Source organism: Mirounga angustirostris, unplaced genomic scaffold, assembly GCF_029215605.1.
Source record: "Mirounga angustirostris isolate CCGP_5_RB_7025 unplaced genomic scaffold, mMirAng1.0.hap1 SCAF_1, whole genome shotgun sequence".
Lineage (NCBI taxonomy): Eukaryota > Metazoa > Chordata > Mammalia > Carnivora > Phocidae > Mirounga > Mirounga angustirostris.
The window spans coordinates 208,991,585-209,042,680 of record NW_026991709.1 but is presented as its reverse complement, the minus strand read 5'-3'; the positions used below and the strand labels follow the sequence as shown (position 1 = coordinate 209,042,680).

The 51,096-nt window shown below is 40.5% G+C and overlaps 2 protein-coding genes and 1 long non-coding RNA gene across 6 annotated transcripts; all 3 read left to right on the top strand.

Annotated features, from left to right (window-relative positions):
- Positions 1-694: 694 nt before the first annotated feature.
- Positions 695-7,540, top strand: LOC123863064 (zinc finger protein 559). Its single transcript, XM_064593503.1, has 6 exons — positions 695-784; positions 2,076-2,207; positions 2,659-2,739; positions 3,394-3,520; positions 4,627-4,709; positions 5,244-7,540. The coding sequence occupies exons 1-6, from the start codon at positions 695-697 to the stop codon at positions 5,355-5,357; spliced, it is 627 nt and encodes a 208-aa protein (XP_064449573.1). The 3' UTR covers positions 5,358-7,540.
- Positions 3,394-31,983, top strand: LOC123834114 (zinc finger protein 177). Of its 4 annotated transcripts, XM_064571670.1 has the most exons (8): positions 3,472-3,520; positions 4,627-4,709; positions 8,760-8,913; positions 27,260-27,345; positions 27,952-28,078; positions 28,523-28,615; positions 29,112-29,194; positions 29,735-31,983. In XM_064571670.1, the coding sequence occupies exons 4-8, from the start codon at positions 27,313-27,315 to the stop codon at positions 30,839-30,841; spliced, it is 1,443 nt and encodes a 480-aa protein (XP_064427740.1). In that variant the 5' UTR covers positions 3,472-3,520; positions 4,627-4,709; positions 8,760-8,913; positions 27,260-27,312; the 3' UTR covers positions 30,842-31,983. The 4 variants fall into 4 exon arrangements, with proteins under 4 accessions (XP_045719028.1, XP_064427730.1, XP_054360917.1 ...); XM_064571660.1 differs by lacking the exon at positions 8,760-8,913 and having other exon boundaries at positions 3,465-3,520; XM_045863072.3 differs by lacking the exons at positions 4,627-4,709; positions 8,760-8,913 and having other exon boundaries at positions 3,394-3,520.
- Positions 31,984-37,252: 5,269 nt separating this feature from the next.
- Positions 37,253-47,666, top strand: LOC135361651 (uncharacterized). Its single transcript, XR_010405345.1, has 3 exons — positions 37,253-37,944; positions 38,028-38,113; positions 42,485-47,666. It is a non-coding gene; the product is annotated as an uncharacterized LOC135361651 (long non-coding RNA).
- The last annotated feature ends 3,430 nt before the right edge of the window (positions 47,667-51,096 follow it).

Genomic DNA, 51,096 nt, shown 5'->3' with positions numbered 1-51,096 from the left:
AAAAGGCAGATTTAATGAAAAAAAGAACTAAGAGGTTTTTTTAGGAAAAAAGTAGATAAACTTTGGGCAAAGTCTGATTTAGCACTCCACCTACTCAACATTTTATACCCTCTGGTAAGACTCAGGGGATTGGTCAGATCTCTTACATGAGCGTTTCTAAACTGATATGCACTGAAGTAGAGCAGTATTTGAAATGTATTCTGAGTTTATTTTGTTTACCATGGAATTGTTCTAGTGCTTTGGATCAAAAGTTGAATGTCACTTTTTAGGCAAGTCAGATGCCAGTTTTTCAAGAGCCTTCTGAAATGGTTGTTTTTGTATTCTGTTTTTATCTTTTGCAGAGCTAGTTCTGAGTTTGCTAAGAAAAATCCTTGGGTGTATGTGTGTGTGTGTTGGGGAAGGCAGAGGATAATATTCCTTATCTGTTCATATTTTTTCCCTAGGGCTTAACACCAACTAATAGAATACAGATTTATTGTTTAGTACCTGCTTAGCCCTTTGGAATGTGAAAAATCTAAGGTATGGGGCATTTTCTGTTAATTACACTGTGCTCTCCTCAGTGCACAGTGTATTATGTAGCAAAGGGAAGGACCTTTGTAAAAATTTGCATAATGAATGAAGGCAAAAGCTGATATAAAGACTTGAAGGAAGGCAACTGGGCCTATGTGGTTTTGCCAGCTGGAGGAGCTCAAAGATGTCTGAATTAAATAAACCGTTTGTGCTGGGGATCCTCAAGACCACCCTCATGCTCAGCAATGCAGTAGGACTCCCAAGACTCATGCTGGTAAACCCACCATTATAGTTTATAGAATACAGATCAGAATCCGCAAAGGGATAAGGCACATGGGATTAATTCCAAAACAAACCAGGCACAAGCATCCAAGTGTCTTTTCCCAGTGCAGTCAAATGGGCATTGCTTAATATTCCTAGTAATAATGTGTAACATCGCATGTGAAATATTGCCAACCAAGGAAGCTCACCCGGTACATTAGATTATTCAATTGGACTGCTGTAACAAAAATATTATAAATTGGGTGGCTTATAAACAACAGAAATTTCTCACAGTTCTGGAGGCTGGGAAAATCAAGATCAAAATGCCAGCAGATACGGTGTCAGGTGAGGACCTACTTAACTGGTTAATGGAAGGCAATCTTCTCACTGTGTTATCACATGGCAGAAGGGGCAAGGTAGCTCTCTGGGGTCTTTTATAAAGGCACTAATCCCATAATTACCTCTCAAAGGCCCCATCTCCAGAAACCATCACACTGGGGATTAGGTGACAATGTATGAAGAGGCAGGGAGGTACAAACATTCAGTCTATAGTCCCTGAGCTTTGGTGTCCAGGTTTTCATTGTGGGTCAGTCCCATAGGCATGTACCACTGACTTCAGCCATGTAGGCTCCAGCCTGAGTTCAAACTGTTAGAACATTGCCCAAAGACTCAGGCATATAAAAACAGATGTTCACCATAAATCACATTGTTAGCATAAACTATCTGGTCCAACTGGTAACTGTGTGGCCCAAGGCTTCAGACATTACCAGGCAGGGTATTCCATGGACTCAGGTTGTCTCCCACAAGCCCCGCCAAGAGTAGATCTGAAGACAGGCTTTTCTCAGGAAAGTGCAGGATTTGAGCAACCCAGACCTGCTGAATTATTTCTTGCACACCATTTTATAATCGTTGTCCAGGTATGTTGGCAAATAACAATAACCTTAGGAGTTCAGGCTTTTGAGCTAGAGTAACCTGTATTCAGACTCTGGCTCTTCCTAATTGGTGATTTTGGGCCAGTGACTGCTTCTATCTCAATGTAGATTGCCTCAGCTGTGGAATGACAGTAATAATAACCATGTTGATAATCATATGAGCTACCACTGCTTCTGGCAGATAATAGGTATTCAGTAAATGACGATTGTTATTTATATTCATGTGGTATACTCTACAATTTTTAATGGCTTTCATGTAATGTAACTTCATCTTCTACAGAGAGCTGACTAATGAATGATGCTTCATGACAGCTGAGTACTACCTGTTGCTTAAAGACTGATGGTATGTGGCAAGACTCCACTGCTACTTAATCAAGAGGAATTGAAATTGACCTGTCTCCATTAAATTCAGACACTGTCTTGAAGGACTTTGGGAACAAGAGAGTTCAGGGAGGTTTTACTGTCATACCCACAGGATGCCAGCCATTGATCTTTTCTCTTGTGGTAAGTCCTTGTTGATGCTCCTGTCAGACTGTTTTACCTGGCTTGTGAACAGCCTGTCTTGTGGTCAGTGTCTAAGCAGACCTGTTTGTGTACTGTCCAGGAGGGGGCTTAAGTAGATAAGAACATTCTGATGTCTACGTCCTGGGATTTGGGAAGGAGGGGTGGGTATTTTTGTGGGAGAGAGTCTGCTTAGTCACGTGATGAGATTCATTATTGTTGGCCAAAGAAAACAACTTTACCTCTCTGGACTTTAAATTTCTTTTTCTGTAAAATGGAATTTTTCCTCCCAAAGCTCAAAACCCTTCTGATTTCAGATGAGGATGAGGTAGTCTGCTTGGGTATTTTATGGCAACAGCAGGTGTGTCAATTTAGAATTAGTGTGGAGTAGCTTCTAGCCTGAGTGGGAATTTTGGGCAGTTTGGGTTCTCAGGTTTTATTTCTTCTCCCCAAGGTCACCCTTTTTTTCTGTCTTTGTGAGGAGAAGTCAGAAGAGGAAAGGATAGTGACCAGGTGTCTGACAAATTATTCTCGGGTAAGTAGGAAATTTATTCTTTTATAAAAGTACATGCTTCTTCCTACCAGGTAGACATGTTTTCTTCTAGTGGAACAGTGTTTCTTTATGTATATAGGGCCTGCCTAGGGACTGAGTACCCAGATAAATTTCCTCAGGTTTCAGGATTTTTTATGTAGTTGACAGATGACATAGGGAAATGATACTATTATCCCAGTATTTACTAATTCAGTCCAACTCTCATCTGTGCTGATTGTGTGCTCTTAGTGTGCTATGATACACTGTGAGGGAGTGGACATGTGTTTCTCAGAATTTGTGCTATCGCCGGAGGAATGATTCATTTATTCGCCAGCATTTATTGTGTCTGTAATGTGCTCAGATTATGGTAAGTCTTGTCAATAGAGACGAATAAGACTAGAAAAATGTACAATGTAGCTGTGGTGAGATACATTCAATTGGGTAAAAGAGGTGCTCTTAAAGCTCTATGACTGGATGAGGTCACCAGTGAGTATGTCCAGGTAGAGAGGAGAATGGGCATGAGGACCATCAATCCCTGGGAGAGATGATGGGAGAACATGGAACGCTATCTAAGCTTTGGGTCTCCCATTCTCTTTCTCCAGTGAACATGGGTTTAGATGGCAATTGCCTGAGGCTGGGATGTTTGTGATGGTTTAGGACCCAGTGACCTTTGAGGATGTGGCTGTGGAATTCACCCAGGAGGCGTGGATTTTGCTGGATCAAACTCAGAGAAGGCTGTGCAGAGATGTGATGCTGGAGAACTACAAGAGTCTGGCTGCAATAGGTAAGGTTGGTGCCATGTCTTCATTTAGCTTTTTCTGGAACAAATCTCTCTTAAATGACTGTATTCTAGACTGTGCTGACTAATGGCAATGCAATGGTAAAAAGAGCAGACATTGTTTCTGTTCTTGTAGATCTTATCTTGAAGTGGCTTCCTCTTGAAAATGAAGATCTGTTTGTCGTTCTGGTTTTATTTTCTCTATGGATTGAAAGGCTTAGGACTTCAAAAATGTTTCGAAATACAAGTTTGAGCCGGGGTTTCAGGGGAAAGATCGGCACCCTTTTTGGTGAACAATGAGAGAGTATGTGTTTGCATTTTAGTTTCATTTGAAAGTTTATTGGTCTGAAAAACAAAGTTTATTGGTTTGATAAAGTTGTCACGAACATTTTATTGTTTCTCAAGTTATACCTGACAGTATTTGGTATCCCTGGAGGGGGGGGTCCTGATTTATGGAATTATTTGTCATCCCTTACATGTTCTTGTATCAAGCTTCTTTCTCTGAGAGCCAGGTACCAGCTGTGCAGACCAGGTCTGATCTTTCAGGTGGAACAAAAAGGAGAGTGGAGGATAGTAGGAAGGGTTTGCAAAGTAAGGGAAAAGGGAGAGGTGATTTCTTTATGAAAAACAGCAGGAATCTAGGAACTGTGGTCTATTTGGAAATGTTAAATAGGAAGCTTTTGAAGATGGATTTTTCCTGAGAATGCTGGTGCCTTTGGTTTCTGTGGTTCCTTGGGTACTTTAGACTTCTCTTTAACTTTCATCCACTTTTCTGAAACTTCCTTTTGGCCTTCTTTAAATTTTGCATTTAGCTCTTTATTCATTTTCTTTCATCTTTGCTTTCCTGGTTATGCTGCTTTCTGTTCACCATCAGTCTCAACATTTATAAAATAATTTCTTAGGAAATCACCTACCAACTTGACCAGCACCTTATCATTGCCAGACTCTTAATGTAGTCAGATTTCTCAATCTCTCTGTATTCATTTCTTTTTATTTTATATTTTAAGTCAGTCTTTGAAAGTAAGTAGACATCAGCCTTTATTTTTTTTTAACACTTTCCTTCCATCATTTATTTCTCCAAGACCTTAATGTGTTTTTTAATCTTATTTCAGATTGGGAGATTTGTCTTAATACCAAATGGTCAGCACCTCAGCAGAATATTTTGCAGGGGAAAACACCCAGTGTGGTAGAAATGGTAAGATTCTCAGTGTGTAATTCCTTGCCTTCCACAGCAGTGGAAGATTGGAAATTCCATAAGATAGAAAAGCAACATGATAACCATAACAGACATTTGGGGCTAGTGTTATTCATCCCAAACGAAACTGTTTCTCACAGTCTCTGAGCATTATGAATTTGACAAACCCTTTAAATACTCCCCGAGATATATTCACACAGTGTTCACTCAGTATTTCCATATACATAATTTAGATACAGTTTTGGATAAGTAATTTCATCTCAATCAATTATCAACTAAACTCTGTAAGAATCCCTGTGAAAGTAAAGACTACAACAGAACTTTTTAGCAGAATGGTCACTTCATTCTGCTTGAAAGCACTCAGGTCTGGAACCATGCATTGCATGCAGTGAAAATGGAAGAAAAAACAAAAAACTTCAGTCATACTGATTTGTTTCCTGTGTAGTAGAACAGAATTCAAGGCAGAGGGGAGGATCTTTGAGTGTAATAAAGCTGAAAAACTTTTGTAAGTCATCGTAATCTCTTCATCAACAGGAGAGAAGCCATACTGGAGAGGAATTGTTTAATTTTAACCATTGGGAAGAAGCCTTGAGTGAACACTCCTGCTTTAAGATTTACAGATTACTCACATTAGAAAAAAACTTGTGAGTGCAACCAGTATGTAAAAGCCTTCACAAAGAACTCTGCCCTTAATCTATACAACAAAACCCATGATGGAGAAAAGCCTCCTAAGTGTAATCAGTGGTGAAACAGTTAGCCAAAATCCACATCTGTTCGTGAGAAAACTTACACTCGAAAGAAACCGTATAAATGCACGGACTGTGGGAAAGGCATTCCTTCTTCCTTACACCTTAGAGAATGTGTAAGAATTCATGGTGGAGAAAGGCCACATACCTTTAAGGAATGTAGGAAAGCTTTTTCTCATTCTACAGGCCTTTTTGAGTATATGCAAATGAACAATAGAAAAAAGTCCTACAAATCTAAAAAAGTGGGAAAACCTTTATTTGATCTTGTCTTATTCATCATTTAAGAACTCAAAGTGAATTAATGCCTATGGAATGTAAGAAATTTGAGAAAGCCTTTCCTTGTTCCCTAAATCTTGCTAAATGTATACAGTTTCATATGAGAGACACACACTGTGTTTGCAAGGAGTGTAGTAAAGAGTTTACTTGTTTCCCAAAACTTAATATTCACATGTGAGTTCACACTGGAGAAAAATCATATGAGTGTAGTAAATGTGAGAAAACCTTTACCAATTCTTCAGGTCTTATAAACACGAACTCACACTGGAGAGAAGCCTTATGAATGTAAGGAATGTGGGAAAGCCTTTAGTAACTCATCTTGCTTTAAAAGTCACATGCAAACTCCCTTGAGTAAAACCCTATAATTGTAAGCAGTGTGGGAAAACCTTTAAGAATTCACAGTATAGAAAGAACTTTTGAATGTAAGGAATATGGGAAGTCATTTAGGTATTCTTTGCACTTTAGTCAACATAACACATACTGGAGAAAAGCCATGTAAATGTAAAAAGGGTGGGAGAGCCTTCAGTATTTCATCAGGCTTTACGGTACACATGAGAACTCACAGTGCTGGATGACCTTTTGAATGTAAGGACTGTGGGAAAGCCTTTACTCGGTTCACATCTTTTTTTTTTTTTTTTTTTTAAAGATTTCATTTATTATTTGTTAGAGCACAAGCAGGGGGAGTAGCAGGCAGAGGGAGAAGCAGGCTCCCTGCTAAGCAAGGAGCCAGGTGCGGGACTCGATCCCAGGACCCTGGGATCATGACCTGAGCTGAAGGCAGACACTTAGCCAACTGAGCCACCCAGGTGTCCCTCAGTCCACATACTTTATTCAACATTTAAGAACTCATAGTGGGGAAAAGCCATATATAGATGAGGAATGTGGGAAAACCTTTACTACTTCATGCCTTACAGAATGCGTAAGATTTCCCTCTTGAGCGAAGCTTACGCTTGCAAAGAATATGGGAAAGCCTTTAATACTTTCTCTTAGAAAACACATACTAATTCATAGTGAAGGTAACCTTATTAATGAGGAATGTAGGAAGGCTTTAGCTCTGCCTTATACTTTACTATTCAGCTCTGATTTCACAGGTATGAAAAATCTTATAAATGTAAAAAGTGTAGGATTTTTTTTAATTCTTATCCCCCAGTTTGGGAAAACATGAAAGCACACATTAGGAGAGATCCCATGAGTGAAAGGGATATAGGAAAGCCTTTGATTATTCTTTGTTATTAGGAAACATAATTCACACTGGAGAGGAACTGTAAATTATAAATCTAGAGAAGGTGGAAAAGACTGTTAATTTATATTACGTGTAATAAATCACATTGGAGAGATTCTGTGTGAGTGTAAAAACAGTGCTTTCAGTAAATATCTTACATATTTTTTTATAAAAATTGAAGTGCTAAAAGGGTTTTTTAAATGAAAAACCTTTGTTACAAAAGGTTTTTTGTTTTGTTACAAAAGATTTATGAATAAAACCTAAAAGTGTAAGAAATTTGGGAAAGTTTTAGAGTACAAATCTTCACTTACTGCATACAAAAAAGTTGATACTGGAAAAGAAAACCATTTTTACTTAAATGGGTTGTCTCTGTGTGTGTGTCTTAAAGTAGACCAATAGTTTTAAAGACCAGTGATGTTGAACATCTTTTCACATACTTGTCATCCATTTATCTTTGGTGAAATGTATGTTCAAGTATCTTTTTTCTTGTTAGAGTCTGGTTTGTTATTACTGAGTTTGGTTTTCTTAATGAACAGATTTATTGAGGTATAATTACCATGCAATAAACTGTACATATTTTAAGTGTATGACCTGCGTTTTGATGCATACACACATCCATGAAATCATCGTTTCCTGTACACTAGCAATGAACAAATAGAATTTGAAATTGCAAACACAATACTATTTATACTAGCACAACAAAATATGTGCAAAGTCTATATGGGGAAAATTACAAAACTCTGATGAATGAAATCAAAGAACTAAATAAATGGAGAGATATTTAATGTTCATGGATAGACTCTGTATTGTCAAGATGTTAGTTATTCCCAACTTGACTAGTAGATTCAATCCAGTCAAAATTCCAGCAACTTATTTTGTGGATATTGACAGACTGATTCTGATGTTTATATGGAGATGCAAAAGACCCAGAATAGACAACACAATATTGAAGGAGAAGAACAAAGTTGGAGGACTGAAACTGCCTGGCTTCAAGACTTAATATAAAGCTGCATTAAGATGGCTGGTGGTGGTAAGAGAATAGACAGATTGATGGAACAGAACGGGTTGCTGAGAAATAGGCCCACTTAAGTAGTCAGCTGATCTTTGACAAAGGAGCAAAGGCAGTGGGAGTGAAGAAAATTCTTTCCAACAAATGATGCTGGAACAATCAGACATCCACATGCAAAAGAATGAATCTAGACACCGAACACTCTTCACAAAAATTAACTCAAAATGCATTGTAAACCTAAGTGGAAAATACAAACCTATAAACTTCTAGAAGGTAACATAGGAGAAAACCTAAATGTCCTTGAATGTAGCAATACCTTTTTAAATATAAAACTGAAGGCTTGATTCGTAAAAGAAATAATCGATATACTGGACTTCATTAAAATTAAAAACTTAGGCTCTCTGAAAGACTTTGTCAAGAGAGTGAGAAGACAAGTTGGGAGAAAATATTTGCAGAAGACACATTTGGATAAAGGACCATTACCCAAAATATACAAGGAACTCCTAAAACTCAACAGTAAGAAATAGCCTATCAAAAATGGGCCAAAGACTTTAAGAGACATTTCTCCACAGAAGATGTACAGATGGCAAATAAGCATTTATGAAAAGATGCTCTACATCATGTCATCAGAAAAATACAAATTAAAATGAGATAGCACTACACATCTATGAGAATGGCCAAAATCTGGAACACTGACAGCACTGAATGCTTCTTTGCTGGTCGGAAAACAAAATTGTACAGCTGCCTTGGAATAGTTTGGTGGTTTCTTTATTTTATTTTATTTATTTATTTGACAGAGAGAGAGAGAGCAAGAGCAGGAACACAGCAGGGGGAGTGGGAGAGCAAGAAGCAGGCTTCCTGCCAGCAGGGAGCCCGATGCGGGACTCGATCCCAGGACCCCGGGATCATGACCTGAGCCGAAGGCAGACGCTTAACAACTGAGCCACCCAGGTGCCCAGTTTGGTGATTTCTTATAAAACTAAATGTACTCTTACTAAATGATCCAGTATCCGGGGTCCTTGGTATTTACCCAAAGAAGTTGAAAACTTATGTTCATTCAAAAACCAACACATGCATGGTGTTTCAGAGTTGTTTTGTTTGTTTGCACATGAATGTTTATAGCAGTTTTATTCCTAATTGCCGAAACTTCAGTAGGTGAATGAATGCCTTCAGTAGGTAAACAAATAAAAAAACTGGCGCATCCAGACAATGGAATACCCAGCACTTAAAAGGAATGAACTATCAGGCCTTAAAAAGACCTGGAAGCACCTTAAATGCATATTACTAAATGAAAGAAGTCAATCTGGAAGTGTTACATACTGTATGATTCCAATTCTTATGACATCATGGAAAAGGCAAAACAATGGAAATCAGTGGTTGTTGGGTTGGGGGAGGGGCAGCTTGGGGTATGCATAGGCAAAGCACAAGGGATTTTGAAGGCAGTGAAATACCTTGTATGATACTATAATGAAGATATTCCATATTTGTCCATACCTTAGAATGCACAACACAAAAAGTGAACCCTAAGGAACTATGGGTGATGATATGTCAATGTTGGTTCATCAGCTGTAACAAATTTACCACTCTGGTGTGAAATGTTAGTAATGGTGGAGGTTATGCATTGTGGGGGCAGGAGTATATGGAAAAATCTCTGTACCTTGCTCAGTTTCATTGTGAACCTAAAACTGTTGTTTTAAAAAAAAAAAAAGTCTTAAAGTGAATAGAGACCTTTAAATCCAAAAACTTTGGGCAGGGAGCAAGATGAAATAGGTCTATAAGACTCCATTAAAAATATGGTCCTATGGGAAAGCAAGTATGATTCAGGTAGCAGAACTCCACAGAGAATCATTCCTATGATGCAGTACTGCTCCTTAAAGGAATAGACAAGATATTCCCGTCTTTCAGAATTGCTATGGATCATTGGCTATAGTAGGCCTCCCATTCCTCCCACTCCTTCCTTCATTCCTTTTTTAATGATAAGCAGCCAGCATTTTATTTTTTTTAAGGTTATTTTTTTAGTAATCTCTACACCCAATGTGGGGTTTGAACTCACAACCCTGAGATCAAGAGTCGCATGCTCTTGTGACTGAGCCAGCCAGGCACCTCCCATGCCTTTCTTAATATGAATGTCTATTCTGATTATCCTTTTCTCTTCTCACAATTATATATATATTTTTTATATATATATATTATATATATATATATATATATATATAATATATATATATGGTGTGTGTGTGGGGAGTAAATAACTTGTCTCTTTACTTCACAAATCTTCAAGAGTAACATACTCAAACCAAGCAGTCTTTTCCAGACTTTAGACGTCAAGATTCTGAACATAGAGCTTGAGTCTGATACTATGGGCACAAGATTTTGGCATGGTTTTAATAGGCGGTGACTATTTGTGTATGTGGAAGGTATATAAATAATTTGTGGCAGACTGATGATTTTAAAACTTGGCCCCAAAATTCTTTGACACCGTTCCCTCCCCTTGAATCTGGGCATACTTTTGACTTTCCCCTAGAGGAGTACAATATAAATGATGCCATGTGATTTCCCAATCTAGGCCATAAGAGACCATGCAATTCCCTCCTGGTTATCTTGGCATCTTCCTCTGTTGGGATACTGCCAGTTGGTATGCTTCCCTTGGAAACCAGCAGTTATGCTGTGACATGGAGGGGCTACATGGGGATGCTCCTCTCAACAGTGGAGCAAGATGAAATAGGTCTATAAAACTCCATTTTAGGTCTATAAAACTCCATCAATAGCTAGAGGAATAGCCCTCTACCTGTTTCAAGGAAGGCAACCAGATGCATGTGTGAATCTCCAGATGACTCCAGGCCCTTGTCTTTGGAGTCATCTTGAGCTGTGTGAGTTTTCCCAGATAAGGCCCTGGTCTTTGTAGAGCAGAGACAATCCATTCATTCCCTTTGTGTCTTGTCCAAATTTCTGACTCATGATCTGTGAAAATAATAAAATGGTGGTCCACACCAGCAGTTTTCAAACTTTTTGACCTCAGGACTCCTGTATACTCCTTAAAATTGAGCATCCAAAATGCTCTATTATGGGCATTGTATCTATGAGTATTTGACATAGTAGAAGTTAAGACAGATGTTTCAAATATTTATAATTCATTTCATAATGTACATACTTAGGAAAATTACTATTTTCCAAAATGAAAACAAAAAATGTGAGAAGTGAGAGTCTCTTCTTGACCAAACTTTAGTAAGTCTCCTGAACCTTTTCCTGGGTCCGTCTGCACTTCCTTATAAAATCCAGTTTTATCAAGAGCCCTGCTAAGTCAGTTTAGCAAGAGTTCCCTTATCCTCCACCATCCTTCCGGTGCTTTCTAATCACCCTGGCCTGTCTTCAGCAAAGATTGTTAGGTCAGTTCAGCCAGAATTCCTAACCCCTCTTGTTTCCTCTTAGTAATTTTCTTTCTTTTTTTTTTTTTTAAAGATTTTATTTATTTATTTGACAGAGAGAGACACAGCGAGAGAGGGAACACAAGCAGGGGGAGTGGGAGAGGGAGAAGCAGGCTTCCCGCAGAGTAGGGAGCCTGATGTGAGACTCGATCCCAGGACCCCGGGATCATGACCTGAGCTGAAGGCAGTCGCTTAACCTACTGAGCCACCCAGGCGCCCCCTCTTAGTAATTTTCCATCCACTGACCCCTATCCTGCTTCTTGGCTATAAGTTCCCACTTACCATGCTGTATTTGAACTTGAGCCCATTCTCTCCCCCACTGTAAAGTCTTGTTGCAGTGGTCCCTGTACCTATCTCGATGGCTGAAAAAAGTCTGCCTTACCATCTTTAACAGGTGTCATTATTTTTTTTCCTTATCAGATGAATGACAAGCTTTACAAAAAGATTTTTATAAATCATTTTTTCTAGCTTAGTTGGTGACAGCTGGAGTCTCATACATGCTTCTGCATTCAGTTTTTTGCCATAAAATTGATGAAATGTATATAGATGAAATGTATATAGAAAATTAAGCTTCAGTGAGATACATGGTTGGAGAAGTATTTTCATACAATTTTGGCTCTTTGATACTTTGCCAGAATTCAACTAATGGTAGTTTCTTAAAGATTTAGTTGCACTGTGGAGTATGAAGTTCTATCAGTGAACTTTTCCTGTTCTGTTAACATTAAAATCCATTGATTTTTCTTGCACTTTGGATATTTTACCTGTATGTGATTTTGTGCCATCATGTGTTAACTCATATAGGAAATAGTGTACTACATTATGCATATTTTTCAAATGTTGACTTATTTTATTATGAAGCATCATGCACTAATATAACTATTGATCATAGCAGAAAGGTTTGTAAATGTTGAGAAACTGCCAGCATCATGGTTGCAGATATATACATTTTCCAGATTTTTCTGTTGCCTCAAGGACATTTTTAAGGAAAACTGGATTTCTTTTTTTTTTTTTAATGTTTTATTTATTTATTCATGAGAGGCAGAGAGAGAGGCAGAGGCAGAGGGAGAAGTAGGCTCCCCACCCAGCAGGAAGCCCGATGCGGGACTCGATCCCAGGACCCTGGGATCATGACCTGAGCCGAAGGCAGACGCTTAACCATCTGAGCCACCCAGGCGCCCAGGAAAATTGGATTTCTTATTTATCATGAGTATGTGGCAACGAAGAATACAATGACTGTGGCACCTGATGCCACTGCCTTGATTTCTGCCAAGGTGCCAGCAATTTTACCCACCATTGCTTTTATATCATATATAAATGTCAACGTGATGAAATGGTAAATAATAGAACTATTGTAACAATAGTTTTGACCTCACAGACTGCCTGAAAGTGTCTTGGGGTCCTTCAGTTTGGCAACCACATTTTGTCTTTTTTTTTTTTTTTAAAGATTTATTTATTTATTTGAGACAGAGAGAATGAGAGAGAGTACATGGGGGGGGGGAGGGTCAGAGGGAGAAGCAGGCTCCTCGCTGAGCAGGGAGCCCGATGCGGGACTCGATCCCGGGACTCCAGGATCATGACCTGAGCCGAAGGCAGTCGCTTAACCAACTGAGCTACCCAGGCGCCCGGCAACCACATTTTGAGAACTGCTGTTATAGATCACTGTGTTTGGGGTAGTTTGTTACACAGCAATAATAACCATAACAGACTTACCCTCTTTTTCTTTTTTATGATTAGTCTCTTCAGTGGTCTAGAGAGTTAACCGAGAAAATTCCAGGGTGCTTCAGAATTTGGCTTGCTTTTTGCCCAAGTACAGCCTAGGTGTTAAGGGCTCAGACTGGAGCCTGACTGCTGGAGTGTGGGTCCTGCCATTGTTGCTTTTGAGCCATGTGCTTGGGGTGCTTCCCTAAGCCTCATTTCCTTTTGCTAAATGAGATCATTAATAAGGCAAATGATTGTTACCAAATGTCAGTGGAAACTTTATAACAGTCATGAGTCAAGGGTTGGTGAGACCTCCCAACTATTTTGCACTTACTGCATACCACGAAATGCCCTGAAAGCTTTCCATGGATTGAGTCACTTCATCTTCATTACAACTCTGAGGGAGCCACTGTTCTTATTCTGCTTATGTGATTTATATGACATGAAATATCCACCATCATTTCTGGTGGATTCTAGCTCAGTGTTTCACTTTAAACCATCCAGTTTTTAAAGCTAACAGAGTAACCCTAGCCACTGACTCCAGGCTTTCTGGCCTCATCCAGAATTAACAGCAGCCAAATTCTGTTCCTCTGGGTTCCATATTACAAGTGGCCAGACTTTTGGAATTATTGTATTCCCCTCAGCAGAGAACTCACAGTTCAATTGGAACACAGATAACTCCACACAGAAACCCATTGTTGATGTTGCAGCTGACCCAGAACTGCCAGCAGAACTTAATCTGCCCTCGCTTTCAAAATGTGGCCAAGTACTAATTGTAAAGAATGTGAAATACGCATTTTGGCAGAAGTGATAGATAGTCATAGGCTGGACCTTCATAGGAGTGAAGACTGACCTATGGTTTTGCAACTGTGATTGAATAATTTTTCTGAGTTTTTAAAATAATTTTAATGAATAATTTTTATCTCCTTATTTTTACTCCTCCTGTTTCTTTCCCCTCTCGTTGTGGAAATTACACAGGCAGTTTCATCCATCTGATTGCACATGCACATTGTGTACAGTCTTGTTAGACATCAAATATTCCAGAATATAAGCATGACAGTAATTAAGCACAGGATTTTATTATTAAGCCACTTATTCTGCAGATCCCAAAATGAACCTGAATACCACCATGGCTGGCACCAGAGACCTATTAAATCACAGTAAAATCATATCAGAATAAGACTGACTTTTTTGCTTCTCATTTTGCTTGTTAGTAATCATTCTTCAAATTCACAGCCACAAATAGAAGGGATGTTAATTTTTCTCCACTGTTTTGGCACCTGTGACTGTACAAATGATTTAATTTCAGGTTATCACAGTTATATGTGTTGGTTTTCAGAAATTTTAAGAAAATGAAAAATTTGTTGCTGTCATCAAAAAAGAAATAAATCTTCATTTGTCTATTGTAAAAAAACTTAGCATTTGGCAAGGGCAGGTAGATAATTTTTTAAAAGTATACACAGGCATTTAATGAAGCTAGAGATTTTAATTTTGGAACCCTGAGATCCCCCAGATTTAGTTTCTGGGAATTTGTATTGAAAAATGTCTCTGCTCTTAACCCATATGTGGTACAATTTTGCCAGGTTTTGATCTTGGTATAAATGGTGAGAGGGACTTTTTTTTAATCCTAAAGTAGTCATTTTTTTTTTAATCTGAAAACTTGGTCAATAATGCACAAACCAGAAATACAAATGCAGACATTTCTTTTTTTTTTTTTTTTTTTTAAGATTTTATTTATTTATTTGACAGAGAGAGAGGGAACACAAGCAGGGGGAGTGGGAGAGGGAGAAGCAGGCTCCCCGCGGAGCAGGGAGCCCGATGCGGGGCTCGATCCCAGGACCCTGGGACCATGACCTGAGCCGAAGGCAGACACTTAACGACTGAGCCACCCAGGCGCCCCCAAATGCAGACATTTCTAATGGAAGAAGAGCTACGCATTAAGATTGAAAGCCTGTTCTCAATTTGAGGTCCTTTTTGCTATAAGAGCGTAAGGATTTTAGGCAAATGCATTACAAAGTGTTCTTGTATTTGTATGAGCCAGTGGTGGCTTAGTGTAAATAACATGGCTTTTTATAATGCTTGTGAGGAAATCTCCAGCATTTCTACCCTGCTTACCCCAAATCTGGATGGACTGTTAAAGCCCTTAGGGGCTGCAGTAAGAGAAGTGTGTGTTATTAGTTCTCAAATGAGATTCATGCAAATGGGAAATTCACATCTGGTGCAGTAGTTTTTTATGCCAACCCCATTCATGTCCCCAGATTCTGCTTGGCACCTTGAAGGCATCTGTGTGGGTTCCCTCTGTTTATCTTTGATATAAAAATTAGTGCCCTGCCCCAAATGTTTGTAGCCATGGGAGATAGGATCAGCCCTTGGTAGTCCTTTGAGTAGAAGAGCTTTGAGGTGAGGGCCTAGGGTTCACTGTAGCAGCAGGGAGCAGATCCAGTTGTGAGAAGACATTCAACTAACTGAATTTCTGGACCATTTGACTCTGGAATTTCCTTTTCCAACCCCCATCCCCCCAAAAACTGTTAAACGATAGAATCAAATTTCATTAGTGAGCTCTTTTCTAGGCTGTATTTCCTTTTTTTTTAAGATTTTAGTTATTTATTTGAGAGAGAGAGCACCTGAGAGGGGGAGGGTCAGAGGGAGAAGCAGACTTCCTGCTGAGCAGGGAGCCTGATGCGGGACTCGATCCCGGGACTCCAGGATCATGACCTGAGCCGAAGGCAGTCGCTCAACCAGCTGAGCCACCCAGGCGCCCTAGGCTGTATTTCTATGAACAAGTAACCTGATCTGTGCATCTGTATGTGCAGCTTTGTCATTTCCTCTAGGAACGAAAGGCTCTAGGCTTCCAGTGCAGTGCATAAACAATGATGGCCAGGGGCGCCTGGGTGGCTCAGTTGGTTAGGTGACTGCCTTCGGCTCAGGTCATGATCCTGGCATCCCGGGATTGAGTACCGCATCAGGCTCCCTGCTCAGCGGGGAGTCTGCTTCTCCCTCTGACCTTCCCCCCTCTCATGTGCTCTCTCTCTCTCTCTCACTCTCTCAAATAAATGAATAAATAAAATCTTTAAAAATAAAAAATAAATAAATTTAAAAAATTGGCCAAGGCTGTGTGTCTGTCCAGTGGAGCTCAGGAGGGCTAGTGAGCGTTTTACTTCTGTCTCAAAATGTCTTACTTTGTGCCCAGAGCAAAGACAAGAGTCCTTGGTCAATAAGTGTGTAAACGTCCTCACAGTTCAGCTAGAACTGCGTAAGGCTGTGCTCATTATGTGGTAAAGAAAAGACCCTAGCTTCCTTGAAATCTCTTTTGGGGGAAATATAGATTGAAAATTTTACATTTTTAAATTTTTTTAAGTTTATTTAATCTACACCCAACATGGGGCTGGAACTTAAAACCCTGAGATGCTCCACCAACTGAGCTAGTCAGGTGCTGGAAATTTTTCTGCTTTAAACACATGGTTCTAATCTATAAATTTAATGTTAGTATTTAGGTTCCTAGCACTTAAAGGGCCTTCTGTTTACTGGAAGGCATTTTATGGAGCCCTCTGCCTGAGAAGCACAGCCCACCACGAAGGGATTGAGATTTCTTTTAACCACAGATCTCCACACTACTGGGTAGTTTCATTAAATAATATTAATAATGGTTCTCTTAATTCTTAAATCCTTGTGTGTCTAGGCAGATGTTTTATTCATGGGGGTGTCAGGAAAAGTCACAAAGGGGGTTATGGAGCTTTTTTAAATCGTGAGTTTTGGAATGTCTAAATATAGGAACAACAACCCCAAAGGACGTAATATCCACCTTTTTCTCTACCAGATTGGGATTTTCACTTTTATATCATGGACTCCGTTTATGCAGATTTAAGTCAATTCTCGGGGCCCTAATAAAATACCATTTTTTGGTGGGTAATTTAAACCGATGATTGATACCCAACGTTTTGTTGTTTAAATTGAGTCCGACCTCGGTGGGGACTTATTTTGGTTAGGAAGATAGGAGGGGCAGTGACCTCACAGGTGAATCCATAATGGCTTAGAAGTGAGGTTTAGGCCCCTTTTCCTGTGCCGCTCAGCCCCTTTTTCAGTCTTGAGAAACTACTTTTTCCCCTTGGGTAGATCTTATAGCGTCAAAGACGGCTCTGCGATCAAAAGCAAGTTGCTCAGCACTTCGCGTTGCCCGTTTACTCGTTTTTTGTCTGCACCTAAGGTGGGGCGTGAACTCACCACCCGAGGTCAAACGTGGCACACCCTACAGACTGAGCCAGCCAGGAGCGCTCCCCTTCCTCTGAGGGAATAAAACACTTACTTCCTGCGCTTTTACCCAGCAGCGCCTCGGCCACGCGCAGCCCGTGGCCGGAAGCGGAAGTGCGTCCGGCCGGTGCTCTCTTCCGGGGCCGCTGCGGAAGCTGAGACCCGCTTTTTTGTCCGTTGGCGGTCTACTTCGCCTGGCTGTAGCCCAGGTGTGGTTATGCGGGTTAAAGATTGCTGTGCGGGGCTGGGGAGGGGTCAAGGGCACGGTTTCCAGCGCCGCTCTTCCGGGGTCACGGCACTTTCTCCGGGCCTCATCGCGCGCCTTTCCGCACCGGGGGCTCCCGGGCGTCCCTGCTTGTCCTCCCGGAGCCTCGGGCCCCGAAAGGAAGCAGGTGGGGAGATGCGGTCAGGGTGCTACTGGGAGGTCTTCAGCCCATCCCCTGTACGCCTCTCTTTAAAATTCTCCCCCAAATTAGTTATTTTTCCACAAGAAAATGCCCTTTTCTGTATTTCATTTTCTGTGTTAACGGCATTGCCTTGAAATACTCGTAAGTTCACAAAGATCTTTCCTCACCACCGACCCCCCCGCCCCCCGCTTGGAGTTCTGGGGATACATCCTAGTCCCTGTGGACTGACGATTGAGTTGTTCCCCTCTGTATGGGCTTGTGCGTGTTTCTTCCCATTCCTACACCAGGGTAGATTTTTAGAGGTAAAGTTGTTGGGTCGTGTGTAGTATTTCTAGGTACTGCCAACCGCCCTGGTCCATGGGCCTTGTTCTTTTTTTTTTTTTTTTTTTAAGACTTTATTTATTTATTTGACGGAGAGATAGGGAGAGAGGGAACACAAGCAGGGGGAGCGGGAGAGGGAGAAGCAGGCTTCCCGCTGAGCTGGGAGCCCGATGTGGGGCTCGATCCCAGGACCCTGAGAACATGACCGGAGCCGAAGGCAGTCGCTTAAGGACTGAGCCACCCAGATGCCCCAGCCTTGTTCTATTTTGAAGCTTCAGAGTGTTTATTTTCCATCCAGCAAGCTGCAGACCTCTTTGGTTTTCAAATAATTTGTAGATTCTTGGATGTTTACATAACGGTCATATACTCTATGAATAATGACAGATTTATTCTTCCTCTATAATCTTACAACCTGTTATGTCTCCCTATCCTTGTTCCCCCATCCCCACCCTGCATTTCTCCCCAACCCTCCCTAATATACAACACTGGCTAAGACTTCAAACTTGACTAGAGGAGTCACCACTGTCTTTTTCCATGTCTCAAAGGCCCTCAGCTTATCACTAGAAGTTACTGTTTGTTCTAAGTTCTGATACATTTTCCAGTTAAAGACATTTACTTATGTTCTTTCTTTTCTTTATTTACTAAGGTTGTTTTGTTTTTAAAGGTTTTATTTATTTGAGAGAAAGCATGAGCGAGAGGGAGGGGGAGAGGGAGAGAGAGAAGCAGACTCCCCACTGAGGGCAGGGGAGGAGCTCCATCCCAGGACCCTGAGATCATGACCTGAGCTGAAGTCAAGAACTTCATGCTCAACCAACTGAGCCACCCAGGTGCCTTTTGAATTGTGTTTTTTTAATAGAGTTGGTTAAGATTATTTTTAAGTTATGTGAAATGTTGACTATTACAAAACACTCTTTCATTGAGATGATCATGGTTTTCTCCTTTGATCTATGAATAAAACAAATTATATTAATTGATTTTCTAATAAGCATCTCTGGTGTTCCTGGGATAAACTCAACTTGGTTCTGATACATTAAGATTGTCATTTATTGATGTATTTGGTTTGAACTTTAGGTTATTTGTGCTTATTAATGAGATTTGCCTATCATTTTGTTTTTTTACTGTGGCCGTGTAATGCTTAATGTCAATATTATACCAGTCACAAAGAACGTTCTTCTTCCCTTTATACCCTTAATCAAGGTAATCCCTTTGATTAAGTCAAACTGTTTTGTAAATTTTTTATAAAAGAAGTGTGTCCATCTCCTTCTCCTTTCTCCCTTGTGGTAATTGTATAAGGTATTGTAATAGAATAACCAAAATGCAAACATGACATTTTGGGTCATACACAATTCTGGAATTTTGCATGATGCCTAAATTTCTAAATAAAACCTAAATATATGACTCTTGCTTTATAGATTCAGTAAGTTATTATCTCTACTAATGTTTAGTAATATACAAATATGTGATTTAACCAGAGTCTTCATAAGCGTGTCTGATCCCTGGAAAATTTTGAGTTAGATTGGAATTCTCTCCTCTTTGAATGGCAGAACTGACTTATACAACCCAAGCCTGGTGTTTTCTTTGTGGGGAAATTTAAATGCCTAGATCTTTATTTTTTTCTTTGTTTTGATTAAGATATCTGTCCAGGCAGTAAGTTCTTGGGGCTGGGGAGGCCTGAATCTCTCTGAGCAGGTCAGCAACAGCCCAGATTATTTTGGTTTTTTTCCTGCATTTTTTTATTGTGATGAAGAATATATATAACATAAGAGGTACCTGGGTGGCTCAGTTGTTTGGGTGTCTGACTCTTGATGTTGGCTCAGGTCTTGATTTCAGGGTTGTGAGTTCAGGCCCCACATTGGGCTCCATGCTGCATGTGGAGCCTACTTTAAAATATATAATATATATTAATGTATATATTTTATTATATATATTTTTAATTATACATATAAACAGACATGCTGTATACACACGTGTATATGTCATACATGTGTATATCACATGTGTTATGTACATATGTGTTATATACATATCTATGAAAACATAAAATTTGCCATTATAAGCATTTTAAACATACAATTCAGTGGCATTAATCACATTCACAATGTTGTATAGCCATCACCGCCTAGTTCATTTTTTGTAATTTTAGCACTACTCAGTTTGTTTGTTTCTGTAGAGTCATTTTTTTATTTCTCAAGAAATTTATCTATTTCCTGTGAGTTTTAAGCTTGATTGGCATAAAGTTAATCATAATATCTTATGTTTAATCTCTGTAGTGTCTATAATTGTGGGGGGCAGTGTTTCTTAATTTTCTTTGAGCCTTCTCCCTTCTTTTCTTGAATAATCATGCATGACTTCTTCCTATTTCATTAATTTCAAAGGACCTCATTTTTTTTGCTTTTTAATCTCTACTTTTGGGGTTTTGTTTTTTTAAAGATTTATTTATTTACTTTAGAGAGAGAGTGCACAAGTGGGAGGGGCAGAGGGAGAGGGAGAGAGAATCTCAAGCATACTCTGTGCTCAGTGTGGAGCCCGAGGCAGGGCTCGATCTCACGACCCTGAGATCATAATCTGAGCTGAAACCAAGAGTTGTTGGCTGCTTAGCCAGCTGCACCACCCAGGCGCCCCTACTTTTTGTTTTCTAGTTCATTTTTTTCTCTTTCCTTCCTTTAACTTTTCTTCTTTTATTTGGGATTTTTTTTCCCTCTAAATTCTTAAACTGGAAACATTAATTTTTAACTTCATTTCTCTCTAATGTGAGTATATGAAGCTTGCCTTTTTTCCCCTAAGGCCTACTTTAGCTGCAGCTTACAAGTTTTGGTACTTAGAACTGATTGATAACCATAGTATGTATTTTCTAATTTCCAATTTAATGTATGATATGTTTTATTCATGAGTTATTCATAAAGATGATGTTCTCTAAACTCCAAATGTATGGCTTTTCATATTAGATCGAACTATATGAACATGCTAACTTTCCACCATTTTTTTTACCTATAGAAATGGCAGTGTTGGAGCACCTGGGTGGCTCAGTCGTTAAGCGTCTGGCTTCAGCTCAGGTCATGATCCCAGGGTCCTGGGATTGAGCCCCACATTGGGCTTCTTGTTCAGTGGGGAGCCTGCTTCTCCCTCTCCCTCTACCTGCGGCTCGCCCAGCTTGTACTCGCTTGTTCTCTCTCTCTCTATCAAATAAATAAATAAAATCTTAAAAAAAAAAAAGAAATGGCAGTGTCATATGGCTCAACATAATAGTTTTCTTTTTTAACTGAATTTCATTTTGGTCAAGGAACAAAACTGTATATAAATTCTTTGAAAGTTTTAAAACTAGTGCTCACGTCAGCAGCACATATACTAAAATTGAAAGCTTTAAGACTAGCTGTATATTATAGGAAGAGAGCTAGTTTTTGTAAACACTCCATGTGTGATTGAAAAAAATACGTGTATTCTCCATTTATTGAATGTAGTGTTTGTAAGTGTTTTAGGTGAAGCTTGTTCATTTTACTATTCAGATCTTTATATCCTCTTTTTTTTTTTTCCCACTAATTTCTGCATCACTGACAGTATGTTAAAGTGACACTGATGGTGATTTGTCTATTTCTCCTTTAATTTTGTTAGCTTTGATGAGACTGTGAGTGTGCACAACTTCAGAATCTTTATATCTTCCTAGTGAACTGAACCTTATATCCTAATGTAGTTGCCTTTCATAATGCCTTTTTTTTTTTTTTTTTAGATTTTATTTATTTATTTGACAGAGAGACAGCAAGAGCAGGAACACAGCAGGGGGAGTGGGAGAGGGAGAAGCAGGCTTCTTGCCAAGCAGGGAGCCCGATGTGGGACTTGATCCCAGGACCTGAGCCGAAGGCAGACACTTAACGACTGAGCCACCCAGGCGCCCTGCCTTTTGTTTTAAAAGGTGTGAAATCAGAGGTACCTGGGTGGCTCAGTCGGTTAAGTGTCCGACTCTTGATTTCAGCTCAGGTCTTGATCTCACGGTGTGAGTTCAAGCCCCATGTTGGGCTCCACACTGGGCATGGAGCCTACATTAAAAAAAAAAAAAATTTGTGGGGCGCCTGGGTGGCTCAGTTGGTTAAGCGACTGCCTTCGGCTCAGGTCATGGTCCTGGAGTCCCGGGATCGAGTCCCGCATCGGGCTCCCTGCTCAGCAGGGCGTCTGCTTCTCCCTCTGACCCTCCTCCTTCTCATGCTCTCTGTCTCTCATTCTCTCTGTCTCAAATAAATAAATAAAATCTTAAAGAAAAAAAAATTTGTGAAATGAAACAGTTTTGGTTAATATTTGCTTGGTGTATCATTTTTATTTTTGAGATTCAGTCTTTCTGTGTGTTTTTTTTAAAGATTTTATTTATTTATTAGAGAGAGCACAAGCAGGGGGAGAGGCAGAGGGAGAGGGAGAAGCAGGCTCCCACCAAAGAGAGAGCCTGATGCAGAGCTCTATCCTAGGACCCTGAGATCATGAACTGAGCCAAAGGCAGATGAGTAACATACTGAGCCACCTAGGTGCCCTTCTTTTGGTTTTAAATGCATCTCATGAAAGAGCATAGAGCTGGAATTCATCTTTTTTTTTATTTTTTTATTGTTATGTTAATCCCCATACATTACATCATTAGTTTTAGATGTAGTGTTCCATGATTCATTGTTTGTACATAACACCCAGTGCTCCATGCAGAACGTGCCCTCCTCAATACCCATCACCAGGCTAACCCATCCTCCCACCCCCCTCCCCTCTAGAACCCTCCGTTTGTTTTTCAGAGTCATCGTCTCTCATGGTTCGTCTCCCCCTCCGATTCCCCCCCTTCATTCTTCCCCTCCCGCTATCTTCTTCTTTTTTTTTCTTAACATATATTGCATTATTTGTTTCAGAGGTACAGATCTGAGATTCAACAGTCTTGCACAATTCACAGCGCTTACCAGAGCACATACCCTCCCCAGTGTCTATCACCCAGTCACCCCATCCCTCCCACCCCACCCCCCACTCCAACAACCCTCAGTTTGTTTCCTGAGATTAAGAATTCCTCATATCAGTGAGATCATATGATACATGTCTTTCTCTGTTTGACTTATTTCGCTCGAGCTGGAATTCATCTTAACCTAACATGTCAGTCTTTGCTTTTAACCTGTAGAGTTTAATCCATTTACCTGTATATTCCTTGTGATTATTGATATCAGTATTTTCTACTGTCTTGCACTGTGCTTTTTATTTTACCTGCTGCTTTCGTTTGTTTCTTTTCCCTGCTTATTTTTCTTACTTTTGGGATAATTGAGGTGTTTTTTTTTTTTCATTCCATTTTTTCTTCTAGACTGTGAGTTAAACCTGCTGATTCCATTCCTTTAATGGTCACCCTAGCTATCTTATTAGGCACACTTAAAGTCAGATGCTAATCAACATCTCTATTCCCTCCTGCAAGAATTTAAGGAACATAAAACTGCAATCACCTCCCTCCCAATTTATGTGTTTTTATTATTCAGTATTAGGATTCTAGCTTGCTTTTCCATCTCACAAATTAGATACTATTATTACCATTTTATATGATCAAGGTTCACTTAGTTTTACCCATTTGATTTTTGTTCAGTCTACTTTTTTAACATTTCAAAATGTTGCACAAATTCCCATTTCCTGGAATACTGAGAATTTACTTTAATGATGGTCTTTTGATGGGTAAACTCTCTCGGGTCTTTACTTAAAAATGTCTTTATCTTTTCCTTCTTTTAAATTTTTAAAAATATTTTATTTATTTATTTATTTGACAGAGAGAGCAAGAGAGGGAACACAAGCAGGGGGAGTGAGGGGGAGGGAGAAGCAGGCTTCCCGCTGAGCAGGGAGCCCAATGTGGGGCTCGATTCCAGGACACTGGGGTCATGACCTGAGCCGAAGGCAGATGCTGAACCAACTGAGCCACCCAGGCGCCCCCCCTTCTTTTAAATTTTTTTAAACTTTTCATAAGGAGATTTTCATGCACATGAGAATAGAACAGTATAGTGAATCCTTATGTCATCAACACTCAGCTTTAATAATTATCAATATTTTACCTATGTTGATCATCATAGCCTGACCGTCTAATACACTATCCACATGTGGCTCTTTAAATTTAAGCTAAAATTTCAAGGAGAACTGTTACAGATTGAGACTAATGAGGCAATCCCATCAATTAAAAACGTTTAACAGGAAGTTTTTAGCATTATCTCAATACCTTATCACATCCCTCTAAATGAACAGTATTTCTTGATATTTTCAGTGGTCTTTGGCTAAACAAATTGGGCCCCAAGTTGGGTTTATCACTCCTTGCAGGAGGGCAGAATGCACAGCATTGTGCACCGTGGGGCCTGTCAGAGGGTGTGGGCTCGTGCCAGGTGCTTTTGGGGGAGGGTTCTGGGTCTGTGATTGGGTTTATCGTAAAGCTTACCTAGAAGGAAGGAAAACTACACAAGGGGGAAGCTGTAACTGATTTCTGAAGAAGCAGCAGTGGCACACGTTGCCCAGAAAGGGGGATGTTTGTTCGTTTTTGAGGCCTAGATAATGTTTATGTGTTGTTTGTGTTCAGACATGATTACACAATGGCCGTGGTTTTGTCTTAGTATGTCATGGTCATGGAGCGGCCCTGTCTGCTGTTGCCATTCTGTGAGGTTGCTTATGTTCAACGGGAGAATGCACACACCTAGCTGACAGTACCAGGGCAGCTCCTGGATGTCGGGCTGCTTTTCTCTTTACCAGTATCGGCTAATACCCAGTCTGTGTTCAGTTCCCCCAAAATGTCTCAAAATGTGTTTTTACAGTTGGCGTTGTCTGAATCAAAGGCCCACAAGCTGCAGTGGGCTGTTAACGTCTCTCAACCAGTCTCTTTGGCGGTAGTCCTCCCTCTCTGTCCCCCAGACTGGGTTTGGCTGTTTATAGCTTCACGATGTCCTTTTTAACTTGTCCCTCAGTTTCTCCTCTTCCTTCTCTTCTATAAATTGCTAATTACATGAAAGGGTTTTTCAGGGTTTTTTGGCAAAAGTACTTCACAATTGGTGCTATTTCTTACATCATATCAGAACTTCCATGCGATCCAGATACCTACTTTGTGATGTTAAAATTTATGAGTTGGTTCCAGTGTCAGCTTGATCCTTCCTTTATAAAGTTCTCCATCTTGTTTATACAGTCTTCATTTGCCCCCTGGTTAATAAGAGTCCTTATTAATTACAAAAGGAGAAAACGACTACTTAATAGAAGAATCTGTGGCATGCCACCTTAACCGTGTGATTAAAGTTATCACCAGTAACGAGACAGACTGGATCATATGCCTCCTGAAGTGGCTCACTGAGAAGGACACGCATCAGCTGTGTAATCCTTCATCCAAAAATGAACTTTCTGAATCTAATCATGAGAAAACATCAGACAAGCCAAAATTGAGATGGAGTCTGTCAAACATCTGACCTGGACTCTTCATATCTTGAAAGTTGAAAGGCTGAAGGACAGGTCAAAGATCAAAGAAGAGTAAAGAACCATGGTTTGAGGGCATGGTCCCATATGAGAAATTTACAAAGTGATTGCTATAAAGGACGTTATTGGACAGTTAGTGAAATTCTGCATATGCAGTGTATGTTACAGAGTAATATTAAATCCATGTTAAACAGTCCTGATTTTGCTCGTTGTGGTTATGCTAGAGAATGTCCAAGTTCCTGCATCACTCTGAAGTATATAGGAGGAAAGGTTCGTGACATCTTCTGTTTCCCCTTGAATAGGTTCTTCTCAACATTCTTGCTGAAGCAGAGAGGGAACACAGGGGTAGAGAGAGAAAGCAAATTTTTTTTTTTTTTTAAAGATTTTTATTTATTTATTTATTTGACAGAGACAGAGACAGCGAGAGCAGGAACACAAGCAGGGGGAGTGGGAGAGGGAGAAGCAGGCTTCCCGCCGAGCCGGGAGCCCGATGTGGGACTCGATCCCAGGACCCTGGGATCATGACCTGAGCCGAAGGCAGTCGCTTAACCAACTGAGCCACCCAGGCGCCCGAGAAAGCAAATTTTAATGGTGAAGAGTCTGTGGAAGTTCATCGTATTCACACCATTCTTCTTTTCTTTTTTTTTTTCTTTTTTTTTAAACGTAATCCTTTTTTTTTTTTAATTTTTTATTTATTTATTTGAGAGAGAGAGAGAGAGAAACAGCATGAGAGGGGATAGGGTCAGAGGGAGAAGCAGGCTCCCCGCCGAGCCGGGAGCCCGATGCGGGACTCGATCCTAGGACCCTGGGATCATGACCTGAGCCGAAGGCAGTCGCTCAACCAACTGAGCCACCCAGGCGCCCACCATTCTTCTTTTCTTTCAGTGTAAAAGTTTTTTCAAAATTAAAAGTTAAAAGTAAACATCCCCATTCACTTTCCACCTAATAATTTAGTAGCTGTTAATTGTCGTTGCCATGATCCATTAATTTACTAGTGCTTGCGAAATGGTGACTTTCTGACTAGCATTTTCTTTATAATAAATGAAGCTTCTTATAAAGCTTGTATGATTCTTCTGTAAAGAAGAACTTTGCCTCATCACAACAGTTAAGCAATCATAAAATATTGTTCACAAAGGAGAGAGGGATATATGCTTGATTCTTTCCTTTTAGAACTTTCAGAATTATGAGTTGATATCCTGGCTTCCTCCAGTACTGACCATTAGGATTTTTAAAAAAATATCGTTATGAACTCATGATTTTGTTTTAGATTTGATGATTTCAACACACTGCAGTCATTATTTATTAAATTGTTCCATCTTAAGCCAGGGGGAGCTCTTTTTTTTAAGTTTTCTCCTGTGTCTTTTTGACAACCCCATTAGCCTTTAATGGGTTTCTTGCTTTCTGCTATATGATGTTCCAGACTCGCCTTGAACATTTTGTGTTCTATACTGGACTCAGCTGTTTTCTCAAATGAGCCCTGGTTTCTTTCATGGGCAAATGACATTTAGAGGCATGTTGGTACTAGGGGGGCACATTGCTCCTCAGTGCCTGTTGACTGTAGACATTTTTAGTAGTTCAGTCTGGAAAAAAGTTTAAAAATAATTGCATACTGTATTCCTGATTCCTAGTTCTTGGATAGGGAGGTAAAATCCTAATAGGGAACTGTACTTTGTGTGTGTGGTCCCTCTGAAGCTAGTATGAGGAAACTTCTAGGTTGTAAGTGTTGAGTATCTGTTAAGCCTAGACTCTCATGACTTCTTTATTCTCTAGGTCTGCTTGCTCAGAACCCTGTCTGGTAAGGAGGGAGACATACAAGAGGAAGAATGGCTGCAGGATTGCTGACAACTTGGTCACAGGTATAGAGAAAATTATTCTGTTTCCAAAAAACATTGCTGTTCCCAAAGGACATATCTCTTGCCCCTGTAGTAAAGCTTCAACTGAACTAGCCTCAAGCTTCCCCAGTTCTCTGGGCCTCTTAGAACGAGACAAAAATGCCTTAGGAAAGGCTTCTATTACTACAACATTTGTTAATTTCTTTTTTTCCCAGATCTTCCTCCAGGTTGACTATTAGTTCCATATTCTGCTGGGTGCTATGCAGGACAAGAGAGATTTTTCACTAGGAAAATCATTCATTTTCCAAGTATTTTTCTCATCCAGCAGTACGGTCAATCTATACTCGATCTTGACTAAGACTGGAAGAGTCCTAGTGGTGCAAAGATCAGGTCAACTATATATTAGACAAGCTGCTAAAAGCATGAGTCTGGATGAGATGGTCTAGGCAGAGCGAAAGAAGAGAGTTCCAAGAACTGAGCCTTGGGGCAGGTAATGGGAGGCCTCTGAAGCACATGTGAACCTGCTGTGCGCTGGCCTCCTTCCCCAGTGCTGGCAGCCTCCCCCACCATTCTTTTGCTACATTGTTAGAGATGGGCCTTGCCTGAGCCACAGTGTGTGTGACGTTTCAGGATTCAGTGACCTTTGAGGAGGTGGCAGTGGACTTCTCCCAGGAGGAGTGGGCACTGCTGGACCCTGCTCAGAAAATCCTGTACAGAGATGTGATGCTGGAGAACTACAGGAACCTGGCCTCCGTGGGTAAGATTGGCCTCATTCCTTCATTTTCTCATTTCTTCATGCAGCAGATGGTCCTTCCTCACATATCCTGATCCAGGATATATGAAAAGAATGACAATACATGGTAAACACAAAATGAATGGCCCCAGCCCTTGTGGGGCAGTCTCATGGCTTCCTGTAAAAGTGCACTGATTTCATTATTATTACAAGATTTAGGTAATTTGCAGTATGTGTCTGCTCTTGGGTTTGGATTTCGAGGGTCAGTTCCCTGTGGATAGGGCATACGTAGGTGTCTGTTTGGGGGATCTTGTAAAAGAGCTCGGATTTGATTCTTTGGTCACTCCTGCAGTTGTATTTGCCTGTCTTCAGAATCCCTTAATATCAAAGTATCGGAATCAGTTTCATGGACAGATTTCTTGTCTCCTTCACAGTTCCCCCACCTCACATGTCTTTCTCCACGAGCAGGGTATCCTCTCTGCAAACATAGTCTGATCATGGAGGTGGAGCAGGAAGTGCTGGGGACAGAGGAGGGGGCAGTTCTCCAAGGTGCTTATACAGGTGAGCCCCAGGCAGAAAGGAGTCATTAAGGAGCAGGCATGGCGAGGGATGGTCCATTTGGGACTGTCAGTGTGTGGCAGAACTGGGCCATTATGTGAGCTTTCCATCTTTCACCATCTCGCCATTCATTCACATTTTCGTGTGGTCTCAGAGAAAAAGCTGTTTTAATTCCTCTTTCAATTTGACATTTCCTTGAATACTTTTTGTTCCATTTTCTCTACTTTGCTTTCAAGATAATACACTCTCCTATTATCTCAAACCTCCAGAATCCTTTCTAAGTAAAATACTTCCCATTTCCATTGCTTGTTCCTATCATTGGCATCTTCTCCCAGAGCCAAGTTCCTGGAACTGTTCCTCTAGTCACAGGCTACATCTTCTTGTTCACATTTCCTTTCCATACTTAGTGTTACTGAAAACAAATCCATAGGGTGCCCACCTCCTTTTTTCTGTTAACCCTATTTTTTATCCCAATAGTTATAAAAATTTTCAATTTCAGACTGGGATATTCAACTGAAATCAAAAGATGGAATTCCTATGCAGAATGTTCCTGGGGAAAAAACTTGCAATGGCATAAAAACGGTAAGATTCACCAGGAATGATTTCTGATTTTTTTTACAGTAGGAGAAGTCTTTGAATGCCATTAAGTTAAAGTACCAGCTTCCAAATGAGGCAAGACAGAGAGGCAGGTGGCATTCACTCACCAGAAAGCTGTCTCAGGAAAGTCTTCCTGAATCTCATAAAATTAGAGAAATCTCTCAACCAAGCTCAACACTTGCTGCCCCACAGAGAACACCAAAAAGTAAACATTTATGTAAATGTGATTCCAGTGTTAAGTGTTTAATACATAGTTAATTCATTCCTCACTCATGATTGGCAAAACTTTGTATTTAGGATGCCTTTTGTTAGGAATGATGGAGTCCTGGGTTAGAGCATTCAGTTGATTCAACTTGTAAGGAACTAATAGGGGAAAAAAAATCACATACATGCACTGAAAATAGTAAAAATGTCAGTCATAATCACATACTTCCTATGTATGGCAGAATCCACACAGAAAAGAATTCCCATGAGTGTAAAGAAAGTGAGAAAGTCTTTAGTCACCACTTACTCCTTGTTCTGCAGGCACCAACTCAACCCGGCAAGAAACCCTTGGAATTTGATCATTGTGGAAAATTCTTTAGAAAGAACTATCATTTTACACATACAAGATATTGTGAGGGAGAGAAATGCTACAAATATAAAGAATATGGGAAACACCTTGGCCACACCTCAACTCTTAGCAGTCATGTAAGTACTCACAGTGGAGAGAAAACTCGTGAGTTTAATGATTGTGGCAAAACTTTCAATCAAGAGGCATCCCTTAGGAGACACTTAAGGACTCTCAAAGGAGAGAAATCTCATGCGTGTAATCAATGTCTTATGTCCTTCAGCTTACACCCTTCCTTTTCAGTACATGTGCAAATACCTACTGGAGAGGAACTCTGTGAATGCTGTGATCATGGAGAAAGAGCCTCCCTTGGTGTCCACAAAACAGCATGTACCATGGAGGAAAGCTCAGAATGTAAGGAGCACGGGAAAGTGTTCACCAGCTCCTTGTCCCTTCAGAAATGTGCGAGACCTCATGCTGGAGAGAAGCCTTATGAATGTAGTGACTGTGGGAAAGCCTTCATTTTTCAGTCTTCCCTTAAAAAGCACGTGAGATCTCACACTGGAGAGAAACCTTATGAGTGTAATCACTGCGGAAAATCCTTCAGCCAGAGCTCTCATCTTAATGTGCACAAAAGGACTCACACTGGAGAGAAACCCTACGACTGTAAGGAATGTGGCAAGGCTTTCACTGTTCCTTCATCCCTTCAGAAGCATATGAGAACCCACACTGGAGAGAAGCCCTATGAATGCAGTGACTGTGGGAAAGCCTTCATCGATCAGTCATCCCTGAAGAAACACACACGGTCTCACACTGGAGAGAAACCTTACGAGTGTAGTCAGTGTGGAAAATCCTTCAGCACAGGCTCTTACCTCATTGTGCACAAGAGAACTCATACTGGAGAGAAAACCTATGAGTGTAAAGAATGTGGGAAGGCCTTTAGGAATTCCTCGTGCCTCAGGGTACACGTGAGAACTCACACGGGAGAGAAGCCCTATCAATGCGTTCAGTGTGGAAAGGCATTCAGCACCAGCACTAACCTTATAATGCACAAGCGAATACATACAGGGCAGAAAGTATGAGTGAAATGACTATAAGAAAGCCTTTATTGGGCCTTTACACCTCATTCCTCACTTTAGAACTCACACTGGAGAGCAGTCCTGTTGTGACCCATGCAGAAAGCCCAGGCACAGTTCTTGACTTACGCTATACTGGGACCAATCTTACGAATGTTATCCTCCTGTGATTGTCTTTATCAGTGAGTGTCTCATCCTGAAAGTGTGACAGCTTGTCAACTGATGAGTATTAAAGGTTATATGCACTCTAAATTCCCCTTAACCTACATCACAAAAGTTTTGATAAATAATGTTTTCATCATGATTTAGTACTAAATGTCCAATCCTCATCAAGGTGTCTTGGATCTATAGGTTATTTAGAAATGTATTTTATAATGTGCAGACTGTGCATATTTTAGTTATCTTTTATAGATTTCTAATTTAATTGGATTATACACAGATTCTGTATGACATTATTCAAACAGAAAGTTGTTGGAGACTTGCTGTGTGGCCCAAGGTGTCAGATGCGACAAGTATCCCCGAATCCAATCCTCCCTCCCTTTCCTAAAGTAACAGAACTATAATTGTATTCAAGTTGGTAGTGTGGACAATTTTTTAAGGAACTCTCTCAACTTTCTTTGCCGCCATGAGTGCCCATGAGCCCCTGGTTCTGGCCAGTGAGACATAGGCAGAGGTCACTACTTGTGGGTTCTAAAAAAGCCCATGGCAAGGGGGGAATCTTAGCTGGCATCTTCACCATTTGCCCTGTGTTTCATCTCTTTTTCTTTCCTAGAAAATAGACCAAGAGGATGATAGTCAGAGGCTACTGATTATACAACAGGGATATACAGTATTATTTGGTTGTATCAACCTTTGGTTGCTTATTTCTGGGCTGCATCTAACCCAAGAAAAATAAACTCCTAACTGATGTAAACCATCTGGAGGGAAGCTTCTGTTACAAGGGATTTCAGTTAGCTGATAACATCTCATATGTGGTCAAGTTTTATGAATCCTTTAAGTGTGGTTGAAAACAATGCCTATTCTGTAATTATTTGTATAATCAGTGTGTCTGACAGATGAATCTTTTGTGTTTTTAAAATTTGTATCATTACAGACCTTCTCTCCTCATTTGCCCTTTATTGAGAGAGGTATGTTAAATGTGTTACTATCACTGTGGGTAGTCGGATTGTTTTTTTAAATTCTGTCTCACTTTGAGGCACTATAGCCAGATGCATACAAATGTAGTCATTTTATATTTTCTTTAAAGATTTTATTTTTATTTATTTATTAGCGAGAGAGAGAGCACGAGGAGGGTAAGGGGCAGGGGGAGAAGCAGGGTCTCTGCTGAGGAGGGAACCTGATGTGGGACTCGACCCCAGGACCCTGGGATCATGACCTAAGCCGAAGGCAGACACTTAACCAACTGAGCCACCCAGGCACTCCTGTCCTTTCATTCTTATATAGTGCCCATTTTTATTCCCTAATAATGTTATAATTCACTTGGTATAAATGCAAACTATTGACCTAGCCTTTCACATTTTCTCCTTACCAGTATGTAAGGACGATCAGAAACAACTTACCTCTCTCCTCAGCACTATGTGGTGGTGTTCCCTGCAACACCAAGGGGGATCTCCTCAGCCACTACATCTGTGGGAGACAAAGAGAGCAGGAGGTCCTCAGCAGCCTTCCCTGCCAAGACAGCAGCAGCCCGCACATATGTCTCTGTTGTTCCTTGCTTTACTTCTGTGGTGATTTGTTCCCCTGCCTACCTGGTTTCATGTTTCATGAAAAAGGGAAAAGGGTAAGAACATTTTTCCCTGCTCTCCCTAAGAAACCTTAGGGGATTTCTCAACTCAAACCAATTTGTAAATCTCCTGGTCGGTATGCATGGGCTCTCAAGTGCCACTGCCTAGCAACATGTCAGAGCATCTTGAAAACCAAATGTTATAAAATTGGGATTCCCCCACATTGCTCTTTTGGAGAGAGTCCAGTCCCTCTAAGGTTGAAAGGGACAGTCTAGAAAGGGAGGCCACTGCACATAGCAAAGGTCCACTCAGGAGTCAGGAGTTTATAGGTAAATACCTAAAAAAAAAAAAATGAGGAAAGATGAAAGACCAAAAGAAAAAAAGTATTATAACTTTATTATAACATAACGCAGGGGCGTTATGTGGCTACAAGTAATCCCTCCCTTCCCAAAGAGCGGGAACTTTAAATCTTCTATACCAAGTAACTGTCAGGTCTAAGAAACATAATGTTAGTCCCCAGTTGCTTACTAATTTAAAAACAACAATGAAAAATAAATCCATAGATACAAAGGAGAAAATAAAAGGTAAAGTGAAGTTATATACATTTGTAACATTTAATATAGATGTATATATAAATTATAAAATGCACACAAAACTAAATTAAAACAAAGATCCATAGTTTGAACCAATTGAAAACCTAGTTTATAAAAGTTTATATGTTAAAAACTTATATAACAAGTTTTATATATAATTATATATATAACAAATATGTAACAAAATTTATATATTAAAAATTTACATATCAAAAAGAAAAGGCTTTTGAGCCTTCACAATGTAAGTTCTAAATTAAACATAATATTGCTAAAATATACTAATTGACAAGGCTTCATAAATTGTAATCAATACTAGGGCTCAAATGATAGTTATACTTGGGGACCCCACTAAATTTAAACATTATTTCTCCTGTAATCATAAAAAAATAATTGAGATAGAGGAAAATAGGTGTACCTCACTGCAATTGTAGTCGTGTCTAAATTTCCCATAGTTATTGTACCCATTGCCCTAAAATATCCCATCTTAAGCATAGATGCCCTGACAACGATGAAAAATAAATAAAGGTCTTTGGCTTTATTCCTTGATAAAATGTGATTCTGTGGACACTTAGTTAAAATAATTAATATGGCTCAATATGTGTTAAAACTGGCCTAAGTTTTAAAACTTATTATATAAACATAACAAAGAGGTGCTTATTTCTACGGCTTCTCCACTTAATAATTCAATTTTGCCTATTTCAAAACTTGAGAATAAATAAATAACTATATCTATCTTTTGGTTGTTAACTGAGTAAAGAGCAGTTAAGAGTTCCTGGACTGTGTGAATGGCACTGCTAGCCGCATGTGACGAACTGCTGGAATGTTACTGCTTTCCAGCTCTTCCTTTAAACAAAAACAAATGGATGAAAGTCAACCATTAAGACAAAACTGCAAAATTCCTAGAAGAAAGCATAGGAGGAAAGCTTCCTGACATTGGATTTGGCAATGGGTTCTTAGATTTGATACCAAAAGCAACTTGCAATCAAAGAAAAAATTGGTAAGTTGTAGTTTATCAAAATTAAGATCTTTTGTACTTCAGAGGTCAATCATCAGCATTTAAATACTTTTGTACTCCAAAGGACACATCAAGAAAGTGAAAACCCATGGAATGGGAGAAAATATTTGCAATTCATATATGCAAGAAGCAACTTCTATAAAGAATATATAAAGAATTCTTACTAAACAATAAAAAGACAAATAATCCAATTTTAAAATAGACAAGAGATTGGAAGAGACATTTCTCCAAGGACATAACAAATAGCAACAAATACATGAAAAGATACCACTAGTCATCAACATCACTGGTCAGTAGAAAAATGACCCAAATCACAAGGAGATACCACTTCTCACCACTTAGGACAGCTAATACGTGAAAACAAAAATTAACAAGTGACATTGGGAAATAGGAACTCATACACTGATGGATAGAATGTAAAATGGTGCAGCCACTTTGGAAAACAGTCTGGTAGTACTTCAAAACGTCAAATATATAGTTACTATATGACCCAGCAATTCCACTCCTAGGTAGATACCTATGGTAATTTTATGTGTCAACTAGACTGTGTCATGAAATACCCAGATATCTCATTAAATGTTATTTCTGCTGGTGTCTGTGAGCATGTTTCAGGAGATTCGCATTTGAATCAATAGACTGAGCATAGCATATCACCCTCCCCAACATGGGTGGACATCATCCAATCCGATTTAGGGTCTGAATGGATCAAAAAAGCAGATGATGACTGAATTCTCTTTTTCTGTCTGATTGTTGAACTGGGATAGTGATCTTCTCCTGCTCTTGGTGCTCCTGGTTTTCGGGCTTTGAAACAGGGACTGAAATCTACCCCGTTGGCAGCCTGGCTGTCAGGTGTTTGAATGGCACCCCCTACTTTCATAGGTCTCTCGATTGGGGTGGTAGACTGTGAGACTTTTCAGCCTTCATAGTTATATAAGTAGTTCCTTACATAAAAGTCATGTGTGCATATAATAAGTACATATAATGTATATTATGTCCATTGTATGTGTGTAGCTCACCATAAAAAGTTAAGGGCTGTGTGTTCTATTTTTCTGGAGAATTCTAATAACAATACCCAGGATAAATTAAAATATGTCTGCACACACACAAAAATATGTGAATGTTCAGAGCAGCATTACTCATAATACCCACAAAATGTTAACAACCCACATGTGAATCAACTGATAAATACGTAAATAACATGTGGTACGTCCATAGGATGGAATAGCAGTCAGCAATAAAAAAGAATGATATGCACTACAACACATATGAACCTTGAAAACATGCTAAGTGAAAAGAAGCTATTGGCAAAGGATCTTATGATTTCATTTACATGAAATGTCCAGAAAAGGCAAATCTATAGAGTCAGAAAGTACATTCATGGTTACCTACACATTAAGAGAGGAGGAAAATGGGATTATGACAGCCAAAGGGTTCTTTTGGAGTGACAAAGTTCTAAAATTGTGCTAGTTGTACAACTCTGGAATTTAAAAAAATTGAATGTTAAAGTTTCAAATGCACAAATTGTAGGTTATGTGAATTATAGCTCAATAAAGCTGTTCCAAAAAAACAAAAGAAAAAAAATCATGGTATAGCTGCATCATTAGAAGCATAAAAAAATTCTTGTCTCTGAAGTACCTAGAGCAGTAAGGTGCAACATATATTAGCTGCCATTATATTTTTACCACTAAATATTAGAACTTAAGATATTATAATTTTTAGAAGTATGATACGGGCATTAGTATTACTGGCACAGAAGAGTCTAGAAACGTATACTGGCATATATAGGAATTCATTTAATAAAGATGGAATTTCACATGACTGGGTCAAGAAAAGTTTACTGGTAAGTGGTACCACAACTGGCCATCTTTTCTGGAGGAAAGAAAATAATCGGATCTGGGGCGCCTGGGTGGCTCAGATGGTTAAGCGTCTGCCTTCGGCTCAGGTCATGATCCCAGGGTCCTGGGATCGAGCCTCACATCGGGCTCCTGGCTCAGCGGGGAGCCTGCTTCTCCCTCTCCCTCTGCCTCTCTCCCTGCTCATCCTCTCTCTCTCCCTCTCTGTATCTCTGTGTGTCAAATGAATAAATAAAATTTTAAAAAAATAATAATCGGATCCAATACCCCACACCACATGGCCAAATAAACTCCACAAGGATTAAAGATTTAAATGTCTTTAATAGGGGCACCTAGGTGGGTCAGTCAGTTAAACATCTGCCTTCAGCTCTGGTCATGATCCCAGGATCCTGGGATTGAACCCAGCACAGGCTCCCTGCTCAGTGGGGAGTCTGCTTCTCCCTCACCCTCTTGGCCTTCCCCCTGCTCCTTCTCTCTCTCTCTCGCTCACTCTCTCAAATAAATAAACGAAATCTTAAAAAAAAAAAAATAATGTCTTTAATAAATGTAAGAAACAAATTCGGTATACAGTTTGAAGATATTTAAAGGCAAGAAACAAGTTATTTTGGGGGTGCCTGGGTGGCTCAGTCAGACCGCTGCCTCAGGGTCCTGGGACTGAGCCCCATGTCAGGCTCCCTGCTCATTGGGGAGTCTGCTGCTCCCTCTGTGCTTCCCCCTGCTCATTCTCTCTCTCAAATAAAATTTTTAAGAATTACTTTTAAAAAACAGATTTTTTGGCTACATACATTTAGTATTTTGTACAGCAACACATAAAACAACCTAGCAAAAATAGTTATCAATAGATGCATAAGACACATGTGATAATGCACATGAACAATTCTTAATAAAATGTCTTATTAGAATCAGGGTTTAAACATCTTTATTAACTCCACAAAGGCCATCCACTGAAAACCCCAGCAACCACAGAGAACGTGATTACTGGAGAAACTTCAGATGTATTCCTGAGAAGTGAAGAATGCCCGGTATCAATGCTATTTCAAAAATAAATAAAAAGAGAATTACACATTAGAAGGGGGGCAATAGATTTGCAGAAAATGGCATTACATTGAAAATCCAAAGGAATCACTTATTGGAGTTTAGCATGGTGCCCAAATAAAGACCTAAAGAAGGGACTGACTGGAGGAGCTAGGCTTTAGGGACTGGCAAGAACGTCAGATAGGGGAGAATCCTTGTAAGGGGTCCAGGAACAAGGGGAGGGGCAGGCAGCTCTCCCGTGCCTGTCGTGGGGTCGGAGCCCACCCGCACACTCGCCCTTCCAGCTTACATATTCCGCAGTCCGAACAGACACTGGGTCTGTTCCCACCTGCAGCCACGCCCTCGGGAGTAGGCCCCGCCCACGGCGCTGGTTCTAACTTCCGCCAAGTCCCCGGGCCCCCTTCCGTCCCCGGCTCCCGCGCCTGGCCCAGCCCGACCCGCCCACGCCCACGCGGGAGAAAGCTAGAGCTTTCCCGCCTGATGTGGTCGGATCGGGCTGACGGCCGGAAAGCGGGGGCCCGCCCCTTCCGGCCTCAGGCAGGAAGCGGAAGTGGGGTCACGGAGGCGCCGGGCTCTTTTCCGCCGCTGGCCTGGTTTCGCTTTGGCTGTGGGTCCACGCAGGCCAACTTCTGGAGGTCAACGCGAGGGAGACGGAAGGACGAGGCTGTGCCGGGCCTCCCAGGAGCCTGCTTAAAGAGACCTGGCGCGTGGGGCGCCTGGCGGCTCAGTCGGTGGAGCGAGCCCCTCTTGATCCTGTGGTCGTGAGTTCAAGCCCTACCTTAGGTGTAGGGATGACTAAAAAAAAAATAAACTTTAAATAAGACAGAGAGCCGGCGCGCACCGCTGTCTTCCGCTGGGAGTGTCCTCGGGAGTAGCTGGACCGGGAAATGTAAGGGCGCTTCCGGGGGGTCGGTTCATAGACGGCTTCCCTCTTCAGTGGCCTGCAAAGCAACCTCTGTGACTTTTCTCCAGGGGGAAAAGCGCTTCCGCCGGCCGAGTTGGTAGATTCCGGCCGTGTCGTCGCGTCCTCACCGACCACGCGGTTCCGGCTCATGCCGGTGAGCACTGTGGGGGGGGGGGGGGGGGCTGGTTCCGACCGGCCTGTTTTCCTATTGGGTGCAAAGGAGTGTTTCACCTGACGGTTTGGCTTTATTTTTGCGCGTTCTTTACTTTTGACACATTACGTTCAAGTAGGAAGTTAATATACTTAGATGTCTATGGTGTGCGTATTTCTGCAGAGAAGTGGAAGCATATGTAGACCACAGGTCTTTTTAAAAAGAGGGACAAGGGGGCGCCTGGGTGGCTCAGTTGGTTAAGCGACTGCCTTCGGCTCGGGTCATGATCCTGGAGTCCCGGCATCGAGTCCCGCATCGGGCTCCCTGCTCGGCAGGGAGTCTGCTTCTCCCTCTGACCCTCCTCCCTCTCGTGCTCTCTGTCTCTCATTCTCTCTCTCAAATAAATAAAAATAAAATCTTTAAAAAAAAATAAAATAAAATAAAAAATAAAAAGAGGGACAAGAATACTCACCTGTCTCTTCATCTGAACTTCGTAAGACTACAGCCCCACAAAACTCTAAGCCACAGGCCTCTAACAAAAACAGATGGAGGCTTTTTTGTTCTAGTTCTGGAATAATTGAACTTCACAGTAACAGGATATTTAGACTAAATATATTTTTTCCTTTGAAAAATCTTAAACCTAAATAAAATATGAACATACAGTACTATGAATTTCCATTGAGGGGATTCAACCACTTCTAGCATTTTGCATGTTGGCCCTCTAGATAAATAAGTACATTTTTTGGTGAACGGTATGAGAGGGTAAGTTGAAAATAAATTGCAGGCAGGGTACTTGGCTTTTAAATACTTGGTGATGCATCTGCTAAAGATAAGGACATTGTGCTAATAAAACCACAATAGCATTATTTCCCCCCATGAAAATTTGAAATAATAATGTCCTCTATCCACTCTGACAAAACTGAAATCCTCCATATTGTTCCAAAATAAGCTTTTGGGTGTTTTTGGATCTAAGATGCAGTCGAAGATTATATATGGCAATTTTTTGTCTTTTAGTGTCTTAACCTACAGCATTGGCTATTGTTCTCCATTGTTTTTTTTGAAAAGTCACATGTTCTTTTAGAAAGTCACACATTTTGATAATTTCTTTTTTTTAATTGAGATATAACTGACATGACCTTATATTTCAGGTGTATAGCATAAAGATTCAATATTTGTTTATATTTGGAAATGATCACCACAGTAAGTCTTGTTAACATCCATTACCACACGTGGTTAGAACTTCTTTTCCTTGTGATGAGAACTTTTAAGCTCTTCTCTCTTACCAACTTTCAAATATGCAACGCATTGTTACTACAGTCTCTCATAGTAATGATAGTCATGTACCTAGGACTTATTTTATAATTGGCAGTTTGTCCTTTTTGACAATCTTCACCAGTTTCTCCACCCCACCCACACCTCTGACAACCACTTCTGCTGTGCAAAAGTTTTTTAGTTTGATGTAGTCCCACTTGTTTCTTTTTGCTTCTGTTGTTTATGCTTATGGTGTCAAATCCAAAAACTCCTTGCCAAGACCAGTGTGTCAGAGAGCTTACTACCTTTGTTTTCTTCTAGGAGTTTTATGGTTTATGGTTTTTTTTGTTTTTTTTTTTATGGTTTATGGTCTTAAATTCAAGTGTTTAGTCTCTTTTGAGGTAATTTTTGTGTATGGTTCATTTTCATTTTTTACCTGTGGCTGTCCAGTTTTCCCAACACCATTTCCTTTCCCCGTTGTATTTCTTTTCTCCTTTGTCATAAATTAATTGATCATATTTGCATGGGATTATTTCTGGGCCCTCTATTCTATTCCATTGGTCTATGTGTCTTTTTGTGCCCATACCATACTGTTTTGATTACTGTAGCTTTCTAGTATAGTTTAAAATCAGGCATCCAGGATGTGATGCATCCAGCTTTGTTCTTTCTCAAAATTGCTTTGGGTATTCAGAGTCTTTTATAGTTCCATACAAATTTTAGGATTGTTTGTGCTGTTCCTGTGAAAAATGCCACTGGACTTTTGATAGAGATTCCCTCTATACCCACTTTATTGAGAGTTTTTATCATAAGTGGGTATTGAATTTTGGTCAAATGCTTGTTCTGCGTACATTGACATGATCATGTGATTTTTATTCATTTTTTAATGTGGTTTATCATATTGATTCATTTGCAGATATGGAACCACCCTTGCCTCCCTGGATAAATCCCATTTGATTGTGGTGTTTGATCCCTTTAATGTGTTGTTTAATTTGGTTTTGCTAATATTTTAAAAGCATGCATTCAGTACCAAAAATTGAGATATTTTGCATTATTTTCTTCAAAGTTAAAAATTTATTGGACAGGGGCGCCTGGGTGGTTCAGTCGTTAAGCGTCTCAGGTCATGATCCCAGGGTCCTGGGATCGAGCCCCGCATCAGGCTCCCTGCTCAGCAGGAAGCCTGCTTCTCCCTCTCCCACTCCCCCTGCTTGTGTTCCCTCTCTCGCTGTGTCTCTCTCTGTCAGATAAATAAATAAAATCTTAAAAAAAAAATTTTTATTGGACACTAAATATTTATCAGATATACTTGATTTGTGTTTAGATCATTACAATTGAAAGAGTAGATTCATACTTAAAATCTTTAAAAAAAGAAAAAGATGGAAGGGTGCTTGGTTGGCTCAGTGGATTGAGCGAGTGATTCTTGATCTCAGGTTGTGAATTTGAGCCCCATGTTGGGTGTAGGATTACTTAAAAATAAAATCATTAAAAAAAAAAGTAGATTCAGATATACAAATTTTTCCACACACATATATGTGAGCTAAAAACTCCTAGTGAGACATCTGATACATAATGGTCCTCAGTTAATGGCAGTTGATATTAATAATCTTCTGTACACCATGTTTAAGCAGCTTTCATGCATGTCATCTGCACAGAAAAAGTAATTGATCCTGTTGAACCATTACTAATCAATATTTTTTATTAATTAATATGAACCCAACTCCAAATAACCTTATCTCCAGAGGGATGGAGATGGCCCTATCCACTTATATTCCTAAGCTGCTCTGAAATGATCTTGGTTTACACAGTACATCATTCAAGCAGATTTCACCCTTAGCTTTGCAGGATGATGGCCTGGGGTATGTCCCATGATAAGTCCTTGTTAATGCCCTTTTTCAGAGATTCTACCTTAGATTCTGCCTGCACAATATAGAGTCCTGAGGTCAGAGCCTGAGCAGTGCTTCTGGTTCATCTAAGAGGAGCTGGAGTGGGCCAGAGAATGCTCTTCTGTATGTCAGGTTCCTGATATGTGTACATGGGGTAGAGTTGCTGCATAATCTCATTCATTTTATTGCCTTCACAAAGGAAGAGTCCCATTACTCAAGGCCTAAGCGTATGTACCTGTGAAATGAAACCATGACTCTCCAGATCACATCTCTGTAGGTTTCCCTGATGGTGTAGTAAAGTCTCCTCCTCTTTGGTGAAGTCCACAGGCACATCATTGAAGATCACTAAGTTCTAAACTCACATATGTGCTGGCTTTAATTAAAGTAACATTTCCATCAGTCTTCACTGGGGAATGAAGATGGGAGACCCAGTGGCAATAGAGGGTTTCAAAGTCTCTCTTATTAATTTTCCCCAAGGCACAGTGTTCCTTGCATGAACCAGGCTTGGACAGATTCTCCACCCCCTTTTTTTTTTCAATTTTATTTGAGAGAGAGAGAGCGTGTGTGTGAGCACCAGCAAGGGGAGGGGCAGGGGGAGAAGCAGACTCCCCGCTGAGCAGGGAGCCTGATGCAGGTCTTGATCCCAGGACCGTGGGATCATGACCCGAGCTAAAGGCAAATGCCCAACTGACTGAGCCACCCAGGTGCCCCTGAATAAATCCTCCTTGAGGACAATTCTGTGACTTCAGCTCTTCTTGCGCACAGCAACCCCCAAATTATTTCCCCTTTGTTTAACCACCCCCTTCAGTATACCTTCAGGGCATAATGTCCTTGACCTGCCCTGGAGATATGACTATGGCACACATCCATTCTGAAACATTCTCCTCTTGTGTGGTACCCCAGCATGTATTCTCAGCCTCTAGGGCTATAATAACACATCTTAAGGGTCATGGGGTTGTGGAGACCTTTTTGTCTTGTGGCTGCCCATGGGACACTTCTGTCTGTGAGTCCTCTTAATAAACCATTTCTCATCAAAGTACACTTGTCCGCCTCCTTTGGTCTTACATCTCCTTTGGCCTTTGGAGTTTGTTTGCATATACCTTTCAGAAAACAGTCCTAAATATTATTCTCTCTGTTGGGAACTCACTCATGTTTGATATACTTCAGTCCTGGCTTTAATGAAACCTCTAAGGCATAAACTTAATACAAGTCTAAAAGCTCTTGTCCAATTTTCTTCTTGCAGCAAACTCCTGAGAAAAGAGACACCCGTAAGCACTGATGAATGTACAAACTGTTTGAGGAATGCACACTTTCAGTCTCATCATGTCAAAGCACCAAAATAACATGCAGTCACCATTATGAAATGCAAATACTGAGATTATTTGGTATTCTCTCATCATTCTGATAGATTCCACTTTGTGAGAAAATTCATCAGGGCTCAGAGTGGCTCTGTTCCTTTAGGAAGCTGTGGAAACAGGTCTACCTAGAAGGAAATGTATGTATCTGATGAATGTATTATGTCATTTTTGTTGAAGGACAAACTTTTTTCTTACCTGAGAAGAACCTGTTAAACACTCAGTCTTCATCTTTTTTGCTGCTGTCCTTGTTTCAAGAAAGAAGAACATGTCCTTAGAAGGAAAACCTAGTAGAAAAGAAGAATGAACACCAGAGATGACTATACTTGCCACATTCACCTGACTGGAATTCATTCCATTCTAGCTTGAAATTCCTGAATATTTCTCTGCATTCAAGTAAATCCACACAAACAGACACTGCTGCCATACAATGCCACCGTGGTCCTCTCTCATGCTGCCCTTCAAGAAGAGAATCATGGTGCTTAATTTCACAGAGTCCTTTTTTTCACCAACTCCTTAATATCATTACTAAATTGTTGACATAGCCAAACTCTTCAAATCTATTGTACTGTTTTTTGGCATGTTTAAGTTTGTAATAAATTCAAATGAACCTCACTGTTTTTAACTCCTTTAACCTACATTTATTTCTATAATTTCTTATATTTTTCTCTCTTACTTTCAAACAGGAAATACAGCATAAACCAAACATTCAGTAATTCGGCAGGATATTTTGGGAGATAAAACATCCAATAGGAGAGGAACAGTAAAATCACTAAGTTTATAAAGCAATATTTTTTATTTTCCACACTTGGAAAAGATTGAGATTTTCCTTAGATGGAACATTTGCCCAAGTGATAGATATTTGAGATAAGGGACATTTTCCAAAGACAAAACAATGTTTCTTGTGAGATATTCTCAGTGTGATGAATCTGGGGATATACTAAACCTACCTTGAAATTTGTCACTTCACAATTCCCACAAGTATTCATTCCCATATATATAAATGGATGTTGAATTTTTAAAAAATGCCATGAAACAAAAGGACTCCCTTTAGGATTATAGGAGGTGGCCCATCATGCTGGCAGAAGGAGTCCATCCAGCTGGAAAGAAATGAACAGGGCAGGAGGTGTATGAATGCACTGGAAATGATAAGAATCCTAATCAGCATGGTAATGCTATTTCTATTTTGAGATGGGTAGGATCAATTAATGAGTCTCAGAAATCTTTGAAGCATCATTCATGCATTCCCCGACAGGCAAGAAGCCATGTTGAATGGGAACTCTGTGTGTGCAACATGGAAAACACTTTGGTGAATGCTCATGCCTTTAGACACAGGAGAACTCAAAATGGAGGGAACACTTACAAGGATAAGGAATATGGAAAAAGCTCCCTTTCTCTGCAGAAGGAAACCTGTAATGGAGACAGACTTTCTGGGTTTAATCAATACAGAAAAACCCATCTACCTGACTCCAAATATTCTGTACTGGAAAACCAGCACCCAAGAAAAAGCCTTCACATGCGGTGACAGTGGGAAGACCTTCCATGATCAATCTTACTTCAAAGCACAAATGACAACTCATGATGGAGAAGAAAGTCTATGAAAGCAAGGAAGGTGAGACACCTGTTCTTCACGAGTGTGCATGAAGAAACTTGCACTGCTAACGGATTTATGAATGTGAGGAATGTGGTGAAAATATTCCATGTGTGCAAACTGTTAAGTATACATGTGAATTGACATGGGAGAAACCCTATAAATGTAAGGAAGTGGGAAAGCCTTTATTTCATCTTCCAATTTTAAGAGACATACAAGAGCGCCTGGGTGGCTCAGTTGGTTAAGCGACTGCCTTCGGCTCAGGTCATGATCCCGGAGTCCTGGGATCAAGTCCCACGTCCCCTCTCATGCTGCTTCTCTCTCGCGCTCTCTCTCTCTCAAATAAATTTAAAAAAAAGAGAGACATACAAAATCTGATACTGGAGAGAGTACCTTTGTATGTAAGGAATGTGGAAAGTTTTTAAAAATTCCTCATGTCTTAATCACATTTGAATTCACACTGGAATAAAGTAAGGAATGTGGGAAAACCTTCATTAGTTCTTTTTCTCTTGGTAAACAAAAAGAAGAAGAAGAAGGTAGCAGGAGGGGAAGAATGAAGCGGGGGAAATCGGAGGGGTAGACGAACCATGAGAGATGATGGACTCTGAAAAACAAACTGAGGGTTCTAGAGGGGAGGGGGTGGGAGGATGGGTTAGCCTGGTGGTGGGTATTGAGGAGGGCACATTCTGCATGGAGCACTGGGTGTTATGCACAATGAATCAGGGAACACTACATCTAAAACTAATGATGTATGGGGAATAACATAAGAATAAAAAAAAAAACCTATGGATATAAAGAATGTGGGAGGGCCTACAGTGCATCCTCAAGCTTTACTGAACATATAAAATCACACTCAGGAAAGAAGCTTTTTAAAGATTATTTATTTTAGGGTGAGGGAGGGACAGAGGGAGAGGAAGAGGGAAAATATCCCAAGCAGATTCCATGCTGAGCATGGAGCCCAAAACAGGACTTGATCTCAAGACCCATGAGCTCACAACCTGAGCTGAAACCAAGAGTCAGGCTCTCATCCAACTGAGCCACCCAGGTGCCCTGAGAAGCCTTTAAAATATAACAAATGTGGGAGACCTTTGCTACTTAAATCATACTCATCTTAGAATCACGCTGGAGAAAAATGTAATGTGTGGGGGAAGGCATTTGCCTGTTATTCATACTTTATCATTTACAGACATGCTCACACTAGAGAGAAGCCTTTCAATATAAGGAATGCATAAAAGCCTTTACTTTTTCCTCAAGACTAACTTAAACATGTTAAGAATTCACACAGGAGGGGTGCCTGGGTGGCTCAGTCATTAAGCGTCTGCCTTTGGCTCAGGTCATGATCCCAGGGTCCTGGGATCGAGCCCCACATCGGGCTCCCTGCTCTGCGGGAAGCCTGCTTCTCCCTCTCCCACTTCCCCTGCTTGTGTTCCCTCTCTCACTGTGTCTCTGTCAAATAAATAAATAAAAAATCTTAAAAAAAAAAAAAAGCATACAGGAAGGAAACCCTATAAATGACACATTTCTCAGTGATGTGCCTTTCAAAACAAATACATGCAAAGAAACCCAGAGTGTAAATACTTTAAGAAGGTCTTCCAATTATTCCAATTAATATTAGATAAATGAAAATTCACCTTTATAAATGTTAAAACTGTGGTACAACCTGCAGTTCTCCCCAGTTCCTTTAACTGTCATGAAAGCACTCACTCTGGAGAGAAATCCCATCAATGTAAGGAATGTGCTAAAAGCCTCAATACTCCCACTGACTTTGAAGATACGAAAGAAACAAACTGGAGGAATGGTCTCTATGTGTAGACTGTGGTAAAGACATCAATCTCCTGAAAACCCAGTATGCTAGCTCTCACAGTGAAGCCGTGCTATAAGAAACATCTAGAGCACTTGACTGTTTCCTCAGTGAAATACGTTCCTTAAATGTGGTAGATCCTGCAGTGCAGAGAATCTTCTATATGATATGTGGGAAAACTTCATCTCCTGAATTCCTCAATGTTCACTTGTAATCTCATTGTGTGGTATGCTCCATTGGTGTAAGATATTTGTTATTTTACATTAGATAATTGCTCATCCTTAATAAACACAAAGTGACTCACACTCAAGAGAAACTATGGAATGCTGGAAATTATACTGAGTCAGAATCTTAGGTTCTGCTGGGACGCCTGGGTGGCTCAGTTGTTTGGGCATCCGACTCTTGGTTTCAGCTCAGGTCATGATCTCATGGGTCTTGGGATTGAGCCCCACATCGGGCTCTGCACTCAGGAGGGAGTCTTCTTGGGGATTCTCTCCCTCTACCTTCCCCCAACCCAGCTCGTGCTCACTCTCTCTCAAATAAATCTTTTTAAAAACAAGGATCTTATGTCTGTTGACAGGCATTAGCCTTGTGGGTGGTTGTAAGATCTGTTTTAAACATTCATCATTGTGTCCCAACCTTTTCTGGGGGCATGATGTATCTTTGCCCTGATTGGCCTGGCCTGGCCAGTCTAGTTGCTGCACCTTCCACCTTGCAACCTGCCCAAAAGTGGGCCTACACGAGTCACACTTTATTGTCTTCTACCCACCTGGATTCTCTTACTGGATTGGCATGATCTTACATTTCAAGCATGGGGCCTGCATCACTGTTAAAGCTGTACATCGAGTCCATCTACACTGAATCACACTGGCCAGGGTAGGGGATGTAAAACGTGTCTGTCAGTTTTGGAAAGAAGACCTTGTGTCCCTTTCTCGAACCCAATCCTATCTCATGAAATCTCAGGATGAAGTATGGGATGAGTGGAGAAAAGGTGAGATTACAGCTAGGAACGTGAGGCAGCATGAGCACATGCCCTATGAACACCACCCTACTAACTGGGGAGGCCCTTCTACTCAAGTTCTGCAGCAAGAGGGTAAGAATAATGAATGTGCTCTTCCACCCCTACATCCAACACCACAGCCTGGCAAAACAACCCTACCATCTTCGTAGCTCAAGCAACAGGTGTCACAGTGATGGGGTCTGGCTCTGTGCTTGTCATTCCAACCATGTGCTGTGAAAACAGCCTCAGTGATACAAATTCATACAGCTCTGATGCCCAAGCTGCTTTGGGTTGGATTATGTCATGTGTGGCCATCAGAGTGCAGCTGCTTGATGACACTCTTTGAGGCTTAATGAAACCATTGTAATGATAATCCAAAGCAAGTTTCCCACATGTCTTACAACTTCAGAAGATATTATCTGTGCACCTTTTTCTCTTGCTCTCATTCACTTTTTTACCTGGGAAAAATGTAAATCCCTGATCACTCTTTCCCTGGGCCATTTGTTAGATGGGTCTTTGCAGTGTGGAATCTTGAGAGATGAGATCATCTCTCCCATAAGATAAAGAGCAGGCTCACTTACTACTTCAAATACACTAGGTTCTGCAAGCTTAGCATTCTTCTCCTTCAGCACCTGGGCCCTTTGGAACCCCTGAGAGACGGGGACAAAGGGAGCCAATTTACACATGCTGATGCTCATGCTACTGGCCATACCATGAGTCAGTTATGGCCTTTGTCTCTGATGTCAGTGTCTCAGCTCCTCTGCCAACATCCTTGAGATAGTGACAGGCTAACTTAACACCTTGAAAGGGAGTAATCAAATCACACGTTCAAGAATTTTGGTAATGGGAATGACATTATAATAGAGTCATGGTTTTCTGGGAGAGGGAAACAATGGTGGCCAGGCTGAGTATCTGCAGTGCAGTAATGAAATTTCTTCTACAAGAGGTTTCCTCATAATCTGAGCAAGAGGGGAATAAAGGCCCTGCCCTTCCTACTTCATGAAGTTGGTTAAGTACTATAGTTACATCAGCTTGTTTTTCCTTAATTTGTTAATCTCCCTGTACATACTGTATGTGGAGCTTATCTATTTGAAATATTTTCAAATCCTTTTCTTTCATTTGGAACATTAGCCCATAATATAATTACTAATACGGGTTTATGTCTAGCATCTCATTTTTCTCAGTATTTATCTCCCCCCCCCAATTCATAAACTAGTATATTGCCCCTATTCCATCAACCTCGTATATAGGCCTTTATTTCCCCTTATTTCTTTTTATGTTAGACTCAATGGTAAACTCTAATCATTGATTCCTTGCTTTCAATGTAATGATATTTTGTAAATCATATTTTTGTTCACATTTTGCAAAAAAGCACTGACACTGGGCATTCTTCCTTTATTCAAGAATGGTTCTAAAATTACTCCATTAACCATGTTTACTGTGATTTTGAGTGGACTCTTTGTACAGTTAATAAATATATTTTAAAACACTGATTTTTTATTTTTTAGATTTTATTTATTTGACACAGAGATCACAAGGAAGCAGAATGGCAGGCAGAGAGAGGGAGAAGCAGACTCCCCGCTGAGAGGGAGCCCAGTGTGGGACTCGATGCCAGGATCCTGGGATAATAACCTGAGCCCAAGTCAGACACTTGACTGAGCCACCCAGGAGCCCCTAAAACGCCGATTTAAAACATATTTCATCAAGACTTGTTCATGGGCATCATTAAATGTTTTATATGCATCTACTGAATTGATATCTATCTTGCTACATTAGTGTTTCATGTTTTACTGCACAAATCCTTTTTTATGTAGGCAAAGAAGTGTTTTTAAAAATTGTATCTGGAGGGGCACCTGGGTGGCGCAGTTGGCCATCTGATTCTTGGTCTCAACTCAGGTCCTGATCTTAGGGTCATGGGATTGAGCTCTGAGTTGGGACTCCGCACTCAGCAGTCTGCTTGGGACTCTCCCTCTGCTCCTCCACCCCATGTGTGCTCTCTCTCAAATAAATAAATTTTTAAAAAATAATTTTATCTGGATTTCCTGTAATGATAATCCAAAGCAAGTTTCCCACATGTCTTACAGCTTCAGAAGATATTATCTGTGCACCTTTTTCTCTTGCTCTCATTCACTTTTTTACCTGGGAAAGATGTAAATCCCTGATCACTCTTTCCCTGGGCCATTTGTTAGATGGGTCTTTAAAAGTCCTTTCAAACTCTCAATTATATACAGATTTTATTGTTTGCTTCTTAAATATAATCCATCTAAAAGCACTGAACTCTTTAATCCTCATAGGATATATATATATATATATTTTTTTTTTTTAAAGATTTTATTTATTTGACAGAGAGCGAGCGAGAGCAGGAACACAAGCAGGGGGAGTGGGAGAGGGAGAAGCAGGCTTCCCGCTGAGCAGGGAGCCCGATGCGGGGCTCGATCCCAGGATCCTGGGATCATGACCTGAGCCGAAGGCAGATGCTTAACGACTGAGCCACCCAGGCACCCTCATAGGATATATTTTAACATGTGGGGTGGGGTAGTGGATCCAATCCCTTCTTTTACCCAGAAAAGATGGCCAATTGATTCAGTACCAATTATGATTTTTGACCTACAGATATGAAATTCTAACTTTATTAATAAATTCCTGTATCAGTCTCTAGATGCTTCTGCACTAGTATTGCATTTATGCTCATCCCAGTTTTGATTAGTGTTATGAAAGTCTTAATATTTAGTGGTAAATATGTGAAGGTTGGTCATGTTTGTTGCGTCTACCACTGTAGGTGCTCAGCTTGAGGTACTTCCATTGGTGATATCATTTTTACCTAATTCTTGTGATCATTGCCTCTTTATATCTGCACATTTGAGTAACCATTCTTCCAGTCTTTACAGTGTCACATCAGTACAGAAAAGCCCTTCATCTGTCAGCTCAACTTAGGCTACTTCATGGCTTGCTGGCCATGTCTGCAGGCAACTGGGCTTTCATATGTGTCTGTAATTGAAGGAATAAACATCTCTTTCAGACCGTATAGACCGTTTTCATGGATAAAAACGGTCTCATGTCAGGTCCCTGGACTGATGGGTTTTGCCTCTAGAATCAGTCAAGTGGGATTGAGGCTAGACCTGGCTCCTGCCAGGTCTGCATTGGAGTCTATGGTACACAATCCTGTTACCAGGGCAATTGACCTTGTCTTGACCCTGGTCAGAAAGGATATCACTCCAGGACCCTGGTCAGTAGGGCTGAGACTAGGATAAGGGGTCAATTCAGGGTCCAAAGACAGCAGTAGTATTTCTGGTTTTGTGGATAGGCAGGGGTCCTAACATGTCACTTGGCAGGCATAAATGGCCCCAGACCACACCTGAGAGGGACTGGAGCCAAGTCACAAGGCTAACTTAGGGTCCACATCCATGACCCAAGTTCTGTAGGCCTGCCTCAGGGCACTGATGGGCGAGTCTTCCCCTGGGTGGGCAGGATTCCTCCTACTTCATGGCTCAGTGTCTGCACCTGGGTTGAGGGCTGCTTCAAGATCGGCAGGGAGACCAAAGTGAGCAGGCCCACCTCCAGGAACCAGATGGACACACGTCCTTCTGGATTCCTTTGTGGTCTAGACTGTTGAGGGCTAATATTAAAATATTTCTCTAAAAACTTCTAGCAATTGTCAATTACATTATGGGATTAAAGATACCACAGTCTCTTTCCATTATTTTGTCACTTTTTTGTGTTTAAATACATGTAACAAAATTCACCATTTTAAACACTTAGGTGTACAATTCTATTGAGTTGGCATCAAGTGCATTGGTTTTTGTGCAACCATTACCACTATCCATTTCCAGATGTTTTCATATTCCCAAACGGATACTCTACCCATGAAACATTCATTTTTTGTTCTAATTTCCCTCCACCACCTGCCAGTCATGCACTGAGAAAAGCAGTTTCCACCTGGGTTTTGCTGATAGTAATGGAAAATAAAGGTGCAATTAAAGATAATAAAAGAGGGAATGAAAGAAAGAGGACAGAAGGCAAAGAATGAGGCAATATGTCACTTACGCTATGCAATATGCCACATAAAAACACCTAAGCAAACTACCACTCAAATCTAGATTTCTACACT

What these genes read in the sequence shown, in the direction of transcription:
- LOC123834114 (XM_045863072.3), top strand. Translation starts at nt 27,313, where the DNA reads ATGGCTGCAGGATTGCTGACAACTTGGTCACAG. An exon ending in TCTCCAAGGTGCTTATACAG is followed by an intron (nt 28,616 to 29,111) that starts GTGAGCCCCAGG and finishes TTTCAATTTCAG; the next exon opens with ACTGGGATATTCAACTGAAA. An exon ending in CTTGCAATGGCATAAAAACG is followed by an intron (nt 29,195 to 29,734) that starts GTAAGATTCACC and finishes CTTGTTCTGCAG; the next exon opens with GCACCAACTCAACCCGGCAA.
- LOC123863064 (XM_064593503.1), top strand. Translation starts at nt 695, where the DNA reads ATGTCTGAATTAAATAAACCGTTTGTGCTGGGGATCCTCAAGACCACC. An exon ending in GACTCCCAAGACTCATGCTG is followed by an intron (nt 785 to 2,075) that starts GTAAACCCACCA and finishes ACTGCTACTTAA; the next exon opens with TCAAGAGGAATTGAAATTGA. An exon ending in GTCTGACAAATTATTCTCGG is followed by an intron (nt 2,740 to 3,393) that starts GTAAGTAGGAAA and finishes GTGATGGTTTAG; the next exon opens with GACCCAGTGACCTTTGAGGA.